Below are 72089 nucleotides of genomic sequence, written 5' to 3'. Positions count from 1 at the left end.
CATGACCCCTGGGTCTGGGGTTCAGGCTCTAGGGTGGGGCCAATAGGCCATATATAGTTAAAATGTATTAAATCTTAGACAATCTTATTCTCTACTCCCATATATATTTGTTAAAAACCTAATGCATGATAATGATGTCCACGAGGCCCTCTGGCAAATTTGTGAAATTCATGACTCCTGTGTCAGGGGTTCAGGCTCTAGAGTTGGGCCAATATGACCATATAGTAAAAATGCATTAAATCTTAGAAAATCTTAATCGCTACTCCCATGTATATTTATTAAAAACTAAATGCATGATTATGATGTCCACGAAGCCCTCTACCAAAATTGTGAAACTCATGACCACTGTGTCAGGGGTTCAAGCTCTAGGGTGGGGCCAATATGGCCATATAGTAAAAATGTATTAAATCTTTAAAAATGTTCTTCTTTACTCCCACACATGTGAGCAAAAAACTGAATACATGGTTATGATGTCCATTAACTCCTCTACCAAATTGTGAAATTCATGGCCCCTGGGTCAGGGGTTCAGGACTTTGGGGGGGGGGGGCTTAATAATTATGTTTACCAGAAAATCAGCTACTAAAATTTTAATTTTAATGTCCCCTGGAGTATGGGTTTTGACTTTATGGCAGGGCGAAATGGATATATAGGTCTTAATGCATATACTATTTCAAAATTATCTTTACTCCCACACACATAAAAGGAAAACTGAATTCATGATTTTGTAGACCAGATCTTTAAGTTTTTCACCAAAATTATACGTTTCATAGTTCTTTTTTTGAAAGATATCAGGCAGGGAGGTGGTCGTTATTACAGATTTATAATTTTTCTACTCCAGAATGAAAACTAATTAAATGCATATATGAGACTCCTCGACAAGTTTGTGTATGTGTTATATGCTACTCAGGTGACCGTTAAGGCCATTTGGCCTCTTGTTAAACATGTTTCTTTATTATTTCTATGTTAAACTTTGAACCCCGCATGGGCCCCAGTATTAATCCTTTGGTCTCGATTTTAAAATTTAGAATCTGAAATTGCTAGGAAAGTATGCAGAGTAATATCCCAAACTGCCGCATTGCAGTTCTTGGGAAGAAAACTTTTTTTTTAATTTATAGAAACAAAGTTGTTGATTGTAATAATAGATGTGAGATAAAATCATTGCCACACCATTTATAACTTAATAAGGATTTATAGGGGCCCAAAGGTGTAAGAACAAAAAAATGTAAGTACTATAGAGACCTTTTATATGAGTTCAAAGAGAGGGAGTGACTCCTTTATTTAGGGGCCAAAAGACTCGAAGTATATTGCAAATAACTTAAAAGCAAATAAAAAATCAATGCATTATAGAAGCAAAGTTGTTGATCTTAAGAATATTTGTTTGAAAAACTCATTGGCACACTCATTTATCACGTAACTGCGGATTTTTTAAGTCAAATTCCTTAAACTTTGACGGAAGATATTCCTATAGAAGGAAACAAATTTTGTTAAACGCTGTAGAAAAGATAATGTCTGCATTGGAGATTCCACTACTCCACTTATCAAAACACCAATGTGTGTTCCCAATTAAGATCTATAGGACTGCAATGGCCCCTAAATATTCAAAAATTTGTGTCTCAAAAATGAACAACAATTTTAGATAGGTGTAAGAACAAAAAATAGTATAATTATTGTAAATTCCTAATCAAACGCGAGAAATTAACACTAATATCCGCGAAAAATCGCGATAACCCCATTTTGCAAAGTCTAAAATCTTGCTTTTAATTTTTGGACACATTTAAACTACATAAAACTACCAAAAATATCACAATTCCCGATTTTATGTTCTCGCAGTTTGATAATAAATGGTTGATTCGCGGAATTAAGAACTCGCCAAAAATAAGGAATCTACAGTCATTATTCTTAAGTCCTGTTGAATGAAATCCAGAAAATAGGACTCAAATGAAATCCAGAAAAAGGGGCTGACCTCTTTAATAAGGGGCGAAGAGACCCGCAAAGTCTATAACAAATAACTAAAAAAAGATCAAGATTTTGTAATCCATTATAGAATCAAAGTTGCTGATCGTAAGTACTAACAATATCTGTTTTAGAAAATCATTGCCACACCCATTTATGACGTAGTTGGGAATTTGTAGGTGAATGAAAGCTATTGATCGTTGATGTGCAGTATGTAAAAAAATGTTAAACATCGTTAAAGATTTTGGCAATCATATACGTAATCTGAAAAGGAGGTATTAAATTGTTAATGATATTTCATTGTATCGTTTCACTCGTAACGAGATTGTATCAAGTCTTCCCTATCACTGGAAGATATATTAGTTTTCGTATTGTTTTTCTTCACATTTTTTCCCCAAATTTTGTGCACACGATTTCTCAGAAGTTATTGGGCTAATCTTAATCATATTTTCACAGATGATGGTACGTTATCTAAATTTTATATATTTCTAGATCTGAAATTTCTTTCTGTCATTACACCTGGTTCCAATTTACGGCCGATTTTGTAATTTTTACGACCCATTTTTTTGCAAAGCTGATCAAAGAAACTATTTAGAGATATATGTACGAAATTTTCAGGATAGGTAGACCATAGTTTGACGTTGTTCACTATTATGTTGTTTTACGCCATTGGTGCCATTTCTTGGAACTCGCCTAGACACAAAAATTGGGAACGCATTTTGAATTAAAAATTTCATACCTTTTGATCTTTCCTTATATCGGTTGCTATTTTGGTATGACATATATAACAAAAATGGCAGAGTATTAAAAGTTCTTTCCAACGAAGTCTAAAAAGGGGCTAGTCCCTTTATTTAGGGGCCAATACACTCGTAACGTCATCAAAATTATTTTTAAAACGATCAAGGTTTTGTCATGAATTATATAAACAAAGTTTGTGATCGGAATAATATCTGTTTCGAAAACTCGTAACCATACCCTTTGTTACGTAATTAGGGATTTTTAAGGGCCAAAGTCCTAAACTAGTGGAATCGATTAGAATCATAGATGCCCTTAACTTTTTAAAATTTAATTCACTGGAAAAGATACAAAAACATGTACGTAGAGCTGTTTTTCGAGTGTAAAGGATTTGATACATTAACCTTTGTTATTTACCTTTTGGCTACACTAAAATCAGTAAAAACTGACTCTCTTTTCGTAAACCTTTCCTTCAGTTCAAGTAAGGAGTATATTTATAGCCGTTATCAAGTATTAGACGGAACAAAACTTGAAGCTGTCATAGTATTTGAAGTACCTATTAAGACTGAAACGGAAACTTTTGACTGCAACAATTATCACGTTATCTTTTAACACTAGTATTATAACACTTAGTGGTTATTTAAGTCTATAATTACAGCTACAAAAATACAATTTTGTTTATTACGCAGTCACAATACTCGAACAGTCATTTCATTATTACCAAGCTTGTATGTTTACAAAAACACACAATTACCTTGGTAATGTTTCCAAAACAAAACCCAAAATATTTACCATTTCATCAATAGAACTTTTACACTTACCAATAGCACAAATTATTAAGATAAAATGTAATGGTTAATACAAGTCCTGCTTTTGTCGATAATTGTTTTGCGTTAATTTTTCTCATGTCTTTTTAAGATACTTTCTTTATATCAAGATAAACTGTTATCTGACAGTGTGACTTGTAAAAGAAAAGAAAATAAACATTTCGAATGTAACAAACAAAAATGAAACACTCTAGTTAGAAATCTGAAGCAAAAATCATTATGGTGCGTTTGTATTGACCACCCTTATATCCCCCCCCCCCCCCAAAAAAAAAAATACTATAGACTACTGTCTATTTCATCCATTTCTGTCTCTTTTACAAAACACAAACATTCTTAAATATTTGTATGTCTTTGTAATATTTGTATTCTTAAGTATTTGATGGACAATGTCTTACTATCATACTACCGTTGCTGTAATTTACTCACCTACTTGAATCAGATTGTTGTTATTTTTGTTGATATTACTAAAACCGATTTGGTTTGACTTTACCGATCGCGTCACGTTCAACTCTTTCAGCTACGTCATACATAAACAATACCCGCACCCCAACCACAATTTTTTAATTGGTGGATTCAGCTTACAGCTGATTGGCTGCTGGTTAACTAAGACTAAATTATGCACGGACAGAACAACAACATATCTGAGAATAAAAAAATCACATGGGTACTCGTAACTGTCGAAATTGGGCTATTTTTCGAAAGTGTACACTTGTGATAAAACAATACATACGGTACATAACATATATAGCTGTAGCTCTATGTATAAATTTTGGGTTAGAAAAAATAAAGCTACAGTGCATACAATACTTGCATGTACAAAAAAACTTTACGGCAATTTGCCGCATATAAAATAACGCTATTTTTGAAAAAAATAATAATTCTTCATTTAGTTTACTACTGTTTATAATTGTATTTTACTTGCCCCAAACTTTCTCCTATTAAACAACCTTCTTCCGTACTCGGAAGGCGGATCAAGAACTGTATTTTTTATGTATGTAAACAAACCATTGTTCATGTATGGAGCTGGTGATCGGCGGTTCAGAGACAGGTAAAATAAAGAAATCTGCAGTAAATGGTTTGTGGATATTTTAGTATATATATTCACCGAAAGTGATAGCTAGGGCAACAGAAGAGAAACGAATCGGACACTTGTCTAATGAAGACGCACATGTATAAACCCCCTTGCACTCTCCACTTCCGTCTCGTTCTTTCACACCATCGTTCAATTCTTTTATTGACTGTCGATTGCCGATCGAAAGGTGTAGAAATCGAGGAATTCATATCTATCACTTCGACTGGCAAGTTAGTAGGTAATACATGTGCATATTACATATTTACGGTATTTACATGAATTGAACGCTTAGCACATGCAACTTCTAAATATTATATTTTTTATAACGCCGTACTCTGGACCGTATCTGGTTTAACGCCCGTTTACAGAGAGAGAGAGAGAGAGAGAGAGAGAGAGAGAGAGTTTTGCACAGAATATAAACATAGGGGATAGTCGATTTTGAATGAATAATATTGGGGGGAAATGAACTGTTCTTAGAAATCCTTCAGCTCTGGCGTTGCATAAGCATGTACTGATAACTCCGCCTAACTCAACCAATCATAAAGTTTTCACAACGGCGGCGTGTATAATTTATGCATGACGTAGCTGACAGAAATGATCGTGACGCTATAGGAAAAGTCAAACCAAATCGGTTTTGATAATAATTTCATCTTTACAAAACCAAATTGCTATTAAAAAGCATATTTATATTCACAACTATTCTTACAAAACCAAATTGCTATTAAAAAGCATATAAATCAAAAATGATTTGTAAAATAACCTCGATTATAAACAATGCATTAACAAATTATATTCCTCTGCAAGCAATCAAATGTATCAGCTAATTAAGATTGAATATTTATTTGTTTTATTATTGTGTAAATCGTTTGAATTTATGAAAACAAACTCATATTCAAACAGATATTATTTTACCCTGCGTATTCTATTTTCCTTGCATTTTGTATACAAGAAGGAGGGTAGTCCCGAAAGCCTTCTGTGATCGCGTAAATTAAACGGTCTTAAGGAGATTTATGGAACACACATGCCGTTTGCAGAATAAAGGAGAGCGGGACTGGTGCGAAAAGGACACGAAACAATGATTAAGGTACGCTATTGGCCGTAAGGTATAAACTAAGGGTAGGTGTACCGTATTCCCAATGGTCAACTAAATGCAATTCCAGAGAAAAAAAAAAGTAAGGAAGGATTCCTTATTGCCAATTTTTAAAAGTGGACAATGTCGTTAAAGAAAGGGACACAGGCAAAAGTGACCGACAGTGCGTCTGGCTTGCGAACTAATAGAATAATCCTAACAATGACTCCTAGTACCAGGATCTATGCGATTGCGCATAGTTGTGCAATATTGTTTTAAGATATTAAGAATGTCTTTTTAGTAATCACAAAGGTAGTCCGCAAATTTCAATCGCTAATTAACGTTTTAAACATTAAATTGTTAATATTTTGAGAAAATAAATGTTGCATGTAGAATGTTAAGTGTAAAATATAGTTGATTATAAAACAATAAAGTTTGCACTGTGATTCTATGAAATACATACAAAGTTATCGGAAATACCCAGAGAAGTGCTGTGAAAAACAAATATTGGAAATGGTTTTGCTTATCAAATACCTACATTGATAGGCATCATGATTAAACCACATTTTCAAGGAAAAACAAAATGTATATCATAACGAAACAAAAATAGAATTAAGCGACGAGAGTGGTTAAGTATAGTTATAAAGCAATTCTTCAATACTGTAACAGGTAAGATTTTGCTTACCTTTGTCAAAAACAAACTTTTTAATCTGAAACCAAGTAAAAACCAGTAACTATTTTTCACTATTACACAATCAAGACTCTAGTCATACACTTGGCTTGGAATGTTTTATCACGAGGATGTTTTAACAAAACTACCAATCACAGAGTGTGCCTTTAAGTTACAAAACCCACTTTATTAAGTTAAAGTTCTGGGTTTTGTGACTTCCTCGTTTTTTTTTTATTTTAGGACGTTAGCGGATCTATAAATATCATTAAAAACGGTCTCTTGTCCTCTTGGTCCCGTCGCAATATTTTCGATAGTATCAGAGATCTCTAACCCGATAGCGACACTCCAAATTATTCAATTCTTACAGAATACTTCAAATATTACTGTGAGAACTTGTTTAATCCATATGAAGAGCCAAACCATCATGTTGTGTATGATACGTATTAGATACTATCACCTGTATATTTTAGAGGGTTTTTTTTATTTAGTTCTAATTCTAACAAAAAGGGGTTTTAACATGTTTTGAAAAATGTGATTGGTATGGAGTCTAAAAAATTGTATTCTGGGTTGCTATTTGTCTGATAAAAAAAGCGCTCAACAACTGGAAATGGTACACATTTTGCAAGTCAAAATATACAACATATACACGTTCGTTTTGTCGGTTCGTTTTCCCGACTTTTTGAAGAGACAAAGAGATAATAATGCGACGATATCAAATGCGATATGACTGTACAAATAAATGCGTGTCTGAAGCCTGTCATATAATTACCATTACAAGTTTAAATGTTGTATTATTAACAGGTATATCAAGTTAGCTTCACGGTTATTTAAAATTATTTAGATGTATCCACACATTGCCTATAAATCTTTGTTATCAAGTGATTTGCGTATTGCAAAACAAACTATTCCATGGCGCCATTCCCGAATTTGACAGTAAACACTGTGCCGGATAATTATGCCAGTGCCAAGGTGGCATTTTTGCACCCGCTTAAGATGCAGTTTCGGAAAAATCCATACATACCAAATAATAGACCATTGTCTAGAGAGTATATAACCACTTTTGTTTTTAGTGTGTTTCACCTGACAGGTGATATATTTACCTTTAAAAGTTATTATCCCATAGGAAAATGATAATTCCCAAAGGAGAATTAATTCTCCTTCAGGAAATATTGACAATCCTATAGGATTTTTAAAAAGTCCTATAGGAATTAGATTTCCTATATGAGAATGGTATTTCCTGTAGTAATCTGATTCAGACATGTAGTTTTCTTATAGGATATTAAGTTTTTCTATCGGATTTTATCAAATTATATCGGAATTGAAATTCCTATAGGAAGTTCTTGTATTCCGATAGGAAATTTCAAATTAACTATAGGAATATTGTTTTTCCTATGAAAAAAATATTTTCCTAGGAATTTATTTTTGAAAGGTAAATATTTCACCTGACAGGTGAGATACAATGACAACAAAGGTGGTTGTTAACTCTTTAAGTAATGGTCTATCATATGGCATATTTGAATTTTTTGATATATGCAACTTAGACGGGTGCAAAAATGCCTCATTGGCACTGGCATAATTATCTGGCACGATATTTAAAGCTAATTTGAGTCTAAGTTGTGCTAATAAAGTGTGTCAAAATGAATTATCCGACACAGTGTTAGTACAGAAAATGCAAAATTAAAATCATGAATTCTAAAATGATCTTAAAAAATTACACGATTCGTTTGTATACCATTTTGTGTTATTTTTGTATAACAAACATATGTAGGCTATGTTTTTGGTTAACATTGTTTAGCCTCCTATGACGGTAGTACATTGTAGTAAATATTCCTTTTAAATATAGATATTGGTCTTTTGATAGCTAAAAATAAGACATCCTTAAATAAATAATGTCTTCTGTGTTTGGTTATAAAATAAAACGTTAAGATGGTCACGAGTCATGTGACAGAAGAAACAGATTTTTGGGGGGTCTTTATAAGACTCTAAAAGGCCGACGCTCTGTTTAAAATTGTTTACTTTGGAGATAGCAGCGGGGAGGTAATGAGCTATATGGGTTAGAAGTATAGGTCTCATTTGCGGTATCTCAAATAAATGTAAACGGACCGTTTGAAATTTGTATATTCTTGGTTGTTGTACAAGTAATACAAAGCCAGGAGGGTGATTTCAGACTACACGGTCTCGGTGGCTTTGGTTCAGCACAATTGTTGATACGTAGAGTTTCAGAGACGTTAGGTCTTTTTTTTTATAAAAACACCAGGGATAAAAAAAAAGAAATTTTTTAATATCATTTCGTCATATTTGTGATCAAAGTGATTTTAGTTATTAATTTTTTTAAATCAAACGTAAAGTAAGGTTAAGAAAAATTGGTATTATTCGTGGTTAGAACCAACAAAACAAATAGATATTTTTGCCTTACGTGTCGGGTCGGGCAATATTTCGTCATTTGGAATCTAACATTAGCAATGCTGTCCTTTACTTCAGTCAGTATCGTATAACAGTGAATGTAAAAAACACCCCGTGTCTTTTGATATTATGTTTGCTAGATTTTGAAACTTCTTTTTTAAATTTTTTACTGAACTTTGTTGATTTTATATTCCAAACATCAAATTTTGTCATCTTTTGAATGTCAGTCCATTAGGGGATTGACTCTTTCTATAAAACAGTCCCTCCTACATCATAAATATTGATTTTATTACAAATATTCTATTATTATTTTAATCTCATTGGATTGACTAGAAAGACCCATGTTTCTTATTCATTCTTGCACAGAAATAATAGCTATTTTAATACAAAATAGCAAAAATATGAAGGAAGTTAACTTTATGGAGAAGAAAATAAGATTACGCATTATCAACATTCATTTCTAGCAGACGAGTCCACGGAATCTTTAGACGTCATTCTACAAACATAAACTTAGATGATCTTCTCATTTTTTTAAAATTTCAATATGAAGTCAATACATTATCTTGGTTTTATAAACATTTTCTACATGAATCAAATATTTTTACAATATAAAATAATCTAAATAATTCAAATAACTTAAATTTTAGGAGCAAGATATACAAGTACATTGTCAATTAATAATTTTTAGAAAATATTGCGGATCCTAATTATTTGCGGTACATGTAAGTAAAATTTTGGTAAATGGATAAATAATTGATAAATCATACATTACAGTATATAAACAATCAAAACGAAAGACATATTTAATTTGATTGTACATTGCAAAGAGACAATTTGCATTTTAGATATTTACCTATACATAAAAATTATTGAGGGTACAAAATGTTATCTAAAAGTGTAAACTTAAATGAACAATATAAATGCGCTTGGGTGCATTTGAGTACAATTATATTCATTTGCAAAGAATGATAGACGTTTGTGACGTTTGCATCATTTTAAAATTAATTAACATTTAATTTCCATTCAAATAGACAATACACTGATTTAAACAATTTTAAGGTACTTTTCGTGAATCATATATTCTAAACTGATATAATGTTCAAACGAGTTCTTTGGAATTGCCCAAAGTCTGTAACAGAAACAATCAAAACACACACGAAAAGAAGAGAAAAATTATCAAACAAGTTTCTAAAAGAGGGAGCCGACTCTAATTTCAGCAACAAATCATTAAATAGACTTCTAAACAATATATTATTTCAAAAAGTTAAACAATTAGGTTGATCCAAATGAATTAAAACTTCCAATAACTTCCTTTAACTCGATAATCTATTTCAATTTAATTTCAATAAAATTTACTAATGTTTAATTAATACCTATTGCTCAAAACAAAAGAAAAAAATCCCATCAATTTTGTCAACTTTCAGTTGCTCTCTCTCCTCAGTATGTTTTCTGCGACTTTACAACCAATCCCCGGTCATAACATATAGAGAGGTGCACGGACAGATGACACAGCCGTTGTTCCGGACGTAGACAGTTAGGGCGCTATAACACAAGACCATATACACACGCATCCAGCCTAGACCGCTACCGGCCACCATACACTAACACCACGTGTTCCCAAAATGGGTGAGAATTGGCAGGTCTGTACGAAAGCCGAGAAGGATCATTCGAGATTCGAGATTCGAAATACGAGATTCGAAATACGAGATTCGAGATTCGAAATTCGAGATTCAATATCTAAATTAACCAATCAAATCAAGGATCTGAAAATATGTATCCTAGCGACATCAAACTGTTCTAAATAAAAATCATACGTACATGCTCTTATATACAAATAAATGCTATGTTCACTTCTCCCTAACTAACTAAATAATTATTTGTATTTACTTTTACACAGAATATCTAAGTAGACTAGTAATAATGCAATGTGCTTCGCGGATCTAAGTGATTTTGTTTGCCCTGGTGCATTTCCACCTGATGCGTTTGAACCCTAAGGTATTTCACCACCAGTAATAGTTTAAAACCCGCGTTTATTCACCCCTTTTGTGTAAAAATGCGGTTATGGTAGAGAACTTCATAAGCGTAGCTAATTTTTTCTGTAGGGGGTCCTAGGCCAATTTTAAAAAATTTTACTATGTAAATTTAATAAGCTCCAATTTTCCCGAGGAGGGGGTCCAGATCCCCTGACCCCCTCCTTTCTAGATCCCCGCATGAAGATTAGTACATGTATCTAAATAATCTACATGTAAATATAAATAATCTGGCTTGTTCCACTAATAAATATAAGCATTACTTATCGTTTTTATGTATGCATACAGTGATACACTAGTACTATGATTATAAACAAATTATTGAGATATTATCACATCATACGGAATTATTAATAAATACAATTTTTTTTCCTTTTCCTCAGTAAACAACTTATTATGAGTCTTACTCTTGGAATTGTTTTCAATATAGAAGGATACCTACTCTCTACAATTAAAGGTAGGGATGATAGGGTGCCAATTTGTTCACATTGCCGATTTCTTGTGCAGAGAACAGTAAAACCCTTTATTTGATTGTGCATGAATATTTCAAAATTAATTGTTGTACATATATTTTGTTATAATTCATTCATTGATATATCAACAAGAAAGAATAAAAGCATATGTTTCACAGCCAAGTTAAGTTTCTCTGTAGTTTTCTACCCCCCTACCCCCCCCCCCCCCCCACCGCACCAAAATTGACAATAATTACATATAAGTCATACAAATGTTTACTTTTTTTGTAAGTAAATCTCTAAAGATGTAAATAAGCACTGCAAACAAAGATGTGTGTATTTAATATACTACTACATTACACTTAGCCAGATAAAATGTAATCAGGATGAAGCTACAAGGGGTGAGTGGTGCAAATTCACCAAATTGTCGCCACACACACAGAACACCAAATAAAGAAACTGTGAGTGGTGTGTGGAATGCATAAAAGATGGCGGCAAATTATCTCAAATAATCAGTGCAAAAACTCACAAATAGGCTGTTATTTGTTACATATCCTGCAAAAACATTGATAAAAAATGTTATCGTTCATAACATAGCCATTAAGTTAATGTGTACATATGGTCAACGTACATGTAATTCTAATATACAAGAAGGCGGACGTATCAGGCGGGGATCCAGAAAATTAAATTTCAAAAATGATCGGTTGAATTACATGAAATGCTTTGAAAATTGTTTTAAACTATCGCACGGGTCAAAATGCGTGATAGAAGCTATGTACAGTGTAATTGGAAACTTTCATTTTATATCAATATGTAGTATTACCTATAATCACAAATGAGAGTATAGCACAACTGCCACAAGCAATACATGTCCTTTACCGGTGTTGTAAAGCAGTTTTTCCCCCCATAGTAGCTTCTCCCCCCGGAAAACCTACTATATAGTAGCCTTTCCCCTGGGGGGAAAAGCTACTATATAGTAGCTTTCCCCCCATAGTAGGGTTTCTCCCTCACGTTTTTGGTTCAGATTTTATAAAAAATATTGATGGAAATCCAGTAAGGATTAAAATTAATGTTTCTACACTCCCCGGTTGCATACATGTACAACTTCATTCATCTATTAAGGCTAAGTTTCGTTTTGCCGATTTATTATTTTTATAGACTATGCTGAAAATTGAACATGTGTGTAATGGAATTACACATAAAACTTAATTTAGGTAATTAATTGAAAAAAAAAAATACTTGGTTTTACAAGTTATACACTTATATGCATAATTCTGTGTTCTGAAATTGTACTAAGCGAGAATGTTTTAAGAATTTTTGGATAAATCTATCAGACTGTCTGTCTGTTTTTGAAAATTTCATCCAGGCTAAACCTCTGTTTTAAAGAGATTTTGTTTCCAATGTTTCAGAGGCCGATTTTTAAAATCCTATTATAATGAATTGATGCATATTATTTAGGGTCCAATGTCTCATAAACTAGAGATGACCATATCACCATATTTTCATAGTGGCAGTGGTTTACCACTTGTAGATGACTCTGAAAATTTCAGCCCTCAGGGAAGGGGCCATTGATGTTTCAGGGGCGGTTTAAAACCCCATTATAATGATTAAATAGTGTTCTATAAGTGGGGATCCAAATCTCATATTCTAGAGATGACCACTTAACCATATTTCACAGTGATAGTGTTATACCACTAGTAGATGACACTGAAAATTTTAGCCCCCATGCAGGGTAGGGGTCTTTGTTGTTTTCGAGTCCGATGTTTGAAATCCAATTATAAAGAAAAAGTATTTTTTAGGGCCTCATATCTCAAAAACTAAAGATGACCACACGAACATATTTTACGGTCATTGATTTAAAAGTAAAAACATCATTTAAAAATACACAATCGCTCATATATTTCCTTATCAAAATGATTGAAAATTACGATTCTGCTTTTCTTTTTTAAGAACTATATATAATATGATTTAAATTTAGCCCCCATAGTTCGCAATATTTTAAAGTGTTTCGGGTACAGTATAATATTATGTTATTTTTTAGAAGAGTTGATTTAAAATATATTTTTTACCTATTCATTTGATTTATTTGCACTCACTTGCAGTATATGACGTCAGAAGTAACGCTATTATCACAATTTAATCAAAATCGGTCAAAAATTGACATTTTTCTTATCCGTCTACGAATGGGAAATATTTAATATAGAGCACATGCTTGAACAAAGATATTTTTTTGTTACTTATTAGTCTTGGCTATATATATCTCTGATTAAAATATTTTGTTTGTTCAAGCATGCGCTCTATGTTTTCTGAAAGAAAAACTGCTTGAAAACAAGCTGTTTTATGCTAAAATTGCAAAAATGGCGGGAAAAGGTTGTCTTTACGATGTCATATTTCTTAAATGTGAGCACTTGAATCAAAATGAACATTATGTATAAACATCACATATATATCTGTACAAAGAAAAAAAAGAATTGAAGTAAAACGACGATGTTCATTTTAGGGGGCCATCTAAGGCGCCCATATCATATATAGTCCAAAGTTTACGAACAATTTTTTTTTAAAAAGGTACGCAGGTAAATTCATTATTCTTCAAAACATTTAATCAATTCATATGATGACTAATGATATAATAAATAACTAGATAAATAAATTAATAAACTTTTATTCATAAAAGGAGCAACCGAAAATCAAAAATAAATAACCAACCTAAGCGCATACATGTATACGACTTTTTAAAGTTGTTAGTTGATTAGAAGACCAAGCTTATATCTAAAAAAATGGTATACAAGTAAATCTTTATTGCAAAAATATGAAACAAATAGTAATATACGATTTTTAGGTAAGTGAATCGTATATCTCGTTTTATATGGCATCGTTTTCAAAATTGTATATTCATAAATCACGTTGCAAACTTAAAAGTGGAAAATTAGCAAATAGTGAGTGTAAATATATACATAAGGCTCCATTTCACATTTTCCAAAGTAACCAGCAAAGATACCGACATTGTTCTGGTTGTGAAGACATTTCATTTTTTTAAAACAAAATGTTTACATCATAAAATCTCGCGTTTCGTAAGAAATGTGCTAAAAATATGAATATGCGTAACTTTAAAACAAAATTGTAAACACTAACTTTTCACATGCTTTTAATATATAATCAATTAAAATACCCCTTACCCATGATTGAGAACCCCATCAATCAAAATAAAACTAAAACATTTCAGTTCTCATCATATCATTGCACCCTGTCTCCCGTTTGATATTTAGAAGAAGAAATATATAATTGTTTTTAAGATCGTCAATTCGAACGGTATTAATTTAAAATTGATAGCCTTTTGGACGAAGGGAGTAATACATTTCCACTTTTTATTCCCTTCCTCTACAAAATTAAGTCAAGATTGTACAGTTAGTTCCCTCGGAGAAGCTTATAGAGAGAAGGTAATACATTGGAAAATTAAATTTCCAAACCAGCGTATTTTTACTCAAATGTGTTCGAAACTGTAGATAGGCATCGATTAGATGAAAAAGATTCGAGGTATTCCGAAATCCGTGTAAAAGGTGTTCATAAAAGGTGTAAAAACAGGTGAAATAAACGATGATGACACATGAATGTTATGGAGGCGCGTGCCTTAGTTCATATTTGGCTTAAAATACCATGAAATACTATTTTATTCTATGTATTAATAAATGCCATAATTATCCTTTTTTATGAGAAATTAATATCATATCAATTATTGCAAATTATTGCCACGAATGGTCCACCATATACATGGCCGGAATGTAAAAAAGGGGGAAAATCCACTATATAGTAGGTTTTCCGTGGGGGTAATCTGGCTATAAAAAGGGGGAAAGCCCACTATATAGTCAGTTTTCCCTGGGGGAAAAACTGCTATATAGCCATTTTTCCGGGGGGAAGAACTGCTATATAGCCATTTTTCCGGGGGGAAAGATGGCTAGGGGGAAAAGGCACTATATAACACCGGCACCACCTCCCTCCCCATAAAAAAATGAAACAATTGTCGTTTTATTTGCTAAAATGTGTGTAGTTCAAGATTTTTCTAAAGGACATACCCGATTAGAATTGAAAAAAAGAGTCGTACGTTTAAAACTTATTTTGTCAAAACTTTTAGATTCATTTGGTTATATTTTGGTCCATTTGGGTAAATATATGCACCAGCGCAGCTCTAATTTATATAATTAGGCCATAAATTCAAAATATTTTCAAAAATTAATAGCTTTAAATCTAGTGGATGAAAGAAAAGGAAAGCAAGTCGAACTCGATGAGTGCTAGTACCTGTGTTGAATGAATGGTACAGTAGGATATGCGCAAAAAAGTCCCGTCTACTCTTTCCTACCCTATAATTATTGGAATATTAAATCCGATTATAAGAGTCACATTAAAAATCAATTACGGATATGTACCTGTTTATCAAAAGTAAAACTACTCATAATTTATCTACAGTGCATCGTTATGGAGCTACACAGAAAGTTTTATATTAATTTGCCGAGCCGAATAAAAAAACCCTGGAAAACGAAGAGAAAACAAAGTGGGGACAGAATAACTGACAAATTAATTAGAACTATATAGCCCCCCCCCCCCACCTCTTGAAATGTATATACTGAAAACAGATTTTTGGCGTACAACATCCGCACACAATTTAAAGAAAATTTCATGTTTTTTTTTATCATTTTCGCTAGCTAATGTAAGACATCACAAATACCCCAAGCCCCTTCACGGAAAAGGAAATGCTAGGTGATGAGAGAGAGAGAGAGAGAGAGAGAGAGAGAGAGAGTCGATGTAAATCACAGGTGTGCTAACACCGTTAAGTTAAAGCTTGCTACTTGGTCTGCCGTATCCTAGCTTACTCCTCTCTTTTCTCGTTTTAGAGGCTTAATTATTGTCTATATATGCTTGTAACAAATCAAATCAATTTCAAATTCTAAATCAAACTGAATTTGACACTACAAAACTCTCTCTCTGTCTGTCTGTCTGTCTCTGTCTCTCTCTCTCTCTCTCTCTCTTTCGTATCGACAATGGCATTGCCATACCCTACAATACACTATTCTTACCTGGATTTTTGTCTTTGAGGTTGTAAATCATTATATCTTCTATGGTTTAAAACTTTATCATAACCTATATTTTGACATGTCGATTATTTTTTTGAGTTTCGTTTCATAGCTAAAACATTTAGATTAAACAGATCTTTCTTCGCGAGCCGATTTTTACACAGTTGGGCCGAATACACTTCGGGTTAAAATTGTGCGGGGGGAAATACATACAGGGCAAACAAAACCACTTAGATTCGCAAAGCCAACAGTGTTATTTCTAATTTAATTGTTTATACTGTGTGGGGTTAATTCATCAATGTTAATTTAACCATTTTATAACCACTATATAATTTATAGAATTTTATTTGTAGGAAAGAGCATGTACGAATGATCTTTATTTAGAACAGTTTGATGTTGCTAGGATACAGGTTCCAGATACATGATTTGATTGGTTAATTTAGATATTGAATCTCGAATTTCGAATCTCGAATCTCGTATTTCGAATCTCGTATTTCGAATCTCGAATGATCCTTCTCGGCTTTCGTAGGTATGCCCCTAGGTATTCGTTCCCGCGTTTTTATCACAATTCAGCATATACAAGCTGAAATAAACCGTCATTCCCTTAAAAGCTGACATGAATTCATAAAATAATTTGGTCGCCATATTAGTTTCGATCGCTCCTCTACTGCCACTGGGGTATATATACCGGTTGAGAAAGTTACGGTCGGTCGCTTTCCGATCGAGGCATTCAGGTTGCACGGACTTCTAAATGCATGAACTACACACTGTAGTAAAATGTTGTAATAAAGAATATAGAAAGCAACAATCAATGAAATACGAAATATATTGATTCTTTAAAAGGATTTTCGAGGTATCTGTATTATTTTGCACAAACAGTGTTGCATTACTTCGCATGCATATCGAACACATGTGTCGTTCATACAGAGAGCATAACGTCTGCATCTTCTTGAAAACCCCGACGGTACTACATCCAACACAGGAGCTATCTTGTTTCGCCGTTTATTGGATATATCTTGCCAGTGCAGTAGTTGTCATATTATTTTTCTTCAAAACGCGTTTCTTCATGTCTTTTCGTCCAAGGTAACGTGTTCGGGTGTACGAAATTGCTGAATGCGGTGAAGCATGAATAGTGCTCTCGGCCTTATATAGGCAGTGTGTAGCGATGAACAGAACAATAGAAATCGACAACAAATATGGCGGTAGTCGGAGATAAAAGGGAAATAATGCGTATTTATGAATTCATGTCAGCTTTAACATAATTTTTCAAATAGAATGGAATAAAGTATACACATTTTATCGTTAGTGTTCATTGCTAGAATAACAATCCTTCATTCGAACACGTGCTTTAAAAACTAAGCGTTATATCATTGTAAAAAAACCAATTAAACATAACATAAAAAATACAAAACAAATGCCTTAAAAGTGGTGACAAACACATATAGAACTATAAAGTGAGGAGAAGTTTCCTCATCTTGGAGACTACCACGTGCCTCTAAGTAGACACACGTCCACTCTGCTGGACCGCACAGACTGGAGTGAGGTATTTAAAATTAGCAGTGTACACGTCATTTGTTTTATTAGATCAGTTTTTGGAAGCTTTATTTTGCATGCATATTCCCTACTTAGGCAAATTAATAGATATTTACTTATAAATATTTTCATCGTAAGTTGAGTCAATGTAGTTCATAAGTGGTTTAATATAAGTATTTAACAAAATAAATTGTACCACGTTAATTTTAATTGACACAGGAAAAATTTTGTTTGAATTGAAACTGTGCATTGGAATTGCTGATTTGTAAAACATTTGTTAATTACACGTTTGATTGTCTCGTTTAACATAAATTTATAACAACTGCATCATACCTGAATATCTAACAATTTAACCATTATTGGATTATACAAAAAAGTTATTCGAATGTAAAAGGAAAACTAAAACCATAGTCTGTCTTAAGATATTTTTGCCGCATATTTCCTTAAATTTTTCGATATTTATACATTCCTCTTGGTTTAGACGATATTCATTCAATAGTATGAAAAAATCCCAAGATTTCCCCTTTGAAACGCCCCTCTAGCTTGACGGGTATCAATACTCAGGTAAAAATAAAAAGTGTACGGGGTTTTTCGATTGCCAATGAGATGAAGACGCCCGGATGATAACGTTTAAAAATTGCGCGAGGTGTCTCGAGTACTTCCAAATGGAGAAACGATGTCAATATTCCCCATGATAAATCTTCGTAGGAAATCTGTTTTCGTTCCTGTGAATTTTTACGAGGAAAAAATGATTATATGTGAATAAAGTTATCTTGGGAATTTTCCCTTTCATCGATTTTAATTGCACTTCTGTCACAGTTATGTGTATTGTTATTAAAAATCGTTCAAATATGCAGCATGGATATCTTGGGACAGACTATACCCATTTTTATTTTTGAAGAAGTATATTTCAGTTTAAGTCAAATGTTTCAAATTATGCTTAATTTAATTTCAAAGATTTGAACTAATTCCTCGTAATCATCATTTGACAATTTCTCTTCTCGAGGATTTAGATTTCGGATACCAAGCTGGCTACTTCAATCGTCCCAGAATTGCTTACGGAATTCTCACGTAATTTGAATTTAATAGGTTTCAGAAAATAATGCATTTTTTTTTTCGAGAACGCACGTTGTTAGTGACCATCTGCTTCCTTTATTTGCTCTAAATGTGGTCATGAATTTTTATTAGTGAAATATAGTATTCAAATTTTATTTAGCAGATAATTTTTTACAAATGTGTGTTAAGTTTGTCAATTTATTTGGAATTTTAAGTCTTATTTGTGCTTAACTTCTAATTATACTGAAGTAATTAATTGTTAATATAAGTTTAAGCTAAGAATGCTGATGACAAAGCACATCAGATATTGAATGCATTTTGCATAATAATTTTTTTTTTGGTCGTTTATATTATATTTCTTGCGAGTTACGGAGTGCAAAAAAGGGGTAACTCATCAAATCACAGCCCAGTAACGTACCCTCAAATCCATAAGCATATCTTCTATTGCCCAGTACAATAACTTTATAGCGGTGATAAATCCTTCCCTATATAATAATTTCTGAGTGATAAGTCCAAGTTGTATTTTACAGTTTATTTACATGATTTCCAAATCTAATATCATCCAATATAACAGTCATATAATCAAATCCAAGAACAAACACTGACTATCGCAAAAATATTATAAAACCGAACTACTATATATCTACGTATCTACAACTACTCTCTGACTATGACACTCGTACCTTTATATATATATATATATATATATATATATATATATATATATATATATATATAGAGGGTAAACTCTCTCTCTCTCTCTATATATATATATATACACGAGGGTCAATCAAAGAATACGAAGACTTTTGTCATAGCTATGTTACTTAAATTTATATCATTTCTAAATTTGGTAGACATAACAATAGTTTCAAACAATTAGCAAGAAAAAAGTTATTAAATTCCTTTATTTCTAAGAATTATTTAGAATGTAATCCTGCAAAAATGATGTCACGGCGCACGGTCAAAATTTGTGTTATGTCAACGATAAACCATAAAATGTTGAAAGTAATGTCTCTATAAATTGGGATTAAAAACAAATAATTTGCAAGTGTGCAAGTGTGTGTTAAACTGTTATAAATTTTGTGGGGGTGGTGGTAATTGTATTTGGAATATAAAACAGTCTAAAAGAGAGTAGAATATCTGTAAATATTTGGTCAAAAAATAAGTAACGTCAACCGACGTTCAGGGTTATTATTACTAAGAGATACACGGTAAGAAAATGACAACTTCAAAGAACTAACTTATGATTCTCGAGCAAAAGTGTGCAAATAAGATGTAAAGTGGTTCAGTGCCATTTTAACTTGTAAGGAGAATGGTACAAAAGAATAAGCGTGATATAAAGATGGGGTATATCTATTAACTGTGCGTGTTTAATCTTGACGTCATGTTTTGAACGTTACCGTGCGCCGTGGTGACAAAACATGTTGTTTTTAAAAAGGGGTAACAAAAATACTGTTTCATTAAATGGACTAAAACTTCGCATATCAATAACATAAATTTAATTAAAATGAGCCCCTGCATTTTATTATTATTATTATCAATTTTGCCGTGGGGTCTAAGATCCCATATGAGGTTATCAACTTTCTAAGCTGTGAATGTTACTTTATCAACTGTTCTGTTTTCAGTCTACACCAAAAAAGGTAAACTCACTGATTGGCAACTAATGTGAACTATGTGGGGTTTACTTTGTCAAGACAATAGTCGATAAATCTAAAAATATATGTTAAACACAGATATATATATATATATATATATATATATATATATATATATATATATATATATATATATATATATATATATATATATATATAAATTAATCATTCAGTTATTACCTGTCCGTGAAAAATATGTTGTGCAACTAGTGTACCGTCCAACAGTCAATGAATTTTAGCACCAAATTAGGATCAGTCAAAGTAAAAACGGCATTTTGCTTTTCATGAAAACATGGATGCTAAAAATATGTCAAAGGGCATGATGAATCCTGTTGCGTATAATCAAGCATAAAATAAATATATTTATTAAAGAAGGTGTTGCAGAAAGGCAAGATTTTCCCTAAACGAGAGAAGGACATTTTAATACTCTTGAACGCTTGAAGAGTGATTATAAATATAGACACAGGTACGTAGACGATTCTATTTAAAATACGGGTATGCCCCGTATGAATAAGTATTGAATCCATATCTTTAAAATAATATGGAATTGATGCTTATATTTACATTTTTAACTTCTTATGTTGTCTGCAAATGTGAATTAAACTTCAAAATGACTGTATTTTCCTTTGGGTAAGTTCAAATTAATGAAAGAGTGACTGTTCTAGCCACAAGGGTAATCTTTTATTTTCTAATGTTATGCTGCACTTAAGCAGCGTCCAACGTTTGCGACATCACAATTAAAGCTCGTAATTGCTCGTAATTTAACCTTGGAGCACCATGTTAGTGTTATGATGCGATATCTGCAGTCGATTTGATTGCGACGATCTGTGTAAATCCGTTGAAGCTAAAAAAGCCGAACATTTAAGCCGATTTTACACACTCGACCTCTTAAAAATTCTCATTTTCAATTTTTACCAAAAAAGCATGGTTACAAGTGTTTTAAAATGACTATATACTCTTTAAACTTATCTTTATTTTAAATATAACTAATTTGCATTTCAATGTTCTATGGTACACATCATCATGAATATTATTGAGTTTTATAGGCAAAACCTATACCCAATCCAATCATTTTTAATACATAATAACATAAAACATTATGTGTTTAATCATATATAATCAATGTGTGCTCTGTTCACATATTGTATTGTTTTATCTTGATAACTCTTTGCTATCTTTATATTTTGCCAGGATATCGATAGGATAGTAAGTGGGGGACAACTGAGATAAAAAAAATTATCTTACCGAAAATCATAGCAGAAAACTCATTTCATCTTTTTAACATAATACGAGTTGTCGTCATAGGGTTAATCCTGTTGTTGCTGTCAATACAACCTTTACTGCCACAAATATGCCATGTGCATTGCTAATCCTTTCAAATAATTTATCAGTCCCCTTTGCCCAAAGATCTGACATTCTTGATAATAATTTCAGTTATCATAAACTTGCCAAAGTAATACATAAATCGGAGAAAATTTATTCTTAACATACATATATACAGTGCTCGAACAAGAGGAAAAAACACGCCATAAATTGGCAAATGTATTTGTTTTAACCTAGACATTTTGTTCCGAACTGAAAAATAGAAAGAATACACAAATAAAGGAAACTTTATGCTGTCATTATACAGTAATACCCGCACCAAGTGTTTGCCCCTGAATAACACTGTTTTGTACCAGTTTAATTAAAAATGAAGGCCACATGCAAGCTCCGATAAAACATTTAAAAATTATAATTTTCATAACTGAAGGATGAGATCCCTTCCCATATGATAATACACATGAGCAGCACTGTATGTGCAATTTGTTGTTGAACTGTTTGCAGCGAATTTTCAGTTAATCAATAATCTAAACATTTCATGTCATAGAAAGTATAATGGTCTATATAATTATTACAAACAAAATTAAAAATTAAATTATGCCCCCTCCCCGTGGCGGTTGCCGGTTTTAGATTTGCTTCTGTGTGCCTACTATACATCATCGTGTGCAAAAATTTAGAGAAGGGGTGGGAGTGAGGGGTCTAGACCCCCCCCCCCCCCCCCATGAAAATTCATTTATATCAATAGTAAAATTAGTGAAAATTCACCTTAGACTCCAATGCTCTTACAGACATGTAAACGCTCCAACCCATTGCGCTTCAATGTTAGGTAACATTATTTTGGAGGTAAATATTTAATTAATATCTATACTGAATTGTTTATCTCAATAGGAAGTATACATCACACCATGCAAATGTTCTGCACAACCTTAAAGCTGCATTAGCTAGTTTTACCCAGCTCTTCGATTCGTTGGTTTCACGTGTATACATACATGTATGTGTTTTCCATATGCAGAAAAGGATTAGCTAAGATCAGCTAAATGAATTCATTATTCTGCTTTAATTGGATTATCATTATGATGTTGACCAATATAGGTAAGCATAATACATGTAGTAGCAGTAGCACAATATAATAAGATGCCAGCACACATAATTAAGTTTTACTTTCACTTTTTTAATATGATCTCCCTTTGACAGCATACTGTATCATCACCTTTTAATATTTAAATAAGCTTATCATCGTTACCTATCCTATCGCATTTGTAAAGTTTCTGTCATTTTAATTGCTAAAATTGTTTTTTTCATTTGTCAGACCAGAGACATATTTATGTCTCTGGTCAGACTTACACCATTGAGTTGACAACACATTGACCCTGTATAAACAATTTCGTGTTAAATTCGTGTATTACATGTAAGTAAGTGTAGACACTTATCATTTTTATATAAGTTATAATAGGAAGGAAGGAGTATTTCTTTCTTAATGTATTATAATGCATCAAATACAATGTAGGTCATGATATATATATTTTAATATCTTCTAATGTCATTAAGATGCATCAAATGGTGTAAAATACATTAATGCCCCCCCCCCCCCCCCCGATGTTGTCTTTAATCCCCCGACCCCCTTTATAAAATAGGAAATGATGATACACTGTATATTTTGTTAACTTCTGAGATCCTCATCCCTAAACCATATAATTTCATCTTGCTCTTTGTGTCATTGCGCGTCGAATTGTATATAGGTCATGCCCCATTGGAGACACTCCGACATTCTAGAACTAGAAATAATAAAGTATTTTATCTTATTCATATGCAGTGTTTGATCCATGTAGGTAATTCCTAGCCTAATGATGACACTGCTTTGTTTCGGAGACTTGACAATTGCCCCAAATAGGCGAATACACATGCATATAACATTTTGTTTATAAACCTTAAAAATTGAATTAAGCAATTTCCAAAATGTTAATGTGCATTAGGAGAGAAAAAGCAATCAAGAAATGATTTAAAATTTGCTACTGTACACATGTAAGAATGTGTTAAGAAGACTGAATCTTTAGAACCAGGTTAGATATGGGGGGGGGAGGGGATGGATGTGGAGTATAAACATTTATAATTTGAATCATTTATTGTTATTAATTTTAAATTGTCATTGAATATTTGCTATTGATCCCAAGGTAGAAATATGACCTCTGATCATATCTCAATAGATCATTTGTCAAGTATGCAAGGTGTGATGTATTTCTTTTTAAGAATAACATTTTTTACCAGTATATAAAAGTTTATAGACACCCAAATTATATTATGATTTTAATAGATTATTCGACAATTAAGGGGGGGGGGCAGTTTATATTTGAGTTTGTTTGGGGTGGGGGTTCCAAGTCATATATTTGACATTTTTTAATGTAATTTAAAATAAGACTAAGCCATACAACAGTCATGAACATGAACAGTATAGAACAAAACACAAACTTTTATATGAATATATACATAAGAAGAATTACAAAACATAGATGATTGATCTATATCTAGGTTCTTAAATTGAATAATATATCATGTTCATATTATATCATTGTTTCTTTGTTCAAGGCATTTCAGATGGTACGTAGGTAATGATCCCAAGTGCTCTTCCTGAAATTATCAAATATCATAAAAACCATTGAAATCCCCACCTTAATCCAAAGTTATTCTTCCTCCTTAGGTCATGGTGCATCAGATCATTATGGCATGTAACTTACATGCCATAATGATCTGATGCACCATGACCTAAGGAGGAAGATGATGTAAGTCATGACCCTAAGGGGTCATCCTGACCCCCTTAGAATCAGAAATTGTCAATTATCTTTAAATTATTGATGTTTGATGATCTTATCTCTATTTAATCTTTATCATTAAGTCTCCCGAATAAATTTTGGAGACTTATTGTTTTTGTACAGTTCTTTATACATATATTATTATTATTCGTTTTCTTCTTTTTTTTTTCTTTCTCGCTCTGAACTTGTTTCTCAGAGATGGCTGAACAGAATTGTACAAAACTCTAGGATATGATAGGCCTGCATATCTAGTTATTCATCCTGGTTTGGTTTTTCTCATTTTGGGTTAGACAACCACTTTTCTGGGGGGGGGGGGTCAAAAGGGTTTGGGGTCTAACATTAAACCTTGTAGGAAGAATCGTAGGCTCTATTGTAAATAGTAACTTGAAAACGGACAAAGATAATAATATAGGGTTTTCATTATCATATATTGACTGTTACTGGCAATATAAAAGGTTGATTAGATTTTACCCCTGGGGTCATCCCAACCACTACCCCCCCCCCCCCCCCCCCCAGGAATTTGAAATTACTATATATCTCTGAAACTGTTATAATCATGACCCCTAAACCATATATATATATTCATGGTTCTGATGTCAAGGGGCATTAACTGTTATGTAGGTCATGGGCCCTGTGGGCGGTCCTACCCCCCTCGAACAGCAAGTCCCTTAATATCTTCAAAACAGTTGAGATCCCCACCCTTAAGGTAGTCCTATACTCGGCACTAAATGGGCTCAATCATTGAAAGCTTAGCTTTAAATGATAAATATACATTCTAGCAATACATATATAAAAGAAAATATGCATGTTTACACGCTAGTTTGTTTGTTATCACCTCTCAGACGGGTGTACCCCCTTGCGAAAATTATTGACAATTATGAAATCTGCCAGACGTCCGTTTTTCCTAAAAATAATTACCAATTTTGGGAAAATTAGAACTGAACATACAAAATAGAGTATAAATATTTCTTTAAACCATATCTCATCAATAATTTTGCGCAAATTTCTGTAAGTTAAGTACGCTTTATGGACCTGATGTATCAAAATAGAATACAAAAAATGCAATGCTAGTATCGCGTTTGGTAATTTTTTTTACTATTTTATGGACTCAAACTTAAATTCATGGTGTTTATTCTATAGATTGACATCTTAGAAAAAAAAATTGGTAAAATAAATGATATGTTGACGGATTACTTTTCACGCTATAAGCTCTAAACCAAGTAGACCCTGACGAAAAAATCCGTAAAAATCACATTTTGCTACAGTTTTTTGCCTTGATTTGTCAACAATGTTAGATATCATTTAAACATTAATTAATTGACGATTGATTAAATTCAAAATAGCTTCTGTCTCTAAATTTAAACCGGTTTTAGTAAAAGAAAAAGAAAATTTCGGGGGGGGGGGGGGGGGGCATCAAAACAAAGAAGATATAAGCATACCTGAGATCCTGGTTAATCAGAAACTTCGTTTTTCATTTTATCTTTACAGAATCGAGTTTCTCAACACTAATCACTTCTATCTCTCATAGAATACATATATTACCGTTCTAATTGCTTATTATTGCCATTGTTTACAACAGCGATGTATAGCAAAATCAAAACCGGGTATCTAACACGCTTTGTAAAAGTCGAACCAATATTGTGAAATCCGTATTATGACGTAGTGCGATACTCGGTCTACTTTAAACCATATATATTCTTGTTCCTTGTGTCAAGGGGCATCAAACAGTATGTAGGTCATGGGCCGCGGGGGTAGCCGTGACCCCCCTTGAACAGGTAGTGCACGAATATCTCGAAAGCGGTTGAGATCCCCACCCCTTAACCATATATATTCTTGATCCTTAACGGGCATCAAAAGGTATGTAGGTAATTGGCCTCTGGGTTAACTTTAAGTTTTCAAAACCTTACTGCACATCTATAGGACAGTCCCTATCATATGCCAAGATATGATATGTCTATCCATTAAATCATAAGAGGAGTTCTTGGTACTCTTTGTTTAGTGATAAACTTCAATTTTCTGCTACTATTTGACTCCCTGGATTAAATTTAAGTTTTTAAAACCTTATTGCACATCTATTGGACAGCCCAAATTATATCCCAAGAGATGACGTAGCTACTCCAAATGTTGTAAGAGGAGTTCTGGGAACCATACTTTGTTTTTAAAGAAAAACGTCATTTTTTGTTGCCCACTGATCCCCTTAATAAAAGAAAAATTCTGGAACCTGATCACACTTCAATATGACATCCCCAATCAATATGACACCCCCAATCATATTCTAGAGTATTATTTGGCTACTGATAAAAAAACGACGTTTTTGAAACCAGTTTTTTTGTTTAAACAACGTCATTTTTCAGCCTTTAAATGACCCCCAGGACAAAATTGAAAATTATGAAACCTTATTGCGCATCTATAGGATACCCTAAAACATATTCCAAGAGATTATTTGTCTTTTTTTGAAAATGTAGGAGGAGTTCGAGGAAGAAGGTTTTTTTGTGAAAAAACGTAAATTTTTTTTTTTTACCAATTATTTGATTCCCAGGACTAACAGATAATTTTTTAAACCTTTTTACAAAACCACATGATACCCTAAATCAAACTCTAAGGGTTCAGTTTCTTGCTTTATAAGATGTAAGAGCAGTTTGAAAAAGTAAAAAGTGACGGACGGACGGACGGAACAGGGTAACAACAATATACCCGAACTTTCTTTAGAAAGTGCGGGTATAAAAATAAGGCCCACATTATTTAATTTTGTTTTAGAAAATGTTCTTTTCTACTTTCAATAATGCAATTTTAAAATGCAGTAGACACATTTGTTTTTTGTTTCATCTGTACCTCTTTGACTGCAATAATCAAAAACTGCTGATAATATCCAATTGATAACAAAACTAATTATTTGAAGAAGTTCCCGTTGGTGGTTAAAACATGTAATTGTATTTATTAACATGTTTATGCACTTTTATGTACACAACTCAGATTGCCGTTGACAAAGTTGATAACCTTCATAAATAAAAATAATTCACATAATATACAGAAGTCCATGCTATGAAAGTGTTAAATATAAAGTGTTCACTCAAAACCAACAAGATTTTTTATACAAATAAAATATCTACATAAATATAATACAAAAAACTGTAAACTTATTATATTTGGCGTGTACGATATATGGCGGAAAATACTTTTTAAACAAGTTGGCGTGGATTTGAATTTGTGTATTCCTGTACATGACTATTATTATACATGTATGCATGTCATTTAGCGATGTACTTGGAAGCCAAAACAGCCAGCTAGAATACACAGCCAAATGTTATACGTTTACAGTAATCATCTTCGTATTGCAACAAAACGGCCAAGCTTTGACATCTGAAGCATACAATAAGATGCAATGTTAAAGAAAGTCTAAGCAACCTAATCTTAATGCCAACCCACTAAACACGGACTAAACGCCAAGTATGTTCCTTATGTTACATTAAGCGCAATAGAACCTTAAACAAACGTACTGCACTATGATAATTTACGGGACAATAAACGAAACACCGAGCGAGAGAATGAACGAGACGGGAAACGGGGACAGGGGCCCACCTATCTACCCAGGGAAGTGAGCTGACTCGAGCCTTAGAAAACTTTCCACGACATCTAGACCAAGGCAAATCCTGACTTTATATATACTGCGCTCTGGGGGGGGGGGGGGGGGGAGGGTGTTTCTCTTAAGCCATAGGAACGACTTTATGTATTTATAACTCAAACCAGCGTACTGTGGAATCATCAATGTTTGTGTGGTACCAATGTTCGTCGCTTTCGTGAATTATCCTTACCCACGAATTTACATTCCGACGAACATATATACAAGCATTTGTTTAATATCTTTTCACGGAACAGAGCTTGCTACCAAAGAAATTACGTCCCAACGAACCAGGAACATTTTAGCTGCCCACTAACATTGACCCCCATGAATAAAATTGATTCCACAGAATTCTCAAATCATTATGAACAACACTGACATTTTCACAATATAAAATAAACGATTACAATCAACCATATTTGTCGTTACGGTTTGCTTATGCTATAGATGAAAAGACGCTTGACACGCGACTATGCTGAATATAACCCTTTCAGAGTTGTTCTTCCCACAGGATGAAACTCTGCCATTCAGTCAACTGAATGATAACTGAATTGCCTGGAAAGGTGACTAAATGGCAGAGCTCTGCCATTCAGGTACATTTTAGTTACCTTTCAATCATATTTTACTTGACGGAATGACAGAGTTTCATCCTGTGTCCATTCTTGTGTGGAACAGGCACGGTGTACAAACATCCTTAAAGATGTACTGTTCGTTAGGAAAATGTCGGACTATAACCGGCAACAAATTGTTTTATTGATATATTCAATGTTTAAATATAATGTATATGTACATATAAATAATACTCCTTAGAAAGGTTACAATGTAATTTAAACAAGTGTTGATATGTAATATATATGAAAAGATTTATTTTAATAGAGAGAAAAGTTTAAAGATACAAAATAGAAATGAGACAGAGACATTAAGAACGGAACATAGATCGTGATGAACGTTCCAAACTTTCAAACATCACATGTACTTTCTAATAAGTATCAAACAGATAATAATTACAATTTTTTAGAAGCAATTTTTTTTCTATAAATTGTTTTCTAATTTAAATTTCTTAATGATATTTACATTTAACATTTAACCTTGATGTTTCCTTTTGCTTTGCAGAATATATTGTTTTGTGAAGATAATAATTAAATTATCGAGCCACTGGATATTCCTATTATTACTTTTCAAAAAAAGATTGAATATTTATGAACATATGTTTGTAGTTGTTAAAAATCAGTTAAATTTCTTCTTAATACAAACATATTTAAAAAATGAATTATTTTTTGACATAGCATTTAATATAGTTAATATATATTGAAGTTAACCTTAAACAAAACTGCACTTATAGGAAATCCAGACTAAATTTTTCAGATTTTGTTTTCCCCTAAAACATTTTTGGCGGTACTATAATATAGAAGTCAAGAGTTTGTTTGTTTGTAAATAAATTTGGCATATCTTCTGTTGTTTCAATTTCAATTATTCATAAAGATAATCATATGGCACGCAATGCAAAAATATTGAATGATCCTTTAAAACTAGAAAGACACCACATTTTTTAAAAATCTTATTCATTGAACTCATATAAATTCAATGCCAGCAGATTAAGGTCAATATAAGTAGTTTAATACTATAAATTTGTATGCGTTTTCATCATCTTTCATTTTTTTGTTAAACTAAAAATTGGGTACTGATCTGAAACAAATAGAGGATATTCAGACTGAAATAGTTTTGAAAAATGTTTCTAAAAACTTAGTGCCTGGTGTCTTCTTAGTGCCATTGCCAATCTTGAATTGTATTTTGATTTTTAAAGAGTTATCTTTTTATAATTTTTTGCAATTAAGAATATCTCAATGATAGTGTAAATGTTTTGGGATTTTTCTTGATTTTTCTAAAGATATTCAATGGTCATTTACTTAAAAAATAGATCATTGACGTAGTTTTTCTAAAGTGAAAAATAACACTACAATCATAGGTTTATAACATACAGTAGATTGTCTTTCATTATAATTATTCAATGGATTTGTTTTGCACAATGAGTAAACATCATTCGTTACGTAACTTTAAAATACAAAACCTATACGGGAGGGCAATAAATTGAAAACGTTTTACATTAATATAAATACAGTGAGTATTCAAGCTACATGTAGGTTACCTCTATAAAAATGATCTTTCCCGACAATCCCATTGAGAGTCTGATTTTTATATATATAATGTGCTCTAACATTTCTAAATTTTACAGATTATTTTAAACTAATTTAGAAATAAAATAGGTGTTTGTTTTTTAAAAAATTACGAGTCGAAACACTGATTACACAAGCTATAGACTACACAAGCGATAGACTACATGTACACATGATTACAATTGTTTTAGGTATAAGTATTTATATTTACATTTTTTCAGGGCTTTGTGATACATGTAACACTATAAATTGCTTTTTGTACTTTCCAATAAATATTAATGCCGTGAAGTTGGGGCGAAACCAGCGTTCGTACAATTGCTGAACATTATATGAATTCATTCTTTGAATATTACAATGTGAAAATTTCGGTGGGAGCTTGAGCAAATCTATTCTAAAGCGTTTGATGCTTTATTGGATATGGACAGGCCCCGACCAAAATAATATTCAAAGAATGATTCCTTATTCCTTATACACATTCAGAAATCTTAAGTAAAACCAGAAACAAACGGGAATTTACAGTGTGTATTATCATTAGATTAGATCTTTATCCGAAACTTTTATCTTTAGATGGAGATCAAGATTATACAAGGTTAATTCACATACATTTTCCCACTTTTTCCCATTAAGTAAATGAAGAGATGTTCACTGATATAAATTGTTATCGTATATTGATTTTTCAGTATCTAATATGGTACTTAAATATGTACCTTTTGTTGAAATCAGATACACTCAAAATGCACAACGAATAACTTGTTTTGTTGTTCGACTTAAAAAGATAAATTTACAAGACTCAAATTAATGGTTAAAAAAATCCAGATTTTGTATATCCGGTATGTTGTGCTGTAAGTTCTCGCAACCCTCAATGAACGGAAAACAGATAACATCAGCATTGGGTATTGGTATGTTTACTTTTCCCTGCACCATAGCCAACACCTCCAAACGTTTTTCTTCTGGATCAAGAGAATGTTGAAATACCAGTGATCCCGAGTCCCCTTTCTCTGCAAAAGGTATAGAATCTCTTCCCGTGATAAAGATGACAGTACTTTGTTCAGAAAATCGTCCGATTTGTTGCGTTCTAACGTCTCTCACTATTCCGGTTGTAAGCCCAGTTCTTGCACCTCTCTTGTGAACAATGTCACCCTTTACTAAAAAACGATGAGATATTACCGCACGTGAAGGCAGTTCAGAAGTATCAATGAGAAGTTTTTCGCACTTTTCGTCGACTATGGATCGCGTGGCGTCATCAATACGAACTACTGATATATCATCATGCAATTTTCTCATTCTATTATTTGGTTGTTTAATTTCTTGTCCAAGCCTCACCACTGAATTCTCTATTAAGCTATAAAACGTATCCCTTTTTTCTAAAGCGTGTTTACAGGTGACTGCTACCATTAAATTGTTATTGTTTGCCAGCATTAGACTTCCTGTTGTTGCAAAGCATTCGTCGGTTTTAAAAGCTGGGACTCCATTATCAACGTACACGAATTTAGCTCCATGAAGAGGTACTCCTGTTTTGCTCAATTCGGTTATCCCGAGTCTGTCTTCAACGATTATAACTATTCGTTTGTTCTCGAGAACTGGCCATGAGAACAAATCCTTTAGTTTTTCCTTCACAATTTCGGTTTTGGTAACAACATAAAATGTATTGCCATCAAATCGACTGTAGAGAATTTCTTCACCAAAACTGATATGAAAAAAAAGTTTTTAAGCTTATCCAGATACAAAAGTGACTGACCAAAAATTAGCCAATTAGATCAATATTTTGATAGGTTTTTATAAAAGTTTTTTTTTTGTTGAATTGTAATGCATTTTTTTTAGTTTTGAATGGTGCGTAAAATATAACATTGTAACTGTATAAAAATGTATGAGTACGATAGATTTCCTTACTACATGAAAATAAGTCGTGTTCAGTTAATTTTGATTCAAACAGGTAATATCACTTGATATGATTGTGTGCACAATTATATGAATAGTATAAAATTTAAAAAGTCATTCAAATCTAAATGTAAAAAGTAATTGTTACTTGTATTTCGTTAGGATTAAGGTTATTTTAAGCCAAATATATTTCAAATTCTACAACAGTTATTGCCTAGATCAAAGAGATGCCGCGGACATTATTCTCCAATATACCACGGACGTCATCAATAATCTATCAGATCTTAAACACATACCAAACTGGAGTCGATCATGAGTCTATAACTTAAACAATTTCTCTTAAAAAAAAGTCATTGATGACGGGCTATTGTCCTTTCCAGCGATGTGTATTCCTCAAAGAGCTAATCGCGGCTGTCCCCCCCCCCCCCCCCCCCCAACACATTTTCACTGCTTGTTCGTCCAAATTAAAAAAACAACAAATTTATACGTTAATAATCGAATTCAATAATCTTGATTAATAAAAATTCAATTCATAAATAATCTAAGCGTGCATTTCATTCATCGAAAAAAATATATGTATATCGTCTGCATTCGATTCCGAGCAATATTCTGCGATCAATGTACTTGTAAACAAACATGCCGATGTATTAATAACAAAACCTTTGGGGTTACGCGGAACAGCCGTCTCAACTAATCAGATTCATCTCTCTTGAAAATATGACCTACTTCCTCTCTCTGTAAATAAACCGATAAGCTGATAGTCGGACCTCTTAGTAGAATAGAAATAGAGTTCTTGTTATAGTGAATGTTGCAGAATAAGCTTGGAGGTTTTTCTGGAACATTCATGAAAACTCAAACTTTATGTCTTAAATATTTAGTAAATTAAATTTCAAACCTTTGGATGAACACCTTGACATCATCATTCACTAACTCCCCTTCCTCATGAGCCTCTGAAAGACATTCTGGATAGCATGCCGCTTGTTTCAATCGTCTTAGAATGGCATTTACTTCAACTAAACTTGATTTAACGTCATGCTTCCGAGAGTACTCATACAATTTGAATATAACTTGTTTCAGAAAAACAGTCAGTCTTTTTTCAAGACTACATGTCACTCTATTGATAATTTTTGAGTAGTTTCCATCCAAGTTACAAAATTCAAGATCTGAAATCCCAAATTTTGAAATTTCTTCAATCAACATATCTCTGTGTAATGGACATTCAGTATTCATCACGACTAAGATGGTACCATTTTCAAATAGAAGGCCGATCTAAAATTTAAAAAAGTATGTACCTTAGTTATACTTTAACTATTGAACATTTTGTATTTTCAAAACATTATGCTTTCCAAGCAAATGAGTTTCAAATTTGATACTTAACTTTAACGATTATAACAACAGAATATCAAAATCCTTTATAAAGTTACAGTGTTTGGATTTTATTTTGGTATTGATATTTAAAACACATTAAAATTGATGCTTGCACATCTAAATATATTATTTTATCTTTTGTCAGAGTCACACACGTTTGATTTTCTGTTAATGAAAAGAAAAGTAAGCAGGTTCACATACCCCGCTCTCCCCCAATTAATTGACAATGATACACATTATATGAATTGAACATCTACACATTGTATCTAATTAATCTACGAAGTTTCAACAAAACCCTTGCAGTGGTTAAAGAAGAGTTGCGCTTACAGATTGTTTATTACTATATTCGATATGACTTGAGTTAAAAATGGCCGAAATTCGGAGATATAAAATGGAATCCGAATACCCTGGTAATATGTACAAATGCGTCCTATATGTAACATAGCAGAATATCTGTTTAAAATGTATCTTCATGGTAATATTTAGATCATATTAAGTAAATTTAACAGATTCAGAAAGGGCGGAGGAAGCAAAGCGACTCGCGTTAATTTTACTTAATATGATCTAACTTACTTAAAACATTACCCTCTTTTTCATTGGCTAATCAAAAGCTCTGCGCCAATCAGACATAATTTCTTTTTTGTTTACGGCTTCCTTAGCTGTCTTAGCTGTCAATCAAAATGTGACGTTGCTGTCAACTTAGAGAAATTCTTAACGATTAAAGGCATCACTTAATAGAATATATAGTGACTGCTGATTAGATAAAAAAGTGAGTTGTGTTCTAAATTGTATTTTTTGTAATATAGAAAAAAGTGTGTGTTACTAAAAGTTTTAGTCAAGTCATTGATTACAAGAATAAAATAAGTGCATTATTTTATCATGTATTTAGCAATTTTAATGAATATTTTCCCGCCAAAAGTTTGGTGAGCGATTGGTCAATTTTACATGTGACTTGACTGACCGGATAGACTGGTTTGACTCTGAGGGTGTTTTTCATTGTGCTGAAAGACCGGGTAGAGGAATGTATTAATATTTGTCAGATGGAATTTTTAGTATTTCAAAATCTGGCATGTTTGGTTTTAGTTTATATACATGTAATTATCTATTCCAGGAGTTCAGTAATTGAGATTTGTATTTAATAATAGTTTCTTGGTAGTTTTTAACAAATTGACAGTTTGTTATTGTCATTTTTTCATGGTTTATTTATTTACAACAGCATTGCACCTACCTGGCTAAAACTTTCGGTCAAAAGCGTTGTCAGCGCTTGATTTCCAAAATTGTGGAAAGTCATTATTTCAATACATTAATAATAAAAAAAAAAAATGTAAAAAACTCATTTTTAGTATATTATACATGTAAATAGGTTCAGCAGAGATCACTTGGAATCAATTTGATATGCAAGAGTGTGTATATATATATATATATATATATATATATATATATATATATATATATATATATATATATATATATATATATATATATATATATATATATATATATATAAAACACATTTTTTTTGGTATTTAATGTTTATGGTTCATACACACTCCTTGCAGCAACTAAAGAGAAATTGTGCTAACAAACTGTTCTATCGCTATATTTGATAGAGGACAAAAAATCTATGATCAAAAAGGCCGACGTTCCGAGAAAAATAGCTGAATCAAAATTTCCTGGTAAAACATACATCAACACATCGTGTCCTCTATATATACGAAGTTTCAAAAAACTATGTACATTTGTTTAAAAGGAATTGCACTTACAAACTATTCTTTTCTATATTCAAAATATGGCCAAATGTTTAAGTAGAAAAGACTTAAAAAACAGAAAAATATGGAACTGGAACTCATTGTAACATGCATATCAACACATAATGTCTGAAATACCTACAAGATTTCTCGAAATACCGCGCAGCGTTTAAAGAGTTGCGCTTACAAAAAAGCCCCGATGGACTAAGTGACTGACTGACGCAGGTGAAAAAGCTTAAGGGTATAACTAGCTGTTTGCCAGTAGTGGCTTGTTAATTTTTTTTTTCAGTAATTAAAAGAGGGTTTTCAAAAATTTCTAATATTGACACGTTGATTAGGATGATTAATTTGTGACCTCAAAATCGTGTTTAGCTATTGTAATTATTGTTAATTGTGGTATCATGTTTATTATATTATATATAATCTCTATCGTCCATGACACATAAGGCTGAGATGCAATCTTGACAGTTGTATGTTTTAGTCTTTTTTTCAAAATATTTTATTGAGTTAGAAATATTTACCTTTTTTATTTCTTGACACGCTTTCAATACGTCGCATGCAAAGAAGTAAACAAGCAGGTATTCAGCATGTTTCGGATCCTCTAAAGCTTAAAAGCAAAAGTGCTATTGTTAAACAAATTAAAGCGATCACTTTTTAAAAAAAATGTACTGTATATATGGTAATCTTCGCAATAATCCAATTTTCGCTATTGTCAATAATCTCTGCAATTTCACTCTGTAGATAATAATAAATTCATTACATAGCATTTAAAGCATACCCTTTCACACGATAAAATACTTTTTGCTAAAGAAAAAGAGTTTCCGACATTATCATAAATTTATTCAACTTTTACCACAATATGAAGACATTACATTCATTTCCATAAGGACGACGGACCCCATTCGTTTTGCGAAGATATATTACGCACCTAAAGGAAGTGATTGTTGCGAACATCGAATTCTCTATAGTATATTTCGTAACAGATACAAAAACGCAATGGAAAGTCGTTTATGACGCAATACTGTAAACCACCTTTTATTCGCAACGACTTTATTTCGTGATTTACTGGAAACAAACTGGTTTTCAATGACTAATTTTCGTGAGTAAGCCTTATAAAGACCGGTGTTGTTAGAACAACCTAACAACAAAAACTTGTTCGTTGCAAGAAACATTCGCAACGACGATGCTCTCGAATCTCGCAATAAAAGTCGGTTTACAGTATATGACTAGTCTACATCATCAATACACACTTAATGTAGTGCAAGTAGTGGTTGGCCCTGTTATAATTTAACAATAAACATTATCTAACATGCACAAAACTCTCTAGGGGATGCCACAGTACTGTAGTAAGTTTGACATTAGCTAGAGTAAAACTGTCCTTGTGCTTAAGTTTTGAGGCATTTTATCATTAAAAAATGTTTTGCACACTCAGGAAGTTTTGAAGTTTTATAATTCAACCTCCAAATGAAATACCTAAACTTTTTCTTAGAGTTTTGGCAGTACTTATCATGAAAAATTGAGGAAAACTAAACGGCAAACCGCACTTTGGCATGTGCCCCCTTAAATACGAAGACAATGACATGGTCATCTTTAAATGAAATTAAGAGTCATTCTCTGTAAGTATTTAAACACTTGTATAGGAGGTTCGGCACGCATAGGCATAGAATTTTCTCAAATTTTATTATGATGCATATTATCATATACCTATCTAGAAACACCAACAATTAGTTGCTTGGCAACATCGTTACCATGGATACACATACCCGTTATTCATAGGACGAAATGGTCTTGATTTTGACTGAAAAACACACTTTTTCTGTTTAAATATTTATTTCAGTTAGATTAGTTGTGATAAATCTTCATCAAACTATCAAAGCATAACATTTTATTTATTGAATAATACATTTAGCAAATAAAAGTATTAATTTCTCTTTATTGTACCAAGGGCTTAAAAGTACTTGGTTAATGACTTTGTAAAAAACCTAAAAGTGAGGCATTTTTAGCTCACTGAGACGAAGTCAAGGGGGCTTATGATATACCCCCGGCGTCGGCGTCGGCAACGGTGTCGGCGTGGTTAAAGTTTTTGTTGCAGGTCCTGTATCTAAGGTATTACTTGTCCAATCTTCACCTTGTATGGATGATGCATCTGAACCTACTTATGGACTTGAAAGACTTGGATGCTGAATCATGGTCCAAAATTTCAGATGCTGGAGGAGGCTAAGGATTTGGAGTAGGTTAGAGTTTTTGTTGCAGGTGCCCTTTGATAGCAATATCTAAGTTACTGCAGGTCCGTACTTCACCAAACTTTCATGGATGGTGTGTCTTATGATACTGATGCACCAGACAGCTTGAGTGCTGAATCTGAGCTATAGGTTTCGGATGTATGAGGAGATTAAGGTTTTTAGAGCTGGTTATAGTTTTTGTTGCAGGAACCCTCTGATGATAAATCTTAGTTACTACTGTTCTTAACTTCACTAAACTCGCATGGATGGTGCGTCTAATGATACTGATGCTCCATACAAGCTTGAAACTGAGCCATAGGTTTCAGTTGCTGGATAAGGTTAAGTATGTTTGAACAGGTCACATGTTTAATAGATAATAGTATTATTTCAAACTTGCATAGTTTATTAACTTCACCAAACGTTCATGGATGGTGTGTCTTATGATACTGATGCACCAGACAGCTTGAGTGCTGAATCTGAGCTATAGGTTTCGGATGTATGAGGAGATTAAGGTTTTTAGAGCTGGTTATAGTTTTTGTTGCAGGAACCCTCTGATGATAAATCTTAGTTACTACTGTTCTTAACTTCACTAAACTCGCATGGATGGTGCGTCTAATGATACTGATGCTCCATACAAGCTTGAAACTGAGCCATAGGTTTCAGTTGCTGGATAAGGTTAAGTATGTTTGAACAGGTCACATGTTTAATAGATAATAGTATTATTTCAAACTTGCATAGTTTATTAAACTATAATATGAATGTATCGCAGAGGTAGCTTCAGATGCAGAGGTTGATCTCCATTATCAAGGATGCTAAATATATATCTTAGTTATGACTGGTCCTAACTTCACCAAACTTGAATGGATGGCGTGTCTTATGAATCTGATGCACATGACAGGCATGGATGCTGAATCTGAGCCTTAGTTTCGGATGCTGGAGGAGGTTAAGGTTTCTTAATATACTCGTAGCAGGAAACTTAAAAAAAAGTAACAAAATTCTCTGCTCAAAATATTTAGAAACTACCTCTGACTGTTGATTGTATCCCCCAATTGCATGAATGCATTCTACATAAATGTACAATATGCAACAAACAGTTGTAATATTTTAAAAATGAATACATGTACGTATAAGCATATGTGAAAAGTATGCCAAAAGTCTGGTTTTAACTATTAATTTTCCAACTTACAAAGTATACATTTGTGTTTTTGTGTGTATTTTTCAAGCTTTTGTGGTGAGGGAGGGGTTTCTTTAATTAATTAAGGAAATAATTTTCATATTATTATATTGTCAAGAATATGTAATAGCTATTATTTTGCCTACAGTTTTCCTTGCTTACAGATTTAATAAGTTAGGGTTCTTTGTGTGCGTTGATTTTTAGTTTGTTTTTATACAGAGATTGGAGGTACTAAAAGGCAAACAACTGATCATATTTTTACAAATTTAGATTATGATTGAAAGAAACATGAACAACACATACCTGTAAAATAAGTTCAAATGGAACACTGTATATAATATAACTGATTAATTCTTTGTAATTTATTATTTTCTCAGTCATTTATGCATAACTGATATTAATTAAACTACAGACCTGAAGTAACAAAGATTCATTAAGTCCAACTGCACTATATAATCATTATAAGGCATTGGATGGAATTTCAGAAACACTAATAATGGTTCAAATTAGAGGTGTAGTGACAATATCTATGGGTCATAATGAAAATAAGGATAAAATCTTCAAGATTTTGGGAAAACACTTATTGTTGACATGATGTTTCAACACTTCTCTTTTTGATCTCTCAGCACAAAAGAGTTCTACATAGCAAAGGGAGATAATTCATTTTCAAAAAATGTAATCATTTTTAACTAATTATTTCACCACAATAAAGATAGATTCCCCATCATGTTTTTGCATTTTTAGATAGCCGAAGGTTTAATGATTGTAATTCTATGCTTGTATAATGTTGAGCTTGCTGCATTTTTTTTATTACTCTGCATAAAAAATGGTTAATTTTGATAAAAATTGAAGTTTGGGTCTAGTTTCCATGGAAACTTGTCAGTATATAGATAATTTGACATGTGACTTTTGGATAGTATAATAAGGTCTACATTTTGGAAAATGTTCGGCAAAATCCGTTTCTATGCGTGCCGAAAACGTTTAAGTGCTTAAAGAGAATGGCTCTTAATTCATAGTTTTCATATAAATATCTGATTTCAATTTAAATAGACAATCTATTGCATATTTTTTTAAAATTATTCTTTCTCTCACAAGAATGTTTTTCTCCATTGTATTCAATCCAAAAAGGGAAGTAATCAAAACATTTGTTTTCCAGTTGTCCCTTCTAAAAATCATTTTCGATATTTTTTTTTAGTTTTTGATTGATTTTGATACATCATTTTGATACATCTACATCTTTAGTAAATCTTGTTCATGTAAAATATTTAATGAAAATTACTAAAGAGATTGTAGGAATGAATTGGGTCTGTCGTTTTTAAAGCTACATGTAACATGAGTTCATAAATACACAATATTTCCCTTTTATCTCCGACTACCGCCATTTTAGTTACAATCGATTTCTATCGCTACACACCCCCTATATAAGGCTGGGAGCACTATTCATTCTTCACTGCATTCCGGTATTTCATACACCTGGATACGTTGCATTGGAAGTTTTGAACAAAAATGATATGACAATGATTGTTCTGGCAAGGAATTTCCAATGAACGACGAAACAATACAGAGTGAAACCCAGCGTGCCCTCCATTTTACTCTCCTTTTTGCTATATCGGGCTAGTTTATCGAAAATGAAAGGTTTTTGATTAATTTCACAATAATTACTTGTCGAGTATAATTTGATTATAGCTTACGGACATCATCTCATATGTGTCAAAATATCAAATGTATAAGCACTAACAATGGTGCAGGCATTTCGTAGTTTATTGGCAAAAAGTCTTAATTCATAAGTATAGACCTTTAAACATTAAAAAATTAAATACTCACCTACAGTAGAATTCCCAAACAACTTAAGTGTATCTTTGTCGTTAATGTTTCCTCCTAGAATAACAGAAGTATCTCGAAAAAGACATCCCTGAAATATTTGGTCCCTAGGAAGTCCATCAATGCACCAGTCAAGTAAAGATCGGTGGTATTGGTATCTCGGCAAAGCATTAATATCATTCAAAACTGTGCAAAAAGAATTAATATAATAGTCCATTGAAGGCATCTAAAAAAACACAGTTTAAACAATTGGTTGAAAAAGCGTGAAATATTCATTTTGTTCTCAACTCAAATTCAATTTAATTAAATCTGATATTTAATATCTTAACTTTTGTTTTAGTATAAATAAATATTTTGACAAGTTGACAATTAAACAATATTGCAATGTCTGATTTAAAACATATCTCGTTTGTAGATGTTTTTCTTCTTTCTTATGTAGTTTTTATTTTGTTGTCCTGAAGAAGGGACGGGTTGTCCCGAAAATTTGACAATATTTTACTTTATTGTTCGTGTCGTTGGTTATTTTTAGTGCTTTTATATATATATATATATATATATATATATATATATATATATATATATATATATATATATATATATATATATATAGTTAAATCCAAAAAATATCACAGTGTCCGGTTTTATATAAAGAAATTTTTAAACGTGAAATACAACACAGAGTAAAACGTTAGCGCTTTCATTCAGTCTTCAGACGTTTTAAAATAACAATAACGTTACTTGGTGACGTCTACAATACAATGACGTCATGGTCAAAGTTAAAGTTGTAGAGGGATATTGCCGCGTAATCTATAGCGTAATTCAATGAAATATATACACAATACACAAAAAAGTTAGATTATAGCAGTCTGTTGAGGCAAGGTTTTTAAAGTTTGAATAAAATGTTTTTCTTTTTCTCTTCTTTTCTCTGTAAAAAGTTTATACGGTTTCAAAAATAAAGTGTTTCCTTTTAATAAACTTAAGAAGATTTTAAAATATTTACCCTATATATTCATATATCATATACCTAGTAGTGTATCAGCCCTGATACACGTGTTTTGGACTAGGTGAAACAGCAGCTGGAATCTAGGGCTGTATCGCCCTCGGGGCTGATATTTCTCTGTCTCAGCCCGTCGTCAAGGGGGTGTATTGCCCTCAAATTTTAAATCGCTAATTCCCAAATATCTTTGCTTTAAATTAAGACTAGTTTGTAACATAACGATAGAATAACAAATAAATAAAACTAAGCATCACCTTACAAGGCTGAATATTTTTATTCATTGCTGAAGATTGAAAAATAATAAATCAAAAAAGCGCCAAAAAGTGATATGTATCGAAGCAAGGGGAGGTAGCCTACACAACGGTTGTGTATTAAGAACAATAGCACGCTATATTTAATATCTCAACATTTAAATTATGGAGGATATAGAGAAGGATGGAACGAGACTTAATCTTAGAAAATCAGAGATTAAACTGTAAAAATTAAGTGATTAAAGTAATGGACGCGCTTATGAACGTTCTCAAACAACTTGCTAGGTCTAACAGTATGGATTTTTATGAATGGAATCCGACAGGAAACTTACGAAATCCCAGTGAAGGAATTTGAATCATTACTGCAGTACGACGTTGCGAAGGATGGAAGTTTCTCTCTCGATAATAGAAAGTGCTTTATTTCAGACGAAAGACTCACTTCTACTATATATATTTCAAACGACATATAGTTTGTTAATAAAGTCCGACAACTCATATAGTTCTTAACACATATAAAAAAGAATAAAACGAACAAATTTCGTAAATCCGAAAAAAAATCTTTAGCTTCTTCATGATAAATTATATTCCTTATTTGGAATTTGAATTTGAATAAAAGTCTTTGATTTTAGATATATGATATAAACAACATCACACTGTTGTTTTGATCTCGTCCCTGGTATCAGCCCTCGGATGGTATCGGCCCAAGCCCTTCGGGCTTGGGCCGATACCAACCGCTCGGGCTGATACCAGGGCCGAGATTAAAACAACAGTGTGATATTCTATATATGTTAAACTTTAAACCTCTGCTGGGGCCCCAGTATTGGTCTGGGGGAAATGGCTTTAACAATTTAGAATTATTCACTATAAATTCAAGCTATGATGTAAGATTGGCATTACTGGTGGAGTGGTTCTTCAGAAGAAAATTTTTAAGACACCCATCCTCGTTTCACTGTTTCAGAACTATCTCCCTTTTAAATGGGTCTTTAATTTTAACAATTTGGAATTCAGGTGCCATAAGAATACTTTGTACTAAGTTTGGTTAAATTTGGGGTAGTGGTTTAAGAGGAGAAGCAAAAAATGAGAAAAGTTTACAGACGGACGGTCGGACGACAGACAAAAGGCAATCAGAAAACATGAGTTGAACCTTCAGTTCAGGTGAGCTAGAAAGGTTGGTCATGTTTCAATGTGAAGCTAATTAATCTAAAGAGGCAATGTTTCTATTATATATTAATTTAATTCAATTATCCGTTTGTTCAACCAACTTGCCTATTACCTTTTAGATTTGTAACATCAGTCTGTAACTCTCCAAAACCCTCTGTTAGAATGAAGAAACAATGTTGAAATGTATAAAATTACTTTAGATCCTTTTTGATAAATATGCGCGATAAAAATTGTTTGTCTTTACATAAGTATGCAGCTTCATTTTATTTACTTTTTTTATTATCACAGACCCATATACCTTTTGAAAAAGGCGAGTCATGGTTTATTGAGTTGTTAGCTAACGAAAACAAGCAATGTTTATACTTCATATATTTATTGAACTTTATTATCCATTTGTTAAACCAACTTGTGTATTACCTTTCATGTATGTAACATCAGTCTGTAACTCTCCAAAACTCTCTGTAACATGAAGATGAGGTCCTAATATGTATAAACGTATTTTAAATCCTTTTTGATACATTTTCATAATAGAAACTGTTTGTCATTTACATAAAAAATCAGCTTCATTTTATTCCACCTTTTTTTTTTTTTATCACAGATCCAAATACCTTTGGAAAAATGTGAGTTATGGTTTATTTAGATGTTACATATCTAAAACAAGCAATGTTTCTATTGTATATTTATTTAATTTTATTATCAATTTGTTAAACCAACTTGTTACCTTTCAGATTTGTAATATCAGTCAACAGTGTATCTATGTAGAGCTCTATCGATTCAGGGTCCATAAAACAAGTTTTTAACAAAATCAGAGTGTCCTGGTACTTGGTTCCAGTCCCCAGGTAACATACATAGCCCTTCGGGCTTGGGCCGATACCAACCTCGGGCTGATACCAGGGCCGAGATTAAAACAACAGTGTGATATTCTATATATGTTAAACTTTAAACCTTTGCTGGGGCCCCAGTATTGGTCTGGGGGAAATGGCTTTAACAATTTAGAATTATTCACTATAAATTCAAGCTATGATGTAAGATTGGCATTACTGGTGGAGTGGTTCTTCAGAAGAAAATTTTTAAGACACCCATCCTCGTTTCACTGTTTCAGAACTATCTCCCTTTTAAATGGGTCTTTAATTTTAACAATTTGGAATTCAGGTGCCATAAGAATACTTTGTACTAAGTTTGGTTAAATTTGGGGTAGTGGTTTAAGAGGAGAAGCAAAAAAATGAGAAAAGTTTACAGACGGACGGTCGGACGACAGACAAAAGGCAATCAGAAAACATGAGTTGAACCTTCAGTTCAGGTGAGCTAGAAAGGTTGGTCATGTTTCAATGTGAAGCTAATTAATCTAAAGAGGCAATGTTTCTATTATATATTAATTTAATTCAATTATCCGTTTGTTCAACCAACTTGTCTATTACCTTTTAGATTTGTAACATCAGTCTGTAACTCTCCAAAACCCTCTGTAAGAATGAAGAAACAATGTTGAAATGTATAAAATTACTTTAGATCCTTTTTGATAAATATGCGCGATAAAAATTGTTTGTCTTTACATAAGTATGCAGCTTCATTTTATTTACTTTTTTTATTATCACAGACCCATATACCTTTTGAAAAAGGCGAGTCATGGTTTATTGAGTTGTTAGCTAACGAAAACAAGCAATGTTTATACTTCATATATTTATTGAACTTTATTATCCATTTGTTAAACCAACTTGTGTATTACCTTTCATGTATGTAACATCAGTCTGTAACTCTCCAAAACTCTCTGTAAAATGAAGATAAGGTCCTTATATGTATAAACGTATTTTAAATCCTGATACATTTGCATAATAGAAACTGTTTGTCATTTACATAAAAAATCAGCTTCACTTTATTCCACCTTTTTTTTTTTATCACAGATCCAAATACCTTTGGAAAAATGTGAGTTATGGTTTATTTAGATGTTACATATCTAAAACAAGCAATGTTTCTATTGTATATTTATTTAATTTTATTATCAATTTGTTAAACCAACTTGTTACCTTTCAGATTTGTAATATCAGTCAACAGTGTATCTATGTAGAGCTCTATCGATTCAGGGTCCATAAAACAAGTTTTTAACAAAATCAGAGTGTCCTGGTACTTGGTTCCAGTCCCCAGGTAACATTCCAACTCTTTTACAGTTTGAGAAATATGATTCCACTTTCGTTCAAAATCTGAGTCCGAGAGAGAAAAATCCGTAGCATGTCCATACCATTCGTTTCTAAAAATACGAAATCGTTCTATGTTTGCTGACACACTTCTATCAGTTGGTTCTGGATCGTTCCCCCATTTGTTTTTGTGTGGATGAATTGAACAAATGTTACGTAAGAGGAAATAGAGCAACGTAATGTCAAAGTCGGAGTACTTTTTGTTATGGACGAGCTTTCTGTGTTTTTCACTGATAAAAGTTTTTCTGTTGTCACGTATGTAATCTTTAACTTTCTTTTCCAAGCCAGGCGGAGATATCTCTTTTGCGAGAACTTCGCGCAGTAAATCAATGCAGGGACCCAATAACGCCCGGGCAATTCGAGCAAAATGTGTAGTCCCTCGATTCGATTTATATTTTGAAAAAGACATCCTTTCTCGCATACAGTATCAGCAAGATTTCCTACAAATATATATATATATATGATAAGAATGTAGAAAGTTTTCTTTTATTTCAGATAACACTATTAGAATGTAAAGACGTTGAAGGTGTTAATACCGAGCGTTACCGCCGCTGTTAAAAGCAAGCAAGCAAAGCTAAGGAGGAAAAAGAGCGATCAAATCCACAGATACATAGAAAAATATTGACAGCATCCTATATCAAGAAAATGGCTGATCTAATTCTCAGAACTTACAGTTCAATATAAGCTCTTGACTTGTATTTTAATTATGTTGCATAAGGTTTGATTAGAACCAAGAGTCAGACCTATATCATACCTCCTTAACAAGGACAGCAAATATATGATAGGTCTATATAAATAAAAAAAAATCATAATATAAAATACGATAGTGTCATCATGATTCATTGCGATTTTCAATACATTCGCCACGATTCGATTATAGCTAACATTAACTCTTTAAAGTATTTGGTAGCCATATTATTTTCAATGGTTCGTCAACTGCTCCCAATGTATATAAAGCGGTCTTAGAAGTTAAGGTTGTTTAATTGCTTTCCGAGTGCAAAGATTTACAAATGTTTGAACTGCATTTTGTAGTAAAATGAAAAACGTGAGGCCCTAAGGCCACATCACTCATCCTAGTAATATTGGCCACCACTCTTGATAAATCAGCTAACTCTAATCAAAGCAGCTTTAAAATCGCAAATACAAATACTTAAGGCCAATCGCGGGTGTTTAATTTTGCACCTTCTGCGCCGGGTAATTTGCATTTGAATAAAAATGCGTATAACGCAAATGCAGATTAAAAAGGTCAAATACATAGTTTATCATAAAACTTTCTTATTCTAAAAAAAATTATCTATTGAAATGAATCGTTAAACAATATTCAGAAGTATTGTAAACATTTTTATGATTGAAATTGGCCAGTTGGTTCGGAGGAAGAAGATGAAAATTTGAAAAGTTTTGACACCGATGCCGACGACACTGACGACAACAGTGGGATGCAGACATTGATCGGGAAGGTTCATTTGAGCAAAACGTATATTAAAAAAAAACTCCCTAAATTAATAAAACGAAAATTAATTATTGATAAAAAATTAATTTTCAAACATGTAATAAAATTTATTACTCATATCTTTTCGGTAATCGTCAGTTGTTATTACCCACCTTTCTCCATTAATCGTCGACTATTTTGACATTCAATTTAGTATGAATCAGTCAATTCCGATTTCGACGTCATCATGGTATACAAAAATCTGGCGCATTGTGACAGAAAATTTGATGATACACGTATATATAGATACGGAACGAATGATTGACAATAATCATTCATCACATAATGTTTTTATTGTTTCTTTGATATTTCCTATAGATGTAAGTACATTGTTGAAAAATTATGACATGGTCTTTTTTTTATATCGCATTCCATATTACATGTACCTCGATCGCTGTATATCAGGATGCGATATAAAAATGCCATGGAATAATCCACGTTTATCACATGTTAGCTCAATATGTGGTTATATCACTCATGAAATACATTCTTGATATTCCACTTTGTGTTCTTGCGACACATGACGCCATAGTTAAACATTAAGTAGCTTCAGACAGATGGATGATGTTAATGGAAAAAGTACCAAAATAAGTCAGTTGAAGAATGGAGAGTTAGAAATGTTAATAATGTAATGCAGTTATTTTATTTGTTCATTAATTGACTCAAATATGTTATAAACCTAAATGATTATTCGTTAAACTTCAAGGAACTTTTTTCGACAGGTAAAGTTGTTGACGAAATGTGTTATGCGGCGCACAATTATAACGTTTCCTGAAAAGATTGAAGTTTATTAACGTGGTAAAGCATGTGATAAAAAGAATCTCTCCTGATTTGCAATGGTACTTGTATATGATTTTTATCCAACAGATCATATAATATATATTTATATATAACAAAATTAATATAGTTACCAACAATTTATTGAAACATTCCATATTGGACACTAGGGATTACTAACTGTTTACAGCTAAGATTAACAAATGTAAGTAAATGACAAATACTGTCCGAAAGGAAAAAACACACCCTGTAATTGGGTAACATAACTTCCAACAAAATACATGGATACTTAGATGACAAAATTAACCTCTTAACAGAGTTAAAATTACGTACAAATTATCCCCTTAGAAAAACATGGGGGAAATTGGTGAAAATTCAAAAATTTAATCAACAAGAATTTTGAACTTGAACCAAGAATGCCAAATACAAGAGTTGGAAGTTTAAAAAAAAACTGTAAAAGATTGCAACCCCCAAGTTTGTGTTAAGATAAAATTGAAATATTTGGTAACCTAAAAAAAGGGTTTGGTACACATGAAAATGTTCTAACTTTTAAATCCAAATATTTGTATATGGCATTATTATTGGACACACATTTGTATTTGTCTTTAATTATTGTATTTGTACACCTTTTCTGAATGCATCAGTTGTTAATTGTTTTAAATGTATAACAACATAATTCTCAAAACACATTACATCGTGCGTCAAAAGGCAACCGTTGACATTAATTTCACTTAACACCGTAAACTCTCCACATCTTAAAAATCCAAAGAAAGCACCAGTGCATGCTGCTTCTAACAAAGAACTAGTAAACATATCAAATATACCCGAACGAAGCAAATGACAAATTTGACAAAGAATACAACTAGTTATATGCTATCTTGTACGCTTAATATGTGTACTAGCTTTTTTTTTTCTTGACACCATTTAAAATTATTTGGGATTGGTGAAGGTTGACCTGAAATGTTTTCTAAAGGATTGAGTCCTTTCATTTTTAAGTAAAAAAAAATGTTATACCACTAAGATATAGCTTGATTGTAGAATATGACAAATGAAGGTTTTTATGACAATGTGCAACAAAATACATCAACATCTGTTCATCTAGACAATCATTAAAGTGTTTATGAATTCCTTTAAGTAACATGAATCTAATATAATAATCTAGTCCTGTACGGTATTGCGTTCTGGTTTTCTGAAAATGGAATGATCCCAGAGACTGCTCACGATGCTGTCCAATTCACTTCCTTTGAAGGTGGACACGGGGTACTGAGATTGTCTGCATCTGGAGCCAGTTGACGAAATCTACCCATCTGAAATCGAGATAAACTGTCAGCTTTTTCATTCTGAACACCAGGTATATAAGTACTATACACCGGGAAGTTATTTTGTGCCGCATACTTAGTAAGTCTTCTCATAAATTTCATGATGGTAGGTTCTTTGGATCTGCCTTTTGAAATGATATGAACAACCGCTTGACTCTCACAGTAAAACACTATTCTTTTCCCACACCAACGATCACCCAAAGAATACATGCGAGGACAATGTGATATAGTTCTAACAAGGCAAAAGATAATTTTGAATCCACTACTGATGGTAAGTTTTCAGGCCATTTGCTGTTGAACCAATGAACTTGGAAATATCCTCCGAATCCTAAAGTGGAGGAAGCATCTGTAAACAGCTTCATATCATGGGCGTTTACTTTGAAATTATCATAAATCATAGAAATTCCAATCCAATTTGTTTTTAAAATGTTAAGCACGTATGCAAGTCCGCTTTACACTCCTGTTTAAGGTTAACATGGTGATAACTTTCTTTAACGGAAGACATTAATCTGTACAAGAAGAAAACGAATAAACGTCCAGGGAGAATAACTCTTGAAGCAACATTGAGATGCCCTACTAATTGTTCGAGGTCCTTACGCGTACAACTTTTTTGAGACAAAATCTGTAGAATAAACAGGAAAATTCTGTCAATTTTCTCACGTGGTAACCTAGCTTGCATTTTATCGGTGTCCAAGATAATGCCAAAGTATTTTAATTCACAAGTAGGTCCAATAGTCTTTTTCTCAGATAAGGGTATCTCAGTCGATGAAAAATGGTACACAAAAGTGCCATAGTTCTATCACCACAAGCGTCTGGTCTATCTATAGTAAAAAAATCATCCAATAAATGAAAAATGGCATCTACAACATGATTGTTTTTGGCAATCCAACGAATAGCCGTAGATAAATTGTCAAATAATTTTGGACTTGACCTGCATCCGAACATAATAAAAGTAAGAATTTATAAGAATTTCTTACAGAACAGATGATATTGTGATTGTACAATTGGAATTTGTTTGAAAGCGTCAGTCATGTCAGTTTTACACAGAATGCTTCCTACTCCATAGTCTTGAATTTTTTATTGCATCATCTATCCTGGCATAACTTAATGTACATAGATCTTTGTTGACACGTTCATTGATGCTGGGTTCTGCATTATTATGAGGAGAAGACAAATAAAAAATTAATCGTTTCTTGCCGGAATATTTGTGTGTTGCTATTCCTAAAGGACTGACTTTGTAATTTTCAAATGGCGTCGAGGGAAATGGTCCTTTAATATTACCTCTTTGAATTTCAGTATAGAGAAGTTCATCGACCACCAATGATTTTTTTCGGGCTGATAAAGTATTTGTACATTTATAAGAATGAATACTTTTATAAGTCACAAAGGTATCAAATCCAAACTCTAAGCTTGAACACAGATAATTTACGAAGTTACTATCAGGATGTTCTGCCAATTCGAGACGACGTATGTCTATATTGATGTTAGTCAAAGAGCTTTTAAAATGATGATGGATTTGGAGCGACTTTAGTTTAGTTTTTGCATCAGTCTTCGTTTGATTACATTCAATCTTGGGATGGTTTGACTTGCAAGATTTACATATATGTAAATATTTGCAATATGGTTTTGAGCAACCTTTAGAAGTATTAAAGTTGTTACAGATTTGTTCTCCATCATGAAATTTGACGTCACGCCCGTGTATGTTAACGGCCTGTCGAGATGAACGATTTGCAATGAAAGGTCTACTGTTTAGATTTTTCCTAGAAAAATTCTGTGCGCACATGGACAAGCTGTGAATATTGGATCCACAAAAGTCACAAGATTTAACAGGGGAACCAGCTTAAATTAGCATACGGAGCTCATTGTCTCCCTTAGACAACTTTGATATTTCGTTGTACAAGCAAAGCGGCACATTTGTTAGAGAAAACCTGATGATTTTCATAAAAAACGTTCTGGCCAGATATTGGCAGTTTCGATGATATTGGACAAGTACTAGGATGCGTCTAATTCGTCCATTCTGTTGGGATATGCATTGCACATAATGCGTTTGTACCGTCCAAAAGCACTTATGAATTAATAAGTCAAATTTCATACGAGACGTTCGTCGTTCTCTCTGATTTTCTTATGAGATGGCGTAGTATAGTTGGATATGAGTAAGACATTTAAAGTCACGTCCTTACCTGCTATGATATCTGCTCGTATATCAGACGAGACAAGGTCCACTTCTGATAACTGAGACACAGGAATTCAAGCTCCGGGACTGAACATAGCTGTGCTGAGGTTGAACTGTTTGACATCTGTTTTATTCACTGATTGCCCCAACGTGGTCAAAGCTTGTTGACACAATTTCAATGTGGAAACGAGGACATTGTCAGCTATTGTTGTTGACGTGGGAGATACTAATGTTTGAGTAAAACAGGACTGCCTTGAATTTTCCGGACTGGCTCCAGATATTTAAACGGGCGAATCGCTTGTATACGGCAGATTCGAAGATCCAGCTGCATTACTGACATACAAGTCTGTACTTTGAACGGCCCTGACTGGGGGCACTGTAGTAGAATAGGAAGGTGTGACCGATCTCTACATCCTCTACATGAGGCATAGAAGAATTGGTACGTGCTCTTCGACCCGCGGCCTTTATTCAAAGTTCACAGTTCAAATAAAATAAATTAAAAGGAATAATCATCCCAATGAAACACTATCACAAATAAATAATCTAAATTCCATGAATGCGATAATACACAAAAAGAGTATAGATAAGAACAGAGAATAAATAAGTCCATGGAAGAGGATGGCTTGAGATTTTATGATATATCAAACAAAACACCAATGGCTACGGACGCTGAAAATTACACTAAAAACGAGGCTTGTCTAAAAATAACTTATACACATAGGGTGCCCCAAGGGAAAGATTGAAAGAGTTTAATTTATAAACAATGATTATTACATAATCAACAATATATTTAGTTTCAAATAAAAAAAAATACATCAATCGCAAAACATAAGCGGTTTCTAATTTAAAACAAGAAATCATATATTGACGCAAGCGTCGAATGGGCCGCAGAAAATAATTAATTATATGAATCATCATTGATTGTTTACATAAAAACACACCAAAGAGAAGAAAATAACGAGTTGGTTTACTAATTTTTATGGTAAATTTTAATATATTTTCAGCAACACGTTTTGAAGTTTAACATTTTACTATGTTTATTAAAAATCGAGTTCGTTAGCATTTCTAACGGTAATTGTATATATATGACCATTGCCATAGTATGAAGTACAGGAGAACACATTGATTTGTATGTATTCTTATACAAAGTTCAACTCATCATTATTCTCTTAGAGTTTATGTATTTCAAATCATTTCTATTTTTTGTTGCATTGTATTGAATTAAAACTTAATGCATTAGTTTAAATGATTTCATAATAAAATAGAAATGGATTATTTTAAAGGTACGTGTAAGATCATATGCTCATCCGGTAGAAACTGCACAATTTTAAAGGTAAAAATTAAGCCGGATAATTTTTTTTCCTAAATGGAATTATAAATCTTATCTACACTTCAGTTTATGAAGATAATCATGCGTATTTAATTGCATGAGGTTCTCAAAAGTATTTTAAAAATAAGGTCAGATCAAATTTTCAGGTCTTTCATATTTTTGCGTAAATAATTGATATTTCATGAATCAAATATATCATTTATATAAAATTTCATGTCATTCAGGTCTTCAGTATTTCAGGTCTTCAGTATTTCAGGTCTTTAAGTATGTCCCGTATACCGATCCCGATACATTGTTTTGATAAGAATGAAAAAATCCGAAATTTTCCGAATAGATTATAGTCTCGATAAAAACGCACCTACCACGACAGAGTATGACCTACTATACATTTACAAGTACAACAAAAAATGTGTAATATTGTTTAAAGGAATAAAACAGATTTCTACATGCAAATTTACTTTAAATTCATTAAAAAATAAGCAGTGTATTAATTCTATAAAAAAAAAACTATCCCGCAGAAACGCAGTCACAATATCTAAATTTAATTTTGACGTCACTTGTTTGATAATGTATTGTGAAACGTCTGAGGAAGAAATGAAATGACGGCGCTTACATTTTGTGATTAGTTTTTTTTAAATTTTATTAAATATTACCGGACACCGTGACTATATATATATATATATACGTGTGGTGTATATTACCCGTGTGATAAACCTTTGCTATATCAAATGGATGATGCTTTATCAAATACTTTCGATCCGAACTATTTTTGACACAGCCCTCGCTTCAACGCTTTAGTAACATATTTTCGAAGATTTGCTAGTACTTTCAACATAACTATATCTACTACAAAATGTGATATCAAATGGATTTTGTCGAAGACCTAAATTATAAATATGAAGGAAACACATAACTGCGTAGCATAGGCGTCGGAACCCGGGCTATTGGAAGGGGGGGGGGGCTTACCCCCCCCCCCTCCCCCCACTCTTTTTTGCAAAGATTAAGTTATACATAACCGTAACCAAAAGAACTTTTTTCTTGTTTGTCAAAATTTTTGATAAGTTTCGCCCCCTTCAAACTTTCAAATTGCTTTGTGTAGTTTATAATGACGACGCGACGCGACGCAATGAAAACAGAGCGCTCTGGTTGTGTTTATATACAACCAGATAACTTACCAAAATAATGTTTCATAAGTTTGATTCCACCACCAGTAAGCAGTAAACATAAACATCTGATCTTCGTTCGAGTCAATTCAAACTAACGAGTATTCGCAACTTTGTGTATGTCAACAAACTTGAATATTCAAGTCTTCTGATCAGTATCTCCATTTAATCAAATGAATAAGCTCTAAGAAAAACTATTTAGAGCTGAAAAATTATTTCAAGGTTTATTTCAGTGAAACTTTACATTAAAACAGTTAGATTTATCTAAAAAATGACGTACTAAATTGTTTTGCGCAAGGTCACAATAACACGACGTTGCATCATCGTTTTTAATCTTTGAAAAAAAATCAATTCGGGTCATGTAAGGGACTGTCTCAAAAGCTTCATAATATAAATCAAATTGTATGAGATAAATAGAACATCTATAATTGTATGATTTTATATTTGCTTTATCCAACTCTTTGAAATGGTTATATTCGCTCGGCAAGCCTCGCGAATATATTTCATTTCAACTCGTTGGATATAGCAAATAGAAAATCACACCATATGGATATCCTATATATATATATATATATATATATATATATTAAAACGAAAAAAATAGGGCGCACTACAAATGTGTGCACCTTTGGCGCAAGTGCTCTTGAGCGCTAACATTAATAGTGCGCCGACGATTTTCCATGGACACATATTAATTATCTTGAAGTTACAATTTGTTTACCCAACACAATTGCACAGGTAAACAGCATTGGTAATTGAGTAAGCTCTTCTACACCGGAATTTTTTAATACAATTTTATTGCTTATCATTATCATTAGCACCTCCAAAGTAAGGCTTCTCCCCGTATTATGATAAATTAATTAGTATCTAGAAATAGAGTTTCTAATGCATATATTTTGTTTCTTGGCAAATAAATCGTGTGCATGTGTATAACTAAAAAGTTAGTATACGGAATAAATCGTTGATACGTATTTCTTGTCGATTTTTAATCTTGTGCATTTGCTTTATAGAAAAACATTTAAAATGGAATAAAAATCTTCAAAATATCTTTAAAAACAATTCAGGTCTGTTAAAAAAAGAAAAGAAGTAGGGTTTACATACTCATATAGTAGGGAAACGATTTTACAAATGTTTCTAATATCCCAATATAAACTGTTGAGTTCAACGTATGCCGCCTGTTCACAAAATGTGCAGTTGTAGCTATCAATAAAAATAAAATGCACACTAACAGTACGACTAGATATGATATACTGCAAAATATTTGAGATAAGAACTTTGAATATGTTACAACATTTTACAGCAAATCGGGTATCAGAGGGGACGCACATTTATAAAGAACCTTTATCTGCACAGCGTTTGTTTAATGTTTGACTTGCATATCTTTATAGAATACATTCCAATGAAAAAGAGTGGCAATGATGTAATATATAAATTGTTCCTTTACTAGTAATAAGTAATATCATTACACAATAAAAACCCCATATGAACCTCTTTACCTTGCAAAGACTTTGTAAATGTCAGGTTAAAAACGTATCTTATCATCTGGGTTCTTTCAATCGATCGTTGTTTACGAAGAAAATCACGCTATCGATCGTTGTGTTAAAAAGGAACACAAGAAATCATATTGACGCAAGCGTCAAATGGGCCGCAAAAAATATTGTAATTTTTGTATGAATCATCATTGGTTTTTCTTTGTGAAATGTTTGTTATGTAAACACATAACAAACATTTCACAAAGAAGAAAATAACGAGTTGGCTGTACTAATTTTTATGGTAAATTATAGTAACACGTTTTGAAGTTTAACATTTTACCACTATTATTAAGAATCGAGTTCGTTACTGTAAGCATTTCTAACGGTAATTGCATGATTATTGCCATAGTATGAAGTGATATCATTTATATAAATTTTCCTGTTATTCGGGTCTTTATGTCCCGTATACCGATCCCGATACATTGTTTTGAAAGGAATGAAAAAATCCGAAATTTCCCGAATAGATTGTAGTCTCGATAAACCTATAACCTATAAACCGATAACGCACCTATCACGACAGTCTATGACCTAATTTACATTTACGAGCAAAACAAAAAATATGTAATATTTTTTAAAAGGCATAAAACATATTTCTTCATGCAAATTTTCTTTTAATTCATAAAAATAAGCATAGTATAAATTCTGTAAACAAAATGCTATCCCGCAGAAACGCAGTGACAATATTTAAATGTATATCAAATAACGGACCGCCTTCTGGCGGCCCGTAATCACATGAGATAACGAAAGCATTTTTTCCACAACTACATGTACAGTAAGAATATACAATATATTCTACAAATCATAAATATTAGTAGTAATATAGCATAGTTTATTTTAAAGGGGTGTGTGTGAAATAAATAAATTTATATATATATTCAATAAATCCTTTTTCTTGGTACCGGGAATGAATAAACACAAAGAATAAGTCCAATTCTCAAACAACTTTTATCTATAGCGCTTTCGCCCTACCGGGCTCGTCAGTAAAGGGCTATGTGTGGTATTAGGCATGTTTTGCCTCAAAAAGCAAAGTTCTATAAAAAGCTTTAAAAATAACGTCAAAGATAGTTAAAATCATATTGAAAATGAGGGTATAAAAGGCAATCACCACAGTGACGTTATAATGTAGAAATGACGTCATAAACATTTGCCTTATTTTGAAAAAAAATGATGTTTTGTAACAAATTATTGGTGTTTTCCGATGTTTTTTCGACTGGGAAACATCGAGCGCAGGCTTGCTCAAGTATTATTTTTTAGTATAATGTGTATTTAAGAAATAAACAACGTTATTTAGTAAACATGGCGTTATGAATAGCAATTGCTCTGCTGGCATATTCCATGATGCCCGCTAGCGCATCATGGAAAATATGCCAACAGAGCAGTTGCTATTCACAACGCCATGTTCACTAAATAATCGTTGTTAATTACTTATATTTGAATTTTACTACTAGCAAATACCCTGTATTAGCCCAGAGTTTGACATTTAGCTATTGCATCAAAAATAAACATTCAGACGGTAATGTATCTTTTTAATTCACATAGATCTGTTAACAGAATCAATGATATGTTATAACAGTAATTATTACAAAATGTCATTATAAGAAATGTTTTAATATTTAATACATAAATTTTATGGAGTTGGAGAAAGCACATGATGTATCATATAGTGGTTTAAATCTATAACGTCATGGAAAAGTATATGACGTCTCACCTTTATGACGTCATAGTATACAGACAGAGCAATTGCGATTATAGAAATATAATTGCAGTTCCTTCTTATGGACTTACAGTGGGAAAGAACAATGGATATGCAAATATAACCATTTGAAGAAAAACAAATGTTAAAATCGTACTTGAGCAGACTTGCGCTCTATACTATTTTTGCAAAATATAAAACAAAAATGAGAATAATTTTATTTGTTTGGCAAATTTGCAGGAATAAGGTTATTTAGGTGACGTAATAGATAAACAGCAAATGAGCAATGATGAGCAAAGATTAAAGTGATAAACATCCTCTGTACAATGATTTAAAATGCTTTAAAGTTATTGTGATTGATTGATTGAATCCCCCTTTTTTTGCAGTGGACATTTTTTCTTAAACTTATATATAAAAATTCATTTTTTGTCAATTTATACATAGAAAATCGACTTACCATGGATTTGCCCCTCCACTTAAAAAAAAAAATTAATGTTTAATTTTATTTTTAATTTACGCTTAAAAATGGAAGTGAAAATAAAGAAACAATTGAACTGCTAAAGAGCTGAAGGATTAGAATTTTCATAATTTTTTTTTCTTTTTGCTTGCAAAGATTTTTTGGATGAGGCATCCACCCACCCACCCCCTTTAAAAGAGGCGCTGCTACGTATAACGTTACGTTCCAGGAAATTACCGTAATTATAGTGAATAAAATAAATGTGAGCATTCATCCAAATTAATGCAATTTACAACTGTTTCCTGTATCTGAAGAAATGTCCTTATTCGTCAGCTGTTCTTTAGCTTAGTCTTTGCAAGATTTTGAGAGGATTTTTGGTCATTTCAGCAGATTTACAATAACTTCAATTAGAGTAATTTCCCCTTATCAGTGCTTATTGTGATGACAAAGCTGACGTTGGTTAAGTGTCGTCTAACTCTTTAAAACTCCCCTGAGATATAAAAGTATGCGAAGTATACTGTTTTATTTACTTAAAAAGCATGATGTTCTTAAAATTACACATCTTATAACCTTTTCAGAGGTTTTACTTTGATTCTCGGGAGAACGTGATGTTGGAACGTGAGGTTGGAAACCATTGGTACTATGAATTGTGGGTCAAAATTTACTGACGCCGAAAAAATCTATCGGATCAATGTGTAAACCTTTGTGACGTCGCTCGATTATTTTTGATTGAGAGTGTACTGAGGGGAACTTTAGAGGTAGCATTGACTGTATGTCGTACACATCGTTATTGTTTTTATATTGTCTTGCTGATTCTCGTGAGAGTGTGAAGTGATAAAAATTGCCATGATTACAGGGAACTACTGGGACGATTAAAACAATGCATTACTGCTCCGATTTACTGACGCCAAAAAAATCCGTTGAATGAATGTGCAACTAGTCCGAATTTTCTATTCACACACGCCTTGCCGATAGAGCTCGCTTCGCTCCGGTGCAGCGCGCCGGCGTGCTGCGCTCGCTATGAAGATTTGATTTTTATAGCGAGCGCAGCGAGGCGGCGCAAAGCGCCGCTCGCGAAGCGAGCTCCATAGACAACGTGTACGAATGGAGAAAATTCGAGTTGAAATCTGCACATTGTTCAAAGAATTTTTTATGAGGCCACGTGAAAAAGTTCTACATATCCCAATAATCCTTTGCGGTGCATAGCAACATGGTGGAACAGGGAGCGTTTCTAAGGAAAATTCTTACCTCTTAATCGTATACATCTATTTCATTTATTACAACAAAAATCCTTTAAAACACTTATGCTTACATAAAATAAACTGTACCTATCTGAACTTTTGCTGACATATGACGTCATTTCCTTTCCCAAATTTTTCCGACAATTTACGAGAACTGTCGAGCGCAAAAAAAAAGTTAAGTATGACGTCACAGTGACTTCGCGCAATAAATTCAGAGGATCAAGCATATGTACTTGGTGTAACGTGTAGTAAGTACTCAGTATCAGTATCAATGGTAACTCTTCGGCTGATTGTTTGGTTTTTATTATATGTTTTGCTAAGTAATTACACATGCAAGTTCCATACTTAATTTACTGTCATATTGATCCAATTGTGAGGTATTTGCATGCGTGAGGTATGTGACAAAAAAAAGTTTTTAAAATGTCTACAACGCATATATATCATACAAAAATTAATAAAATTCTAAACGAATTGATGATACAGAGGAAAATAACAACAAGGAACAAAATGGGAAATAATACTCTCAGACAAGCAGTTTATTGTTTACTGATTTTAATGATCATTATTAAAAAGTAAAGGAATGATAAAAAATGATTGTCTTTATATAAAAAAAAAATCAAACGGCTTTGATTCAACATATTTTTAAGTCTGTTTTACATTTAATCTATGTTCAGTGGTAGTTTGTTTAAATGTATTAGCTTAAAATGGACATTTGGAATAAATGTTTGATAACTTCGGGCTCCTTGCAGTGAGAAAAGTTTTCGAGACAAAGCCAAAGTTTTTAGGTTGGGGCAAGTTCACGGGTTGCATTTAACAATGATGACAGATGTGTTGTTTCTTCGGCGCTCGCCCCAACGGTCACACCGTAAAACATATTACGATACTACTTAAGAATTGGTTAAAATCGGGGGCAGATATTTGACCATACCGCACATACTCCTTTAAACAAAGTAAACAAGAATAATATGACGTCAATCTCGTGACGTTGCCTACCTAACGTCACGAGATTGACGTCATAATGTTTTTGCAATTCTTGGGCTATTTTCGCTTTATAAACCGCGAAGCAGTTTAAAAAAAAACAGCGTTCCAGTAAATAACAATATTTGCAGTCAAAAACGTAATGCAATTCAAAGTCTTATAGATTCCATTTTAATTAAACAAGCAGATAAAGGAGGAATCATTGCGATACTGGATAAAGAACACTACAACTCAACGATGGTCATTTCTATAGAGTAATTGAGGAGTGTGAAGCCAGTAAAACCATTCACAAAATTCACGATTCACTAAACAATTTGAAAATCTCTTGACTGAAAAAGAAATGGAGTATCTGCTTAACTTTGAAACAAAGAATAGTAGTTTTTATTGACTTCCTAAAATTCACAAGTCAAAGGAACTGTAAGACAGAATAGATGAAAGAAATTCGAGTTATATCAAATTACCACAACCTGGAGACTTAAAACTCAGACCAACAGTTGCCGGTCCCTCTTGTCTTACACAAAGACTAAGTAACCTGATTGATATCATTCTAAAACCACAATGTAATACAATACCCAGTTTTATCTGCGACGATATGGACTTTCTAAATCATTTACCAAAAACCGTGGAAAACAACACCACTTTAGTAAGCTTTGATGTCACTAGTCTCTATACGAACATTCTGCACAACTTAGGGCTAGAAGCAATTTCTTTCTGGATGGACAAGCAAAGTCACCAAATTGACCAAAGATTTCCAAAAAAGATTATATTGGGAGGATTACAACTCATTCTTTATAACAATCATTTCTTTTTTGACGATAAATACTATTTACAAATCAAAGGAACGGCAATGGGCACTAAAGTTGCACCAACATATGCAACTATGGTATTAGGCTTTCTTGAGGAAAAATGTCTGCTTAAATATTTAGAGATGAATTTGCAAATTACATAAAAAATCAATAGAAGCGTTACCTGGACACTGTTTTATTTTTTGGAACAGAACACGTGACGTTATATTAAAATTCTACTGTTTAGATTTTTCCTAGAAAAATTATGTGCGCACATGGACGAGCTGTGAATATTGGATCCACAAAAGTCACAAGATTTAACAGGGGAACCAGCTTAAATTAGCATACGGAGCTCATTGTCTCCCTTAGACAACTTTGATATTTCGTTGTACAAGCAAAGCGGCACATTTGTTAGAGAAAACCTGATGATATTCATAAAAACGTTCTGGCCAGATATTGGCAGTTTCGATGATATTGGACAAGTACTAGTATGCGTCTAATTCGTCCATTCTGTTGGGATATGCATTGCACATAATGCGTTTGTACCGTCCAAAAGCACTTATGAATTAATAAGTCAAATTTCATACGAGACGTTCGTCGTTCTCTCTGATTTTCTTATGAGATGGCGTAGTATAGTTGGATATGAGTAAGACATTTAAAGTCACGTCCTTACCTGCTATGATATCTGCTCGTATATCAGACGAGACAAGGTCCACTTCTGATAACTGAGACACAGGAATTCAAGCTCCGGGACTGAACATAGCTGTGCTGAGGTTGAACTGTTTGACATCTGTTTTATTCACTGATTGCCCCAACGTGGTCAAAGCTTGTTGACACAATTCAATGTGGAAACGAGGACATTGTCAGCTATTGTTGTTGACGTGGGCGATACTAATGTTTGAGTAAAACAGGACTGCCTTGAATTTTCCGGACTGGCTCCAGATATTTAAACGGGCGAATCGCTTGTATACGGCAGATTCGAAGATCCAGCTGCATTACTGACATACAAGTCTGTACTTTGAACGGCCCTGACTGGGGGCACTGTAGTAGAATAGGAAGGTGTGACCGATCTCTACATCCTCTACATGAGGCATAGAAGAATTGGTACGTGCTTTTCGACCCTCGGCCTTTATTCAAAGTTCACAGTTCAAATAAAATAAATTAAAAGGAATAATCATCCCAATGAAACACTAAAACAAATAAATAATCTAAATTCCATGAATGCGATAATACACAAAAAGAGTATAGATAAGAACAGAGAATAAACAAGTCCATGGAAGAGGATGGCTTGAGATTTTATGATATATCAAACAAAACACCCATGGCTACTGACGCTGAAAATTTCACTGAAAACGAGGCTTGTCTAAAAATAACTTATACACATAGGGTGCCCCAAGGGAAAGATTGAAAGAGTTTAATTTATAAACAATGATTATTACATAGTCAACAATATATTTAGTTTAAAAAAAAATAAGTATTTTTAGGCGGAGGCAAACCAGGACACGGACAAAGATTCCAGCGACAACGACAACAACAGCAACGACGAAATGCGTGGATCCAAAAATAATCAATTTGTCCACCAAACAATTAAACGAATCCGAAATATAGCTTCTATCAAAAGGATTGAAATACACACCAACCCCAAGCAGTATTAAACAGGAATTAAGAAAAGACATAAAAGAATACTTCCGCAAATTACGTCTGGCCGAATATTTCAATAATACGGAGAGCGACGAAGAAAATGAAAATACTCAACTAGATTAAGTGAAAAATAAATCTAATTTCAACCCAAAGAAAGGACGAAACAACATTCTAGACACTGTTTGTGAAACGCTCCAGAACTTACCACTAGATAGTACTGAATGTATATCTACTAAACAAAACGTGTCTAAAGAAGAAACCAATGCCTTAAAATCATTAGCGAGTGATGAAAATATTGTGATTAAAGAGGCGGATAAAGGCGGAGCCGTGGTTATTATGGACACAGTATATTATGAGCTAAAAATAATGGATATGCTTTCAAACACGGAATTTTATACTGAAAAATCTGAAAACCAGGACAAAAAATAAAAAAAAAACTGCTACTCAAACATTTCTCTACTTTAACAGATAAGGAGAAAGAATTTGTCACTGAGTTTGAATATAAAGAAAGTTCCTTCTATGGGTTACCAAAAGTTCACAAATCAAAAACAATCAAAGAAGCTATACAAAAACAGAATTTTAAATACATTACTTGTGAACATCCCGCAGATTTAACATTCCGTCGTATTGTTGGAGGACCTGCAGCACCCACCCAACGACTCAGCAATTTATTGGATATCATTTTGAAACCACTATGTCAAAATGTAAAAAGTTTCATCCGGGATGACTTAGATTTTCTACGACATCTACCGGAACAAGTGGATCCTGATGCTGAACTAGTAAGTTTGGATGTAGGCAACTTGTACACTAATATAAGCAGTACACTAGGACTTACAGCTTTGAATTTCTGGATTGATAATTGCAGAACGGACATTGATAACAGATTTACAAAGGAGTTTTTATTGGAGGCTACAGACTTGGTTTTAAAGAATAATGTATTTACGTTTAATGGCAAATACTTTCATCAAATCAACGGTACAGCCATGGGAACTAAAATGGCCCCAACATACGCTACATTATGCTTAGGATTTTTAGAAGAAAGTCTGTATAAAAAGACAAATGAGGTATTCGGTGAAGAATTCAGCCAGACTCTGAAAAAGAACTGGAAAAGATATCTAGATGATTGTTTCATCATATGGAATTATGGAGACTCGGAATTATAAAGGTTGAAAAATATTCTTAATGATCTAGATTTAGATATTAAATTCACATTAGAAAAAAGTTCCACAAAAATTCCGTTTTTAGATGTTCTAGTCAAGAAGGAGAACGATAAAATTTCTACAGATATATTCTACAAGAGTACAGATACTCATCAATATTTGCATTTTGGATCGTCCCATCCACGACATATAAAGAGGGCCATCCCTTACAACCTTGCCAGGAGAATATGTACTATAGTCAGTGATAAGGAAACAAGAAATCAGCGTCTCAACGAATTAAAACAATTTTTAACTGACCAGCATTACCCTATCAACCTTATCAACGACGGAATAATGAAGGCCAAAGGAATAGATAGACGGGATCTTATTAATCCAATTTTACAGAACAACAAGGAAACTAAAATATTACCGCTTGTTACTACCCATAACCCTAGAAACCCGAATATAGCTCCAGTGGTCAATCATCTCAACGGAGTTCTCAAAACAGATGAAGATATGGCTCGCGTTTTTTCCAAATTCAAGTTTATTAACAGTAAAAGGCAACCAAAGAACCTTAAGAGAATACTCTGTCCATCTACAATTTATACGTCAATAAAAACGGTATCTGTTGACTTCAGAGGAAAACAATTCCGCATACATTTGCACATGTCATATCAATCCAAAAATTTCATATATACCATTATATGTGATGGTTGTAACAAATTTTATATCGGCGAAACAGGGACAACATTAAGAACAAGAATCCGGGTGCATAAACAGCAAATTAATTAAAGACCCAAAGTACCGGAAAATAAAACTCAGCGAGCACATCGATGTATGCGGAGGCGGGCAATTTAAAGTGTTTCCTTTTTATAACTTTTTACAGAGTGCAACGGAAAGAAGAGAAAAAGAAAAACATTTTATTCAAACTTTAAAACCTTGCCTCAACAGACTGCTATAACTTAACTTTTTTATGTATTGTGTATATATTTCATTGAATTACCCTATAGATTACGCGGCATTATCCCTCTACTACGTTAACTTTAACTATGACGTCATTGTATTGTAGACGTCACCAAGTAACGTAATTGTTATTTTAAAAACGTCTGAAGATTGAATGAAAGCGCTAACGTTTTACTCTGTGTTGTCGTTCATTTTTCAAATTTTATATATATATATATATATATATATATATATATATATATGTATATATATATATATATATATATATATATATATATATATATATATATTAAAGGTGTTGATACTGTCGCCGATCGCTCTAAAGACTTTAGAGCGATCGGCGACAGTATCAACATCTTCTTTAAGAATGTGAACAAATGATGTTTTTAATGTAGCTGTTCTTTTTTATAGTTTCTTAAGCAGTTTAGTAGTAGCTTTAGATTTTGTTTTCTTTGTTTTTTACTCATGTAATTTATTTTTTGGTACTGAATTTGACAATTTCTGTTGTTCGTGTCGTTAGCCATTTTTAGTGCTTTATATATTCAGTTTACTGGCTTAGTATCTATATATTAGATCCGACACTTTAAAGATGCATAGTGTTGTTGATTCTATTCAGTGTTTTATATACATATGTGGTAGTGTTGATTTTGTGTGTGTTTGTTTATTAAATCAAAAGATCAATATGTGTGTTTAAATAAAATAAAATATGTGCTCATGTTCATGTTGTTTTCATCAAATCATCATTTCATTCTATATTCATCTTCTTCTTTTGCATGTTACTATTAATAACTAAACGACCTGATCGACGAGACAGTTGTATGTAAAAATATCAACGCATTTGATTGGCCTAGCCACTTTGGCGGGTCGTGCATTTTATAAAAAACCAGTTAACAGGTTCTGAGAGTGACCAGACCAGTTACGGCTCAGGGCGTAGGCAGAGCATATTCTAGCCACTACGTACATATAAATAGTTTCATACAGAACGCACAGTAAGTAGTTTTTATCTCCTACTAATATTTCCTCTTTTGAATGAGTGAATGAATGAATAGTTTTATAGTCTGCCAGACGTATATATTAATTTAGTATTCTGATAATTTTACTTTATAAATAATTAAAACGTAATGTTGAAGTTTACTTGTAACGCTGTATTCTATGCTCTAATATTTCATGTACTTTTTAATTGAAATACGGCACTGTTCCAGGTATATGTGACAGCTACATTGCCCAGATATAGTTAGATTAGATTCAGCTCGATTCCATAATTCGGTACGATATCCTTAGATATGCACATTATTACATTTATATTATATGTAATTCTAGAGTACTATTTTATAGCCAATTATAGCAAGTAACTGAGTATATAGTTGCTGATATCATTTTAAATTATCAAGTTCAATAACATAAACGTAATTATTTTATTACCAATGTTAGAGGCTGTGGGACTGTGTGTTTTACTTATATAACAAATACATGTTAGCGTGCAAATGAAATTATTGTTTGTCATATTGTATATTAATATTTATGTTGATTATTGTAGGGCTGATCCCATATATAATATAGTCCTGGGGTCAGGCAATAAAGTGAGATAACCCACAACCGGACTTGTTTTCCTTTATAAAACACCGGCTACAAATGGCGCCCAACGTGATTGACCACGGACTATGAGGACCATCCACTCGACCCACTACTAGCTTGTGAAGGCCGTGAATGGTGGACTTTCCTTGCCATAGGAGGACAAGACGGATTCGTTCTTCGGATCAGCAGCGGAGCCCGAACGTGTGACGATCCGGACTTTCTCTCATCACGGACACATTTCAACTTATATTGCACGCATTCTTGTGATTCATTGTTTTATTGAATATGTGAAATTCCACAGTCCCACCGAGTAAGGTCTGTAATTTTTTTTACAGTGATTACTATTGTGTTCATCGTTACGCTAGAGTAATCATTTTATTTGAGTCACAGAGAATCTATTGTAGTCTCACCTAGGCTGATATCGTAGCATATTTTTTATTTCGAATAATTGTTACTTGTCAAGTAGTGAAAGAGGGTGATAGCGAAAATACTATACTTTCTATTAATATACTTCATCCCATAGCACTTAAACCACATTACATCAAGTACACTGCCCTTTGTATAGCGACAGAGCGAATAGATAGGAAGCGTCTGATTTAAAGTTTGTCTGTTGTCAATACATTGAGTATACCTGTGACGAAACTTACAATTTCCTTCTAATTGCATGTTTTAAATCATTTCATTGTTTCATTTACTTTGCATACTTGTAGTCCATATCAGTATTACTTAAATCGCAAATCCATTCTGTACGCAGATCTATAACGTGTTCGAATCGGAAAAAAAAATCGTTCTAGTTTCCGACCTTCGGTTCCGACTGAGTGCACTTCGCGTGATCGGCGTTTTGACAGTGAAGACAGCTGCGCTATTTTAATTTCTAAAAGGTACTTGGGTTGTTCATATTGAGTTATTTTTTTTCCAATATTTTTGTAGATTAGATAGTTTTGTGTCATATTTGATTTAGATTTTTTGTGGTGATTTTTTTTGAATACTGACCGGTCAAATATTTTTTCTACTTGTGTGTATTGAATCTGAATTTTGAAAACAATTTTTTTTTGTAACACAGAATTTTGTTCTTTATTGATTAAGGCCAAATTATTTTAAGGTATTGTTTGGATAGAGATAGTTGATTTTTTGCTTATCTTGTGTTTACTATCTTTTCTTTAATTTTTTTCTGAAAATATTTTACCTGTGTACCCTTGAGTCATTGCAAAATTTTGGATTACCTCCCTTTGATCAGTTTACGTAGATTTTGTTAGGCACATTTTAAATTTACTCAGTAAATTATTTTGAATTTTTTTCCTGAAAAAAAAGGACTTATCCATTATTTTCTCAGTTATTGATATTTTTGGAAATTTATTCCTTTATTTAGAAAAAAAAGTTGATTTTTTTTCCTTCATAGATTGAAATTAATTTTTATAATCTACTCAGAGCCCAAACCAATTGTTTGATAGCAGGATTAATTTTGTATAATTTTTTTGACCTAGATTCAGAGGTGTTTTTGATGTTTGAAACTTGATTATTTCTATTGTCACATTGTTGATTTTGTTTTTTTGTTAGATTGAGAAATATTGTACTTAATTAAGAATGCCACTGACAGATGAGTTCAAGGATGAGGAACTTAAGACCATGGCAGAAGGGTTTACAGAGATGGGAGTCAAACCTAACCTGCAATCTAAAGAAAAATTTCAAAAGTGGTTACTTGATTTCTCCACAGGAGCAAAGCCAAAATCTGATGGGGCAACTGCCAGCGCATCCACACAGGACAAATCTCCAAATACATACCAAACTCCAAGACTTCCTAACTTTTCTGGAGATAAAAAAGGAGATGCCACCTTTGATCTGTGGAAGTACGAAGTTGAATGTTTATGCAAGGACAAGTACTCAGATGCCACAATAACACAAGCAATTCGTAGATCCGTTCGAGGAGAGGCCGCCAGAGTCATCATGAGACTAGGAGCAGATGCAAAAGTTGATGACATTTTGTACAAACTGGAAAGCATCTTTGGAACAATTGACACAAAGTCAAGCATCCTTTCAGAATTTTTTAGTGCAAAACAAAAAGATGATGAAGATGTAGCAAGCTGGGGATGCAGACTAGAAGATCTGATTAATAAGGCCATACATTTAAAACAAGTCAAACCATCAGAGGCAAATGAAATGCTCCGGAATATGTTCTATGAGGGAATGAAGTCAACATTGCAGGATACTACAGGTTACATCTTTGAGAAAATAAGAGACTTTGATGAACTCAGAAAAACTGTAAGAAGGAAAGAGGAAGAAATGAACAAGAGGAAAACATTCACATCTGGTCAAGTAAAACAAGTTACAACAACAGAGTCTCAATCTAACATAGATCAACTAAAAGACATGGTTCAGAAACTATCACTGGATGTGACAGACATGAAAAAAGATATAAATGAAGGGAAACAAAGTACACAGGACAGTTGTACTCAAATACAACAGATAAATGATGGATACAGAGGATATTACAGAGGAGGGTGGAATAGACCCTACAACAGGGGATACCAGAAGTGGAGGCCTAGAGGAGGATATATCCAGGATAGGGATCCTCAGCAAAGCATGATGGGAAATCAGCAAAGCATGGGAAATACGGAAGATAACCAAGAACCTACCTGTCATAGATGCAATCAGAAGGGACATATAGCTATTGGTTGTAGAGTCAGACTGGACCACTCAAACAGAGCTTTAAACTTAAGACGACCTTTGTCAAGGCGCGGACGATAGGTCGCATACAGCAGATGCGCCAAGGCACCAGAGAAAATTTAGTTGGAGAAGCATGTGAAGTAGATTTGATTATTGAAAACAAAATGACAAGAGCATTGTTAAACACCGGTTCGACAGTATCAACACTAGCGCTATCATTTTACAAAGAAAATTTTCCACAGACGGAAATAAGAAGTTTTAATGGAATCTTAGAATTACAGGGTGTGGATGGAAATTCTTTGCCATATGAAGGATACATAGAAGCAGAGATCATAGTTCCCGGACTGCAGAATGACAGAGTTTATCCTTGTTTGTTCCTGATAGTACAAGACACTAATTATCACCAATCAGTACCAATACTATTGGGAACAAATATTCTAAAAACTTTGCTAGAAGATACAAAAGAAATTCACGGAGAAAGGTATTTACAGAAAGCCAATCTTCACACACCCTGGTTTTTAGCCTTTCAGTGTCTGTCCAAGAGAGAGAAAGAGCTGAGAAGGAATGGCTACAAGCTTGGAATTGTAAAATCTGCAGAGGAAGCAAAGATCACTATTCCACCAAACAGCCAGAAAACTGTCATGGGATATGTTGATAAACAAATGCGGTATCAGGAATCATGTGCAATGCTACAAGCATCAGATGAATCTCGTATACCCAAAGACTTGGACATAGTTCCTACTATCATCAACTACAAATATGGGAGAAAGGATGCTGTACCTGTTCACATTTGTAATATAACAACTTCAACAGTAACCATTTCACCCAGAGAAATACTGTGCGAATTACAAGCAGTGAACATAGAGGATTTATCTATTGGAAATAGTGAAATCAATCCTAGAGTTGACAGCTTTAATATTGACATAGAAAATGTAACAGCTACTCAGTATAAAGAGGCAAAAGAGTTTCTCACTAGGAATCTGGATTTATTTTCATGGAACAGTACAGATATTGGACATGTCACTTCAGTAGAACACAGCATTGAACTGGAAAATGACACACCATTTAAGCAGAGGTCGAGACGCATTCCTCCTGCTATGTACCAAGAGGTGAGGGACCATCTTCAACAACTTCTAAATGCTGGAATCATCAGAAAGAGTAAATCTCCATTCACCAGCAATGTCGTGCTATGCAGGAAGAAAAATAATGAACTGCGGATGTGTGTTGACTATAGGCAATTAAACAGCAGAACAAAGAAGGACGCCTATGCACTACCTATAGTTGAAGAAATTTTGCAGAACCTGAGTGGAAATTCTTTCTTCACTGTCTTAGATGCAAAGTCAGGCTACCACCAGGTCAACATCAAAGAGGAGCACAAAGAGCGCACTGCATTTACAGTCGGCCCTCTGGGGTTTTACGAATATAACAGGATGCCCTTTGGCTTGTCAAATAGTCCTGCGACGTATCAGAGGCTAATGGAAGAGATCCTTGGCGATTTACACCTTAACACCTGCATGATTTTTCTGGACGACATAATCATTTTTGCGAAATCGTATGAGGAACACATGAAGAGATTAGAAGAAGTGTTCAACAGATTAAGAACAGCAGGTCTCAAACTATCACCTAAGAAGTGCAGCTTTTTGATGCAGCGTGTCAAATATGTAGGACACATTGTTTCTAAGAAAGGAATAGAGACAGATCCAGAGAAGACAGAAAGAGTGAGAAATTGGCCAACACCAAAGACACCTGAGGATGTGAGGAGGTTTTTAGGCTTCATTGGCTATTATCGTCGATTCATTAAAAATTTTAGTAAGATAGCCAAGCCATTAACAGCGCTCATGCCAATACCAAATGACAAAAAGAAGGGGAAGCAATCAGCGCAACAGAAATGGAAATGGGGTAACACAGAAGAAGAAGCTTTTAAGAGACTGAAAGACTGCTTAGCAACTCCGCCAATCCTGGGTTTTCCAGACTACTCTCAACCGTTCGAGGTACACACTGACGCAAGTTTACAGGGACTCGGTGCTGTTTTATACCAAAACCAAAACGGAACAAAACGAGTGATAAGCTATGCCAGTCGGAGTCTCTCCAGAGCGGAAAGGAATTACCCTGCCCACAAAATGGAATTTCTTGCGCTCAAATGGGCCATAACGGAAAAATTTAAAGACTATTTGTATGGAAATTCCTTTACTGTATATACGGATAATAATCCGCTGACGTACGTGTTAACTTCCGCCAAGCTTGATGCCACAGGACATCGGTGGCTTGCAGAACTATCCAACTTTAATTTTAACATAGTATACAGACCAGGCAAGAAAAATCAGGATGCAGATGGACTTAGCAGAATGACCCATGATACAGAGGTTATAGGTAATGATTCTGTCAAAGCCATATGCCACTCTATGTATTTTGAAGGATTGATTTGTAGCATATCCTTAAATACAAAGACCCTTGAAAGTGATACAAGCAGCTCAGCAGTAGCAACTGTAATAGACTGGAAAGAAAAACAGGATACTGACCCTATACTTATGGAATGGAAGCATCATGTTCAGTTGGGGAAGAAACCTAAGATGCACCAGTTGTCATTTGGCCAGGACTCATACGCATTAATCAAGAACTTCAAAAGACTGTACATCGAAGATGGTGTGTTGTACAGGAAAACAACAGTCCACGGAAATGAGAAAAGACAACTTGTTCTTCCAAAGTGTTATGTCAATACTGTATTAGAACAATTGCATAATAGGTTTGGACATGGAGGGAGAGAGAGAACAATGTCCTTGATTAGAGATCGTTTCTACTGGAACAGGATGTTTAGCGATACGGAAGACTGGATACGAAATTGTCAGAGATGCGTCTGTAGGAAAACATCAACTAATCAGCGAGCCCCACTTATTGGAATCAAAACATACTACCCGTTAGAACTTGTCTGTATGGACTTTTTGACGCTTGAGAAATCTAAAGGAGGTTTCCAACACATATTAGTAGTCACAGACCACTTTACTAGGTTGGCACACGCAATACCTACACGCAACATGACTGCAAAGACAACAGCAGAAGCTTTATACAACAACTTTATAACATATTACGGGATACCATCTAGAATACATAGCGACCAAGGGGCCAACTTTGAGAGCAAGATCATAAAAGAGTTATGTAACATCACGGGGATGGTGAAATCGAGGACAACACCCTACCATGCCATGGGGAACGGCATGACTGAGAGATTTAACCGTACTCTCTTGGATATGTTGGGAACCCTTGAACCACATCAGAAAATCAATTGGAAGTCCCATGTTGCACCGCTGGTTCACGCTTACAACTGTACTCATCATGAGAGTACAAACGAATCGCCGTATTGTCTAATGTTCGGCCGTGAACCCAGACTCCCGATTGATTTGGCATTTGGAATCAATGTGCAAGAACAAAAGACACTGACAAAATACATGGAGGATCTTAGGGGGAGGATGAAGAAGGCATATGAGCTTGCATCAACAGCAGCAGCACAAGCACGTGATAAGCAAAAGGATTATTATGATTTGAAAGCAAGGGAATGCAACATCAGAGAAGGAGATCGGGTGCTTGTAAAAATTGTAAGTTTCGAAGGTAAACATAAAATAGCAGATAGGTGGGAAGAAGATGTTTACATTGTCCAGAAGCAGCCCAACCCGACAATTCCTGTTTACACGGTATTCAAGGAAAATGGGGAAGGAAGGAAAAGGACACTCCACCGAAATCTACTTCTTCCCATTGGTCATTTGGATGGATTTCGGCAAAGACAGTCGAAATATACTACCAAAGAAATACCACCTGCTATAACACCACAAAATGACCAGCATCAAATCAGAGAGGATGAATCAGAACTTAGTGACGAATCCAGTGAAAGTGAATCAGAAATAGATGTACCGGTACAATACGCA

The 72089-nt window shown here is 33.2% G+C and overlaps 2 protein-coding genes and 1 long non-coding RNA gene across 3 annotated transcripts; all 3 read right to left on the bottom strand.

Moving 5' to 3' along the window:
- Nucleotides 1–29371: 29371 nt before the first annotated feature.
- Nucleotides 29372–33582, bottom strand: LOC105335257 (uncharacterized). The gene is made up of 2 exons (XM_066069446.1): nt 33218–33582; nt 29372–32131 (listed from the first exon to the last, which is right to left on the bottom strand). The coding sequence occupies exons 1-2, from the start codon at nt 33550–33552 to the stop codon at nt 31240–31242; spliced, it is 1227 nt and encodes a 408-aa protein (XP_065925518.1). The 5' UTR covers nt 33553–33582; the 3' UTR covers nt 29372–31239.
- Nucleotides 33583–43156: 9574 nt separating this feature from the next.
- On the bottom strand, nt 43157–45688 carry LOC105323896 (uncharacterized). Its single transcript, XM_066068906.1, has 5 exons — nt 45086–45688; nt 44788–44829; nt 44483–44524; nt 43482–43523; nt 43157–43218 (listed from the first exon to the last, which is right to left on the bottom strand). Exons 1-5 carry the CDS (start codon nt 45672–45674, stop codon nt 43157–43159), a joined length of 777 nt encoding a protein of 258 aa, XP_065924978.1. The 5' UTR covers nt 45675–45688.
- Nucleotides 45689–47691: 2003 nt separating this feature from the next.
- LOC136271052 (uncharacterized) lies at nt 47692–61304 on the bottom strand. The gene is made up of 3 exons (XR_010708846.1): nt 60864–61304; nt 51019–51473; nt 47692–49659 (listed from the first exon to the last, which is right to left on the bottom strand). It is a non-coding gene; the product is annotated as an uncharacterized lncRNA (long non-coding RNA).
- Nucleotides 61305–72089: the final 10785 nt, after the last annotated feature.

This window comes from Magallana gigas, chromosome 8 (genome assembly GCF_963853765.1).
Source record: "Magallana gigas chromosome 8, xbMagGiga1.1, whole genome shotgun sequence".
In the NCBI taxonomy this organism is placed as follows: Eukaryota; Metazoa; Mollusca; class Bivalvia; order Ostreida; family Ostreidae; genus Magallana; species Magallana gigas.
Note: the sequence above shows the minus strand (reverse complement) of the source record. Positions and strands in the feature narration are given on the sequence as shown.

Bases quoted from the DNA above. Each gene is read 5' to 3' on its own strand.
- LOC105323896 (XM_066068906.1), bottom strand. From the start codon at position 45,674: ATGCGAGAAAGGATGTCTTTTTCAAAATATAAATCGAATCGAGGGACT. The intron at 44,525-44,787 runs GTAATACACAAG...TCATTCTTACAG, and splicing joins TGATGTTACATACATGAAAG to AGGGTTTTGGAGAGTTACAG. The intron at 43,524-44,482 runs GTAATAGACAAG...TTCATGTTACAG, and splicing joins TGATGTTACAAATCTAAAAG to AGAGTTTTGGAGAGTTACAG.
- LOC105335257 (XM_066069446.1), bottom strand. From the start codon at position 33,552: ATGAATACTGAATGTCCATTACACAGAGATATGTTGATTGAAGAAATT. The intron at 32,132-33,217 runs GTTTGAAATTTA...TTTTCATATCAG, and splicing joins GTCAAGGTGTTCATCCAAAG to TTTTGGTGAAGAAATTCTCT.